This window comes from Chelonoidis abingdonii, chromosome 5 (assembly GCF_003597395.2).
Source record: "Chelonoidis abingdonii isolate Lonesome George chromosome 5, CheloAbing_2.0, whole genome shotgun sequence".
NCBI lineage: Eukaryota > Metazoa > Chordata > Testudines > Testudinidae > Chelonoidis > Chelonoidis abingdonii.
In genome coordinates, this window is record NC_133773.1 from 2,491,367 (window position 1) to 2,561,815 (window position 70,449).

The 70,449-nt window shown below is 50.2% G+C and overlaps 2 protein-coding genes and 2 pseudogenes across 3 annotated transcripts; 2 read left to right on the top strand and 2 right to left on the bottom strand.

The window, feature by feature from the left end:
* LOC116824850 (C-type lectin domain family 10 member A-like) overlaps window positions 1-2,494 on the bottom strand; it is an 18,613-nt pseudogene extending 16,119 nt beyond the window's left edge.
* An 8,699-nt stretch (window positions 2,495-11,193) lies between these two features.
* On the top strand, window positions 11,194-25,074 carry LOC116824851 (adhesion G protein-coupled receptor E3-like). The gene is made up of 4 exons (XM_032780459.2): window positions 11,194-11,243; window positions 20,136-20,192; window positions 21,113-21,250; window positions 24,928-25,074. The coding sequence occupies exons 1-4, from the start codon at window positions 11,213-11,215 to the stop codon at window positions 25,065-25,067; spliced, it is 366 nt and encodes a 121-aa protein (XP_032636350.2). The 5' UTR covers window positions 11,194-11,212; the 3' UTR covers window positions 25,068-25,074.
* Window positions 25,075-36,054: 10,980 nt separating this feature from the next.
* Window positions 36,055-48,590, top strand: LOC116824852 (C-type lectin domain family 4 member E-like). Of its 2 annotated transcripts, XM_032780460.2 has the most exons (11): window positions 36,055-36,112; window positions 36,258-36,396; window positions 37,017-37,176; window positions 39,674-39,799; window positions 41,061-41,123; window positions 43,280-43,342; window positions 43,561-43,623; window positions 44,593-44,682; window positions 45,345-45,490; window positions 45,605-45,711; window positions 47,048-48,590. In XM_032780460.2, the coding sequence occupies exons 3-11, from the start codon at window positions 37,086-37,088 to the stop codon at window positions 47,193-47,195; spliced, it is 897 nt and encodes a 298-aa protein (XP_032636351.1). In that variant the 5' UTR covers window positions 36,055-36,112; window positions 36,258-36,396; window positions 37,017-37,085; the 3' UTR covers window positions 47,196-48,590. The 2 variants fall into 2 exon arrangements, with proteins under 2 accessions (XP_032636351.1, XP_074922128.1); XM_075066027.1 differs by lacking the exon at window positions 39,674-39,799.
* A 20,057-nt stretch (window positions 48,591-68,647) lies between these two features.
* Window positions 68,648-70,449, bottom strand: part of LOC116824853 (putative adhesion G protein-coupled receptor E4P) — a 14,909-nt pseudogene continuing 13,107 nt past the window's right edge.

The window sequence follows — 70,449 nt, forward strand, 5'->3', positions numbered from 1 at the left end:
CTTGGTACAAAGTAGAGCTGTGTTGGGGCTGCTCTGTGTTACACTGAGCTGTCAGTGGCCCCAAGATGTGCAGTGCAGCTGCTGCTGCTACACACAGGTGAGGAATGTGGCTGGAGAGCTCAAAGGGGCATAGCAAAGCTGAGAGTGGAAAGGCTCAGCCTCCCCAGAGCAATGCAGAGCTTTGAGTGCTGTGCAGAGCAAAAAGCTGCCTGCTGCCACTAGGGGCCTGTCTCGATTTGCATGTGGTTAGCTGGTTGCAAAGTTAAAAAGGAAAGGAATGCATTTTTCAGGTCCTAGCTCTCCGTGTGTTAATGTGGAAGAGGCAATTGTGGCAGCGCATTGTGCCATGCCCAGTTGAATTGTTCTCACTCCCAGACATTCCCTCTCAGCTAGCAGGATCCACAGTCACCCCTTTGCACTGGCCCCAGCACATCGTTGAAAAAAGAACATTTTTGTATGACTATTTCACAACCTTGAAAATGTCACCACAAACATGGCCCGGTTATTGATTTTGGGTGGGCTTTTTCTGAGATTTATGAGCACAGGTTCCATGGAAAGCTAGTGGGAGTTATGCTAAGGACAAATCCCACCCCTTTGAAAATCCAGTCACCTTAACTCAGAGGTGAGTGAAAGTTACATAGCACTGGCAACTGCTTCATATTTAACATCATAGCTGAGCCTCCATTCTCAGCCCAGTTTTGTGCCCCACTGCTAAAATCCACCAGAATAGTCAGAGCAGCCTCGCTCTTGGCAGAGGAGATCTGAGGCTGTCATAAACAGATAGCTAAGGGTTAATGTCTCTTTCACCTGTAAGGGAACAGCTGACCAGAGGACCAATCAGGAGACAAGATGCTTTCAACTCTGGGTGGAGGGAAGTTTGGGTCTGGTTCCTTTGATCGGTGGGTTTTTCTTCTCTCGGGGGTCTGAGAGAGATCAGACATACCTACAAGCTCTCTAATCTTCTGTTTCAAAGTAGTAAGTACAAGGATAGGAAAACAGTATAGTCTTTTAAATTGTTTTGCTGTATTTGCTTCTGTGTATTTGGCTGGTGGAGTCTTTATGTGTATTTGGCTATAAGTACTTTAAATTGTATTGTTTTTGGATAAGGCTGTTTATCCCTTTTCTATTGTTTATTCATTTTCTATAAGTTGAAAACCCTGTATCTTACCATCTAGATGGCAGAGGAATGTTACATCGCTTTCTTTTTTATTAAAAGTTTGCTTTTAAAGACTGTTGATTTTTTTCTAGTTGACCCACCAGGAAGATGTGGGAGAAAAAGGAAAGCCAGGGGAGGGGAAAAACTGCTGTCTGTGTTTAACTCTACAGTGTCCCAGGAGGGAAGAAGCTAGGGAAAGACGGAGGGGGAATCTTGTGTAGATTCTCTGACCTTAGAGTGTATTGCATCTGGGTGAAGGAGAGAGAAATTTGATCTCTCGGTGGTTGTGTTCACGTAGTTGAAGTGAGGTAACTCCTAAAGACCCCAGGCAGGAAAGACTGGGGGAAGGGAAACAGTTACTTCCTTTATTAAGACCAGGGAATGGTCTTGGGTCCCCAGGGAGTTGGGGACCAGAGTGTACCAGGCACTGGAATTCCTGGTTGGTGGCAGCCTATCAGATCTAAGCTGGTAATTAAGCTTAGAGGCTTTCATGCTGGTACCCAATCTTTTGGACGCTAAGGTCCAGATTTGGGAATTATACCATGACAGAGGCCGAGGTAGAAACGAACAGGAGACTTATATTTCCCAAAGTTCACCACGATGAGAGCTGTGGCCACTGCAATGCAAATGGCCAGCAGGACATACAGGATCGTATTGGCCTTCCCTTGGGTGGAGCTGGAGAGGCAAAGAGCTGTGGGGAGCAACACTGGTTAGATCTCTCAATGCAGGATCACCACTCCTAACATTCCCTCTGGGGAGAGACTCCAGGCACTGAACATGGTTCCCTAGAAGAGATGATGACTGGACAAGGGGAAGGGAGGGATTCACCGTAAGGTAAATACCATGAGGTAGTTCACAGACTTCCCTGTGTTCCATTTTCCATGTTGGGAATCACTCTCTCTTTTGGAAATATGGGGAGGGCGGGGTGAGTGTGACGCCCAGTTTGAGAAGCCCCTGAATTAAAAGGAAAGTGAGAATCCTCTCAGGCTCTAGTGGGAAGATATGGGCAGGCTCACAGGACCAGTTTTGTCCCTGCAATAGTAACACTGAAAGCACTCGAGTGACCCTGGGATGAAAGAGAGAGAGACTATCCTGGTTGTTGGCACAGGCCAACCTCAAATTAGCAAAGCCAGGAATCGGACCCAAGCCTCCTGACTCCCAGGGCAGCTCCTGAATCACAAGCCCAGCCTTCCTCAGGCCAGCTCACCTTTACCGCCTCTCCCAGGCGCACTACTCTGAGTTGTCCCATTTGTGGTAGGAGCAGTCCAGATGCATGGCTGTGGATGTCTTTGTTCTGCTCCTCTCGTCGGTGCCGTTTATATGGATAGGAGCCGTCATCATGCTTTTCTGGGGGAACAGACGCCTGTGGTCACACTTCCCATTGTCACAATTGTCAGGTCAGGGACCTTGGCCCAATCATTTCCTCTCCATGTCAGTGCAGAATCATAGAGTTGTTGGGATATATATCATTGAGTCCTGGTATGAATGATGCATCCGAAGCATAGACTCAAGTTCAAGGACTATTAGAACTTTTTGTGCAAAAACAATCTTATGTTCCAAGAAAAATACAGAAAATCATCAGACAAGGAAATAACACCAGCTGGACCGATATAAAATTGTATAAGAATTTTGGGAAATGGCATGCCTTGGGTCATGGCGGCCTGCCCAGGATTATCTCTTTGGAATTGTGTGGCTAGAAGGCTAGTAAACAAAGGCAAAGAACCCATGACATGACTGAATGGACCATAAACAGTTGCTTGTGATTTCTGCAGATCAGGGTGTTTATTGATCCAGAGTCCAGTGTGGATACGGATGTGGCTTTGCCGGCTCCCAGCATCTTATGATCTTATCCTGATGGAAGGAACCTAAATTGGCAATTGGGACCATTCTCACCTTTGGACTCTGGTATAGTAATTTTTGGGTGTGAATGTGGAGTGAGTAAGGTCTGTTTTGTTATCAATAGAGAGTATTTAGAGTATTATATACCAACACTGTGTCCAGTATCTGCTTGCTCCCCATCCTGTAAGGGAGACCTCTATTGCAGGTCTAACAAGTGGTGGAGAATGCCGAGCAGGGGGATTTATTAAGTAGTGCTGGATTTCAAGATGGGATCTTACAGTGTTGGAGGAGTCCTTATTTAAGACTAATAAGGGTGACTCCTTATGTGAAATTTGTAACAGATTTGTGAGGGGGGAAAAAACGTCTAGGGAGACACTATGTGGTGTTAGTATAATAATGTTTAAAATACAGTTTAAGAAGATAAATAAAGGGGTGGAAGAGGAAACCCAGTGGACTAAAGTTAAAGCCCCTCCTCTGTTAGAGAAGGAGATTATTGCATTTGAGACATGCACTTGGGTTGAAGGTGCAGTGGAAACGGATGTAACATTTGATACCTTAGAAAACAGGTTTGAGAAAGATGTACAAATGTAAAAGCCAAATGCCAGTAAAAAGCAAACGACCGTAGTATGGCCGTTGTGGCAAGTGGTAGAAAGGCAATTGCATGGAAGGGCGGAATAGGTGCAGAGCTCCAAACATTACAAGAGAATTTTAAAACTTGCCAGGAAAATTTGGAGCAGGAAGTGACGCAGGCACAGATAATGCAAACTCAGAACAAATGGGGAAACAAAATGAGGAAGTGGAGAGAAGCATAATGGATTGGGAAGAGATTAAAGCAGACAAAGATAAATTAGATCATCAAGTGATAAAAATGAAACAGTTATTTTGATATTTGACTAACGGAAAGGAAGAGGAGCTCACAAGCGTTTCTCACAGTGGGAGCCAGAAAACTATAGGAGCATTGAAAAAGCAAGTGAAAATACAGGAGCTGCAAGTTGCGGCTGTGTGTCAAAAAAAAGAGAGGGATTTGGATTCGGATTTGGATTCCAGTGATATTTAGTATGGAGAGGATCTGCGAGGGGGTTAAGAGAAAAGGGAATTTGACCAACCTGGAGAGGGGCTTTATACTAAGTTGAGCGAAGAAATAAGAAACTGGCCGGGAAAGCCTAAGCCAGAAAAGTGTGTAGCAGTGATAGAACGGAGATCAACCATTAAGGACGCAGTGAGGGAGATACAGTCAGAACAGACACTAATAGTGCCTGTGAGTTCATCAGATTTATAGTTGATGGTAAAGTCATTAGGCCCATTGAATATGAAAAATTTAGCTACTTGGCTAGTACAGTGGACAGAGTTAGGAGGAACAGAGAATTTAAAAATGAGTGTCAAGTATCAGAGGGGTAGCCATGTTAGTCTGGATCTGTAAAAGCAGCAGAGAATCCTGTAGCACCTTATAGACTAACAGACATTTTGGAGAATGAGCTTTCGTGGGTGAATACCCACTAACGTCTGTTAGTCTATAAGGTGCTACAGGATTCCTTGCTGCTTTTAAAAATGAGAGAATCTTATAGGTTAGTCAGGGCAGCTACTACTGGAGAGATTAGACAGGCAGTAGATCAAGAGAAAAATACTTTGGACAGGCAGCCAGAAGCACTAATTTGGTGAACCAAGCAGCCCAGGATGAGAGGTTAACTGTTAAGGATGCATTGGAGCACTGGATAGTATGCCAACAAATGATGAAAAGGGGAAGCCAGATAGAAGGATTGAAACTCAGAGTACCTTTTGTTGAAGCAATAACATATTCAGATGAGAGTGCTTATAGATCAGGATACCGTGAGAGAAGAAGAGGAGTGGTAGAGGACAAAACCCCAAGGAGATAGAGGGTGGAATAATCAAAATGAGACCCAGAAGGGAGTAGATGTGATTCGGAATATCTCTTGGAGGTATTTGAAATTGAGGGGAGTAGATATGGATAAGTGGGATGGGAGACGTACTGATGAACTTATCAAAGAAATGCAAAGGATGGAAGAAGAAATGTTTAAGGAGCAGAAGAAGGTTGCAGCTGTGCAAGCTGAGGGTTCAGAGAACCCTGGTCTATAGAGAAGCCCTGATGACAAGTCCTTCCCACTGGAAATGGGTCCTCAGGAGCAGGAGATGGTAACTAGATGAAGATGGGATTCAAACGGGAGGCCTAGGACAACTGTCATTGTGGGAGATTATGGATCCAAAGATGCCCTCTTGGATAGTGGGGCAGCTGTAAATATTGTCAATATAAATTGTGATTTGACTTGATACGTCAGAGATTTTTCGACCTGCTTTGCGTTTACTTTTAAGGGACAGCAGTACTTATTTAAGAGAATTCCCCATCACCTATACCGCACTCCAACTATTGCATACCAACATGGGGTGCAAATGCTGGATCAATTATCCAGAGAGGATTGAGAGAATGTCACCTCCTATGTAGATAACATATTAGTGTGGGGGGACACTGAAGAGGAGGTGACTGAGCGGACTAGAAAAGTGTTGAGACTCATCTAGGAAACGGGTTTCAAGGCTAATAAAGAGAAAGCCCAACTAGTGCAGAGGAGAGTGAATTATTTGGGGGTGACCCTAGAGGAACAAGGAATTCAGGTAGATCAACAAAAGGTGAAAATATTAATGAATTTACCAAGGCCAGAGGATTCTCATGCATTGAGGGTGATGTTAGGAGAGTTTAACTATTTAAGGAACCACATCTGGAATTTTACCACTCTCACTGGACACTTCTGACGTTTACTGAAAAAGAAAGTTGGATGGGAGTGGGGGCCTGAACAAGAAAATGGTTTCTGTAATTTAAAACAAGCCTTGATGCTAACTCCAACACTGAAATTCCCAGAGATAAGCAAGCCATTTGTGAGTAAGTTGGCAGCAACCTAACAAAGTCTAGCAGTGATATTGATGCAGGAAATTGGCAGGAAGTTAATACCAGTAGCATACAAGGCTAGAAGATTAACCCCTAAGGAGAAGCAGTTTTGAATCTCTGAAAGTGAATGTTTAGCTGCCGTGTGGGCCATTGAAGCTTTGCTTTGACTACTGGCACAGCCCCTATTATAACACAAACAACTCACTCTCCCCTGAAGTATATTTTGTCAGAGAAACTGCAGGGGAAAGGAGTATCAAATACCAGGATGGCCCAATGGCCCTTGATGTTAACTAGCAGAGATGTTACTTATGAGAATAACAAACCAGCAGTGATGTTACCATATGCCCTCCTGACAGAAGGACAGAAGCACGAATGCCTACTTCCAGAAACTGAACCAAAGTCAGTTGAAGAAGTACCCCCAGTAGATGAAGTGTTAAGCCTCGGAGAAAAAGAGATTTGCTTTACAGATGGTAGTTCATACCATGAGAACTCTAAGAAATATACGGGATATGCGGCTGTACAAGTTGATGGGGAAACTATTTCTGGTTCTATGAGTATGACTTCAGCTCAGAGAGCAGAAGTCAGAGCTCTATTTTTCTGCTTAAGCAGAAAAATAATGTTGCAGACTGTCTTTACGTTTATATGAATTCAGATTTTGTGGTACAAGGACTGTGATACTGGATTGGGATTTGGAAAAAGAATCACTGGGAAACAGCTGAGGGGAAAAATTTGGTCCAAAAGGAGGATTGGAAATCTATCCATGCTTGGTTGAAAAGGCACCCAGGAAAATTAAGAGTAAGACATATTAAAGGTCATCAAAAATAAGAAGGGAATGAAAAATATTGGAATGATGAAGCAGATGCTTTAGCTAAATTAGCAGCAAATGAACCTTTGGGAGTTACGGAAGTTAACTAGAGCTCAAACCAGAAAAGAGGAGGTTAAAGAGGGGAAACTGGAATACACAAGGTGGATATGTGGTGAATAAGAAAAGGAGAGGTAAAGTGGGTACCTGACAAACTTCAAAGAGACGAGATTATTAACCTGTGTCACTCTCTAGCTCACCAAGGAATAGAGAAAACGCTCTTTAAGGTAAAACAAATTGGAACATGGCCTAAGGTACAAAAGGACATAGAAAACTTTGTTAAAAACTGCAAAAGGTGTGCAGCAGATGGGAATAGATCATCGAATTTGGGACTCTTGTCGCACCAAGAAATTGTGGGGCCATGGAGTAGAATACAGGTTGATTTCACTGATAAATTGCCTAAGACCCAAAGTGGGGTTCAGTATATATTAGTGATAGTAGATTCCTTTTCTGGATGGGTGGAGGCGATTCCCACCAGAAATCATACTGCAGAGACCACTGCCAGAAACTTGTGAGATGTAGTGTTTAGTAGATATGGAACTCCAAAAGCAATTGATTCAGATAATGGTCCACATTTTGTAGGAGAAGTAATTCAAAGTTTATTAAAAGCTTTAGGAATAAATCAACAACTACATATCCCCTATCATCCTCAATTGTCAGGGACAGTAGAAAGGGTGAATCAAACTATTAAACGAGCTCTACACAAAGTAGTGCAAGAAACTGGCAAAGTTTGGGATGATAAATTGCCATTGGCATTGGCAGCTGTCTGAAGTAGTGATCGATTGAGTACTAGCTACCAGCCCATCAAATTCTCCTTGGAAGGCCTATGAGATTGTGGAGCCCCTTATTGTACCCAGAAGAAGAAGAAGAGGAGATAATTGTTGGGATATGTTAGGATTAAGTAAAGACCTGGGAAGCTGCTGAAGTACTGACATGGCATTAGGGAATAAGGACACAGGCAAGGAATATTTTTCCATTTGATAAATAAGTTGCCATCCTTTTCTCTTCCCTTTTACTTGTTAAGAATTGATAAGCATTGCAGCTGCATAAGGAATGTAGTTGGCTAAAGAATACTCTCAGGGCCATCCCTACCTATACGCGAAATACACAGCTGCTTGGGCACTGGGAAATTTGCGGCACCAAATTTCCTGGTGCCCTACACAGCTGTGTGCTGCTCCAGCCCCTGCTCTGCCTCTTCCTCATGCCACCCACTGCTCTGCCCCAGTGCCGCCCCCATCCCAACCCTTCCCCACCAGCATGACCAGTTCTGTCCTTCTGATATATTTTGTTCCCTGGTATTACTGTGTCCCATTGATTATGCTCATTCCACCAAGTTTCTGTGATGCCAATTATATCCATAACCTCATTTAATATGATGTATCCTAGTTCACCCATCTTATTATTTAGACTTCTAGCGTTGTCACTTTTTAGCTGTCTGCCATTACATGATGTAATTGAATGGGACTTTTTTCATTTTACTGTTTCTCATCAGATCCTACTCGTATTTTATCATCTTCCCTTCTCCTTACTAGGACATAGAGAATCTCCATTAATAGAGCCTCCCCTAAGGGATGTTTCTGTCCAAACCACATGCTCCGTGGCACATATGAGCTTTCCCTCAACCCTTAATTTAAAAACTGTTCCATGAACTCTTTAATTTTAAGTGCAAGCAATCCAGTTCCATTTTGGTTTAGATGCAGCCTATTCTTCCTGCATAGACTCTCCCTTTCCCAAAGGTTCCCCAGTTCTGAATAAATCTAACCCCCTCCTCCCTACACCATTATCTCATCCATGCACTGAGACCCTGCAGTTCAGCCTGTCTAACTGGCCATACACATGGAACTGGAAGCATATCAGAGAATGCTACCATGGAGGTCCTAGCTCTCAATCTCTTACCTAGCAGCCATTGAGAATGTGTTGTTTTAAAGAAGACAGAGGAGGAAATAAGGCAGGTGAACCATACCCCCGTTCACCACAATCCAGACAGAACAGAGCAAACCACCAGGAAACACCTGAGAAAGGGGAATTCACAGAGAAGAAACTGACTTTATATGGGCAAAACCCACATGCGAGTGCCATGTTTTTTCTCAGTGGAAGGTCGATCTATTTGGAAGAAGCATGTGTGTGACACTGATTGGACCAGAGCTGTTCCTCTAGGAGGAAGCCACAAGAAAAGGGGACCTGGTAAGACCCACACATGACAGTGATCATAGGAGGAGGTTGAGTGTATTTCTTTGCCTCTGTTCACCTTGAGCTCACAGACACCTGGATGGGAGGACTGGAGAGCCCCAGGTCCTGAGAAGTCACTCCCTTGAAAGCACGGTCATATGGGACCATCAACAAGGACCATCTGTCAGGAATCAGGGCCTGCAGCACAGCCAGTCTCCAGGCAACCTGTTCTTGGCTGCCAAGTCCTGCTTTGACCACTAGACTTGACACCCACATCCCACTCTCTGACACCGTCAAGCATGGATAGTCATTAGCTGCCTCTTTCATTTTCTTCCTGTGTTAACCCTGTTACTACAGCACTACCTGGAACAGGACTGATGTTCTGTCTGCATCTCCAAGATGACAGCTACAGCCAAGAGCTATAATCAGAGCTGAGACTTGGACATCACCGTCTCACACATAGGGAGCCACACTGTGATCTGGATAAAGATCTGTTCTTCTGTTTGTTTTTTGTTAAGAAGAGCTATTGTTCAGAAAGTGACTTCGGCATTACAGCTGCACCACCTTAGATGACTGCTTACAGCAAGACTCATTAATAACCCCAGGACACTGACATCTCTGACCATTATGTTAGCAACCAACCACTCAGTATGGGCACCTCTTAAGTTTTACTGAATGCAGGATTTAAAAAGTTAGTTGTGACCAGATACTTCACACCAGTTAATTTGAACAAGAAGGAAGGAACACTGGCCAGAATAGGGAAATAACAGAAAAGTTAACAAGTGAAGAATATTTAGCTAAGTTAGATCTCTGCAACTCTGCAGGGCCTGATGAAATTCACCCTAGAGTACGTAAGAAACTAGCTGAAGCAATCTCTGAAGCATTAGCGATATCTTCCAGAACTCATGAAGGATGGGTGAGGTTTGTAACAAGGGTAAACTCCAAAAAACGGTTCAGACAAACTGTTAGGGAAGTATAGACCAGAGAACCTAACTTCAATACCCAAAAAGATACTTGAACAAATGATTAAATTACCAATTTATTAAAACCTAGAGGGTAATAGGTGATAAGTAATAACCAACATGGATTTGTCAAGAACAAGTTATGCCAAACAAACATAATTTCCTTCTTTGATTGGGCACCTGGTCTAGTTGATGTAGGGAAGAAGTGGATGTGATGTATCTTGAATTTAGTAAGTCTTTCAACACAGTCCCACATGACATTTTCCTACTCAAGCTAAGGAAATATGGACTAGATGAAACTACCACAAGGAAGGTGCAAAGATAGGTGGAAGGTCTTACTTACAGAGGAGGGATGGGGACTCACTGGCTTGGCAGAAGCATTGCAGAAAAAGGTGTGAGGTTTCTGATGGACCACAAATGGAATGTGAGTCTGCAGTGTGATGCTCTTGAAAAAAGGCAAATGTCATTCTGGGATGTATTAACAGGAGTGGGGTGGGTCAGAGATGGGAGGTGATTGTTCTCCTCTACTCGGAGCAGGAGAACCGTGTCCAGGTTTGGGTGCTGTGCTTCAAGAAGGATGAAGATAAATTTTACAGGGTCCAGAGGAGACCAACAGAAAAGATCAGAGATTTAGAAAACATGACCTGTGAGGAAAGGTTGAAAGAATTAGGCGTGTTTTGTCCAGAGAAGAGACGGCAGAGAGGGGACGTGATAATAATCTGCAAATATACAAAAGGTTGTTGTAAAGAGGACTCTGATGAATTGGTGCCCATGTCCACCAAGGATAGGACAAGAAGGAATTGACTTAGTTAGCAGCAAGGGAGATTTAGGTTAGATATTATTAAGAAAAACTTTCTAACTCTAAGGATGGATCAGCACAGGAACAGGTGACCTAGGGTGGCTGTGGAATCCTTGTTATTGGGGGGGTGTTAAGAACAGGTTGGACAAACAGCTACCAGGGATGGTCTAGGTACCCTGGGTCCTGCCTCAGTGCACGGGGATGGATTGTTTGACCTTCTGAGCTCCCTTCAATTCCACATTTCTGTGATTTTGTGAAATGGTGCTAGGCCTGCTGCACTGTGGTCAGTTTCCCCCATAGGTACTCAGAAAAGTAAATGCTTATGGGGCTGGGAGAAGTGGTAGGGCAGAAGGAAGGAGAGCAGGGCATGCTGAGAAGACGATGCTTTCCTGTGTGCAGCACAGTTGGTTGATATGATATAATGCAAGAGGACATGAGTCAACTTGGCTTCCTGTCTAATTTCTCCAAGATAAGGAGGCTGCAAAGCTCAGAATCCTCAGAACTCAACCCTGATAGCGTCTGAGCCACCATGGGAACCCGAGGAGACGTGTATCCATTAGGTGAGTGGAACAAAGTCCATGGGCTGAACTCGAGTGCGGTTAGGAGACTCCAAAGGGGCCCATGTGTCTGTCTGCACTTGGACAAGAAGGTGAATGTTCCAGCTTGAGAAGACATAGTCGCGCTAGCTCTCATCTAGCTAGAAATAGAAGTGTTGCCATGGGGGAGGAGGGGTTGGCTGCCCTGAGTCTGTACCTGTGGTTTTGGATGGGATTGTAGTTGGGGCAGGGAGCCTCTCCTGTTACTTGCCCAAATGCAGCCACACTTCTACTTTTAGCATGCCGTCTGGGTCAGAACAAGCGTGCATATATCTCTTTGAGCTAGAGTTTACCCCTAGGCATACGCTACATTGGTGTAACGTGCAATTTCCTCTGCTCCCTCCAATGCTCATGTTGCACCAACTGAGACTCCCTCCAGACTCACTGAAATGCCCTTAGATTTACTGGGCCAGATTCCTGGGCTGGCTGACATGGGCTCATCTGAGATGGGCTCACTATGAGACCACAGCATGGAGGGGTCCCAGATGGCTTTCCATCACTTTCACAGCTACTGAATCCCAGGGGATAACTGTGGATCAGTCTGGTCCCTGGAAGCAGAGCAGCCCAAAGCCTTCCCAGATTCATCCTCAACTGTCCATAGCCCCGAGGGACCATTCCAGCAGCTGGCAATAGCCAGAGTGTAGGAGTACGTTGGCCACACTGCTCACCACTGGGAATGCCCACTCTAATATAGAGCCAGTACGCAAGGGGCATTGCCAGGTAGCTGGTTGAGGCAGCTTTCTGTAGGGGCACAAAGCTGGGGTTCTGAAATATTACTGTAGTGATAATAGTTCTTAATGAAAGAATTGACTTCATTGGATTTACACCAGAAACACAGGAAGGTAAAGAAGCAAAATTTGGTCCATAGATGGAGCCAGGAGACATCTCTCTCTCTCTTTCTCTGTTGCTCCTTTCTGTGCATAACATTTTTAAAACGTATTTAGTTTTTATTTTCTCTCAAATATTTCTCCTCATCATCCTGTTCTCCTCTCTGCCAGCAGGGAGCACTCAAGTGTCATCCAGTAAGTTCCCAGGCTGGCAGAACATAATGCTGTATGTGCCACGTTTGTGCCCATCATGCAAATCCCACACAGAATGTGTCTCTGTCATGAAGCTGACACAGGCTTGGCAGCTCCAACGGGGTTATTGGCACTGTAATGAGGGCTGGGATCATTGGATCTGGGTCATTAGGAGTAGCTGAATTTTTAGGTGGGGGTTAAATCTATTTCTGAAGTGTTCACCAACATATGCCTGGATAATATAATATATCACATGATCGATAAATATGATTCACATTACAGATATTAATATGGATAATATGTGCTTAATGCATATAACATTATTTGTATATACACTTCTAGCAGTAACATGGCCTGGAATGGTGGCCTGTGTCTTCCTATAGTCGTATTCACCTATGCTAGGTATCCCATCAGACCTTGCATTAGCGAGGAAAACTGTCAGGATCAGCACATGTGGGTGTTCTACCGTAGTAACAGGCAGCGAGTTACTGTCACTGGAATGTCCCAAAGATAAGGACAATACATATGGGACAAGCTTAGGAGGTGATGTCATGCGCTTTGTACCTGGAATTCATGTGTCCAGAACAAAGAGCTAAGGGGTTATGATGTTCCCCTCTGGAGAACCCCGCTCCTGGGCTGTTCAAGCACAGCCTGTGGCATGTAAGCTGCTCCTTGAATTGTGCATTAGCCAATACCGAATTACACTAGCCAATATCTCTGGTCCCAGACACAACCCTAGGAATCTCCCTCATGCAATGTCCAGTTATGCCTGCTGGACGCTGCAAGCTTATATGAGTTTGTAAATTTTACAAAAAAATTGAAATGTACCAGGCTTGTTATGCCAAGGGGAGTCTCTGACAGGCTTCCAACCAAACGCACTGCTTCAGGTAGAATAAACAAACAGATTTGTTAACTACACAGATAAATTTTAAGCGATTATAAGTCAAAGCATAACAACTCAGATTTGGTCAAATGAAATAAAAGCAAAATGCATTCTAAGCTGATCTTAACACTTTCAGTGCCCTTACAAACTTAGATGCTTCTTACCACAGGCTGGCTGGTTGCCCTTTATCCAAGCTCTCCCCTTTGACCAGTGCTTCAGTCACAATGTCTGTAGGTGTATCATGTTCTTTCTTCCCTCTTGGCTTTGCCTCCCCCACCCTTCAGAGTCAAGTGAGCATTACCTCATTGCAGTCCCAAACTGACCAAAGAAAGGGGGGTGACTCACTCTAAAGTCCAACAGATCCATTGTTGTTGCCTAGGTCACTGTCCTATGAGGCTGGGCTGGATTTGTCCCATACATGGCCTGATGAGGTGTGAAATGCCTCTCCACTTTTGGAGATTTTTTACTGAGGCTTGCTTTAAGACACGAGGAAACATTTTCAGCCTCATAAGTATATACATGGAATGACAACCAATAACATTACTATAACATCACCATAACAACCATGCTCAGTACATTATGAGCCTTCTGAAGACACTCAACATGACAAACTTTGCATTGGAGACCACACAATCATATTATAAGGATGAACATGGGCCTGCTGAGTGTTCCCCTGAGCTACAGAACATCACAGGGGTACAGTATAGTACCAGAAAAACAAGGTAGAAAGATGGTAAGTTAAGACTGGCCTCAGAGGATGCATTCAGTACCTCTTTCCTTGTAAACAGGTTGACTATAAAAAGGACAGCTTTAAGGGTCTGACTTTGGATGCAAGCCTTCTGTGTAAGGTGAATTCAGCACTGCTGCAGGAGACACGTTCCCACAAATTGGAGTTGTATTGAACCTTTGTTCCTATAATATGCTATTACTAAGGCTATGTTTTAGTCACGGGTATTTTTAGTAAAAGTCATGGACAGGTAACGGGCAGTAAACAAAAATACACAGCCCATTACCTCTCCATGACTGGTACTATATACCCTTAACTAACACTTGGGCCGAGGGACCATGAGTGCTCTGGGAGGGTGGCCCGGCACAGCTGTGGGTGCTGTGGGAAAGGCGGCTTGGGGAGCACCATGGATCCAGGGGGGACAGCCCGGGAGAGCTGTCGCAGGTCCTGAGGGGGTGGCGGCACATGGCCCAGGACCCCTGCTGGTGCTGTGGGGCAGGGAGGGTTGGCGGGGCTGGTCGGAGCTCTCCCTTCAGCTCTTAGGGGGAGGGAAGGACAGGTGGGCTCTGCGCACTGCTCCTACCATTAGCATCAGCTCCACAGCTTCTGTTGGCTGGCGTACAGCACTGCAGTGCCAGCGTAGACACCCAGGTCGATTACAGTGCTGCAATTAGCCTTTGGGAGGTGTCTCACAATGCCTGTTCTTGCATCTCTGATCATTGGTTTGAACTCTACTGCCCTGCCCTCAGGTCACCAACCGTCATCCCCATCCCGTAAATTCCTTTGGAATTTTGAAAGTCCCTTCCTGTCTGGTTTGTGACGCATGCAGTGGTCTCAGCGCATCTTTCCAGGTGGCTATGCCTGCTCCATGCACAAGGTGATCTCCCACTTGGAACAATGCTGAGCTTCTGGTCCTCATCAATATTTGGGGAGATGCGGCTGTCCAGTCCCAGCTGCACTCCAGCCATAGGAATTATGACACTTACAGACAGATTTCACGATGCATGACAGAAAGGGGCCATGACCGGGATGATTTACGCTGCAGGGTCAAAGTGAAGTAGCTGCAGAACACCTACCACAAGGTGCAGGAGGAAAATCGGCGTTCCAGTGCTGCGCCCACGAGCTGCTGGTTATACAAAGAGTTGGATGCGATACTTGGTGGCAGCCCCACCTCCACTGCAAAGACCACTGTGGATACTTCACTGGCTCGCGTGCCATTTGAAAGTGACTGAGCCAGAAGGAGGAAATCTTGGATGAAGATGTAGAGAGTGAGGGGGACCCAGAGGCAGAGGATGCCTCGGAGGTCAGATATGCATGCAGGCAGGAGCTCTTTTCTACCCTGGAGGAGGCTAGCCAGTCACAGCTGTCAGATGCTGGCGAAGCGCAAACAAGAAAGGAGGCCCCTGGTAAGTGGATTTGATTCTGGGAATTGCTGAAGTGAGTTGTTGCGGGAAGGAGGGTTGCAGAAAGTAGGCTTGTGTCCCACCGCATGCCTAGTCTGATTGACTCCCTCACTTCAGGGGAATCTCCCTCAGAGATCTCCAGGAAACTCTAGTGGAGATACTGGGCAATCTACTGCTACAGGTTCTTTGGCAGAGCTGTTTTGTTTCTTGCCTCATTAACAGTAACTTTCCCACACCCCTGTGCCATCATGGTGGTGGGGAGACTATTGTTGCACAGAGATGAGCTGCATAGGGGCCAGGGCAGAAGCTACAGTCTTGGAGAAGAACCTCCCTTGAATCCCTACTGACCCTCAGCAGTGAGATATCTTCCAGAATGATCACATCCTGTGGAAAGTGTGGGGACAGGAATAATTATCAATCCTCCCCCCCCTCCCCCCCAGTGTTGGCTCTCCTGAAGAGCCACGTGCCCAGTGCACAGCATGGTGAAAGAAGAGTGATTTCCCCTGCCCCTGTGGCTACACACCATTTTGGGAGTCATGTGGCTCAAGTGTGCTTGCCTGGGGTCAGCCAGTTAGTGACAGGTGTGTGAGTACTGGCTGTGTTTAAAGCACTGAATCAGGGCTCTCTGTGTTGCAAACAATCCTGCTTCTGTAAAAGGTTGTGTTAAAGCTTCACAGAGATGACCTTGGGAGCCCAGCCTCCCTGTTTGTTATCCGGAGCTGATCGGCTGCGCAGAATTAGAAAGCAGCCATGAAGAACTAAGGAGGACTTTCCGGGTGATGTTATGATGCATTCTTCCGCTGATACATTCTTATCAACCTCCTGGCTCCAGTCTGTACCTGTGGCTTTCCACTCCTCCCCCATCACAATCCAGCCCTGTGGACTCTCACTATACCCTTCCTCTGCAGTTTGGCCCTGCTGAAGCACGGTACCCACTGCATTGCAGGGCCACCCAGAGGATTCAGGGGGCCTGGGGCAAAGCAATTTCAGGGGCCCCTTCCAAAAAAAAATGTTGTAATACCATAGAATACTATATTCTTGTGGCCTGGGGGCCCCTGCAAGACCCGGGGCCTGGGGCAAATTGCCCCATTTGCCCCCCCACACACACACACACTCTGGATGACCCTGCTGCATTGTGCTCCAAAGGAGAAGGCTGGATATGATCACTGGACATACACAAATCTTTAGCTGTCCCAGGACCCTTCCTCCTTCTGGAACCTTCCTTCCCCCATTCCCCTCACTGCTGATGTTCTTTGTTTGTTTGATTCTCTGCACCAGTTGTCGTTTTTAATAAAAGAACTGTGTTGGTTTGAAAGCAATCTTTGTTCTATTAATTAATTAAAGCAAAAAGAGCCCTGCAAAGCAACATACCATTATGTTAAACCCACATATTGCATCGTCTGCACCAATCACCTCCTAGTGTTACAAGCACTGCACTCCTGAGCATAGCAACAAGTATTAGCAGCTTTCAGCTTCAAATTGCTGCCTCAAGGCATCCCTGAGCCTTATGGCCCCGCACTGCGCCACTCTAATAGTCCTGGTCTCTGGCTTTTCTAACTCAGCCTCCAGGCACTGAGCCTCTGCAATCTGGACCTGAGTGAAGTTTTCACCCTTCCCTTCACAAATACCATGGAACATACAGCATGCAGCTATAAGCATAGGAATATTGTCATCAGCCAGGTCCAGCTTCCCGTAGAGGAAGCACCAGTGGGCTTTTCAATGGCCAAAAGTACATTCAACAGTCATTCTGCACTTGCTCAGCCTGTTGTTGTACCGCTTCTTGCTGCTGTCAAGTTGCTCTGTGTATGTCTTCATAAGCCATGGCATTAAGGGGTAGGCTGGGTCTCCCAGTATCACAATGGGCATTTCAACTTCCCCTATAGTGATCTTCTGGTCTGGGAAGAAAGTCCCTGCTTGCAGCTTCCTGAACAGGCCAGTGTCCCGAAAGATACGTGTGTCATGCACCTTTCCAGACCAGCCTGTGTTAATGTCTATGAAACGCCCATGGTGATCCACAAGCGCCTGGTGAACCATTGAGAAATACGCCTTGTGATTAATGTACTCAGTGGCTAGGTACTCTGGAGCCAGAACTGAAATAATCGTGCCATCTATCGCCCCTCCGCAGTTAGGGAAGCCCATTTCTGCAAAGCCATCCACAATGTCACCCACATTGCCCAGAGTCAGGGTCTTTTGGAGCAGGATGCGATTAATGGCCCTACAAACTTCCGTCAACATGAGTCCAACGGTCAACTTTCCCACTCCATACTGGTTAGGAACCGATCGGTAGCAGTCTGGAGTACCCAGCTTCCACAGTGCAATCACCACATGCTTCTCTAAAGGCAGGGCAGGTCTCATTCTTGTTTCCTTGCACCGCAGGGCTGGGGTGAGCTCAAAACACAATGCCATGAGTGTGGCTTTCCTCATCCGAAAGTTCTGCAGCCACTGCTTGTCATCTCAGACGTGTATCCCGATGTGATCCTGACACTCGGTGCTTGTTTCCCGAGCCCCACTGTAGTCAGCAGCACCTCCGTGAATGCCACAAGCAATCTCGTATCATAGCTACTACACGTGGAGAGATCAATGTCACACTTCTCTTGCCTTTGTAGTTTAAGGAATAACTGCACTGCCACTTGTGACGTGTGGTCAGAGTCAGCAGCATGTTTGTCAAGAGTTCGGGATCCATTCCTGCAGCCCGAAGAAGCAGGGTGCATAAAACACAAACCATTGAAAGATGGTGCCAAATGTGGATGAAAGCACAGGGATTGCTGGCATGCAAAGCAATCCACCATGGGGCACTGGGACAGGACCCAGGATGCCCCATGACCAGGGGCGGCTCTAGAGATTTTGCCGCCTCAAGCACGGCAGGCAGGCTGCCTCTGGCGGTTTGCCTGCAGAGGGTCCGCTGGTCCCGCGGCTTCGGCGGACCTCCCGCAGACTGCAGGAGGTCCACCAAAGCCGTGGGACCAGCAGACCCTCTGCAAGCACGCCTGTGGGAGGTCCACCAAAGCCGTGGGACCAGCGGACCCTCCGCAGGCAAACCACCGGAGGCGGCCTGCCTGCCGCCTCCACGGCACCAGCAGAGCGCCCCTCGCGGGTTGCCGCCCCAAGCACACGCTTGGCGTGCTGGGGCCTGGAACCACCCCTGCCCATGACCCTCTCCAGTTCCCACAACTCTTAGCAGCAGAAGAGAAAGAGGTGCTCTGTGAGATAGCTGCCCAGAGTGCACTGCTCTGAATACCGCTGCAAGTGCTGCAAGTTTGAACATGCTATTGCGCAGGCAGCTGACAGTGTGAACACACAACAGCCATTTCCATCACGTGGAGTTGAACAGATGGGCTGTCCTCTCTTAAGCTCTGCGCTAGCTCCATCCCCAGCTATGGGCTGGATGCAGGAATCCCTGGATCATTCTCTGGCCTGTGCAGTGCGAGAGGCTGGATCAGCCTGCTCCCTTCCTGGCCTTAGAATCTCTCAATTAATGGCTCACCCTTCGCTCCCAGGGGAACTGTGTTGCTGTCACCTCCCCAGTTCCCTCGTCCTCCATAGAGTCTCCCCAGGGGAGATCGGCTGGAGCTGAATTTCAAAGCCGTGCCCCTTTTCTAGCTCCTTTCCTAGGAAAGCACAATGGGATTCCACAGCTCACTGTGCTTCCTCTTTTCACATCACCTTGGGCACTCAGCCCCGGGTCCTTTATCATCTGGTTCTTCGTTCCCGCGTGTGGTTAATGACTCAGAGCAACAGGCTATGAATAAATACCAGCAGGAGGCTGCAGATCTGGGCCGATACCTGGGTGAAAATCACATCAAAAGTAGCCTGTATTGTCTTTTTGTGTTAGCATACTTGCTGACCTTGGTAAGTCATTACCCCTCACTGTGCCTCAGTTGCCCCATCTGTAAAGTGGAGAGAATGCTTCTCCCTTCTCCTATTGCCATGAGCCTTTTGGGTTACAGACTGAGTCACTGTGTGTCCGTGCAGCACCGAGCATGATGTGGCCCTGATCTCCGTCGGCTCTGTGCAGCACCTGGCACAATGTGGGTCCTGATCTTGGTGGGCTCTGGGTGCCACCCAGCACAATGGCAGGGCCGGATTTCTGCTTCGGCACAGTAGGCGCGTGCCTACGGACACTGGCATTCTATGGGGCACCTAAAAATTCAAATTTTGCCGCTCTCAGGTCCCAACAGGGGGCAGGGCCGGCTGAGGGGGAGACAGCCCCATTCTTCCCCCATCCCTCCCATCCTGCCCCACTGCAGGCCAGGAGGCAGGGCTTGGGAGAGTGGGTCTTTGGGAGAGTTCATGGCACAGCTCTGGGCAGAGGGGGTGTGGGGCACTGGGCACTCGGTGGAGGGGCGCTGGGCGGCACCTAAAAGTTAAAAGTGGTGGGTTTACCCCACCACCTGTGATGGTTCCAGGCAGCAGCGGAACTCTGCAGCTCCTGGCCACCTCCAGGCAGTGGGATCCCTAGAGCTCCAAGCTGGAGGGAGGGGTGGGGGACAGCTGCTGAACCCCTGTGCCTGGGGCACCCAAAGTGTAAATCTGGCCCTGACAATGGGGGCTCCTGGTCTTTATTGCTCATACACACAATAAAAGACCCAGTTGCCCTGGCCAAAAGTCCAGTTCCCAACTGGAACTAGTTAAAAATATGACCAGGGATCCCAGCTGGGGCTGATTTCCCAGAGCATCAGGTTTCTTCATTTTTAATTCCACCATTGGCAGGGCCCTGACTGGCCATTGGCCCAGGATTGGCAGGACTGGGGCGGCTGGGGGTGTGTGCAGCTGAGTGGTGGTTACCATCTGCCCATGGTGCCTCACCCTATCTCTGCTTTCCAGGGTTCTGCATCGCCCTGTGCCTGTGGGGCACCATGGCCCAGAATCATGGCGTACAAGGTAAGGCCGACTCCTCCTGGCTAAACTTCCCCATCGCTCCCGGCTGCCTGGGGTCTTCAGCCTCCGCTCCCTCTGGTCCCGTTCCCTTGTGAGAGGAGAGCAGAGTCGGGTCTGGCGAGCCAGGAGCAGCCCCTTGGCTTGGCCATCTTGGGCTGGGTTTATAGAGCACGGTGGGTGCGTGCAGGGGAGAAAAGAAGAGGCGGCATTTGGGATTGGACTCTGTGTCTCTGCTGCGAATCCCAAGATGGGATTCAGACAGATTCCCATTGACCCACTGGGGTCCCGCAGTGCTGCACCCCCCCTGCTCTGTCTGCTCCAATCCCAAGCCCTGCAGCCAGCTGAGCTGCACTGGGATCCTTCCCCTCACACTGGTCAGAGGGACAGATCCCAGCAGAGCCCCAAACACCGGGTAGCTAAAGGATCCAGGAGCCCCTGTAGGCAGGCCACAATCTGGGTCATGAGAGGCAGCTCAGGATCCAAACTAGCCTCGCTCCCGATTCTGCTCTCAGTCAATCCAGAGCAGAGTCAGGCAGGAATTTCCCAGGGAACCATTTTTTGACAGAAAATGTTGATTCAGTTCAGAGGAATGTTTGGTTTTACTCAGGAAAAAAATTGTGTGTGTGGGGAGATGAAATAATTTACAAAATGAAAAATTCCCATTTTCTGGTTTGAAGTGAGATTTTGGTTTGAAATTGACGCTAATGAGAGTAACGACGACAGCAACAAAAGGGAGAAAAATTGATTTAGATCGAAAACGTTTCACTTCAAGCGATGCCTGGCTCTGGTGGCTCTGCCTGTCTGTGACAAAAATCAGTGAATGGGGCTTGTGAAAGAAGTCGATCCCACTGTGTGTATTTGTAGGGCAGGAAGGGGAGCCACTCTGCACTGCCTGACCCTGCCCAGCTGTTCCCACCCTGCAGGTACCACTGAGGACTGTAACAACCATATGCTGTGCCCAGCAAACGCCAAGTGTGTGAACAACACCCACTGCACCTGCCTGGATGGATACCAGCCAAGGGGGAATTACTTCTTCACCGACCCAATGGAGACCTGTGACGGTAACAGGGCTCCTACATTGTCCTGCGGGGGCTGGGACAGAGCAGGGCATTAAGGGATGGAGCAGCCGACTCCACTGACTCCAGGGCCTGGTGGGGGTGCTCAGCCCTGCTGGGGAATGAGGGGGGCAGCAGCACAGGTGAGGGCTGTCTTCCTGGGGATCAAACTGGGGCCTCCAGAGTGAGCAGCAGGAGCCGCTGCAGCAAGAACCAGGAGTAAATTGGGAACAGGGTTGGGGGCCCATCATACTGAGCCATCTGAATCTCAGCCAGGGTCCTAATCAGGGGTATCCAGGGGCAGAGGGACCCCATGGATCTCTGCCCAGAGGAGCAGAATTGGGCAGCCCTGGCTATACTTCCCACCCCGCACCCCGCAGGGATCCAAGGAGAGAGGGGGCAGAGGAGAGGGAGCTTGTCATCCCCCCCAACACATGGGGAACCTGAAGCCCCAGGGGAACGTCTCCCCACCCTCTGCTCACATGGGGGATCTGGGTGTTTGTGGGGTCAAACCCCCCCGCCCCCCATACCTGGGACAGGAGGCTCAGGTGGGCTGTTTCCAACATTCCCGCAGCATAAATTGGTAAATTGGAAACAGGGCCTTAATCACTAACTGCTCAGGCCCCGATCACCTAGTTCCCTTCACCCAGCTCAGTGCAGGGAGTGTGGGGGTTTGAGGGGGGTGATATAGGGAATGTTTCCCTGCCAGGACTGTACAGAGCATCCCCTCTTGCATTACAGATATTAACGATCGTCTGGGCTGAGCCAGCCAAACTGTGGACCCAACACAAACTGCAACAATGTGGCTGGGAGTTACTACTGCAGCTGCATTGATGGCTTTGAGCACAGCTCTGGGAAAGCCAACTTCAAGCATGTGAGTGAGAACAGCTGCCAGGGGGAGCTCTCCCTTGGCCCCCACCTGCTGACCCCCCCCCCACACACACACAAATGCTGGATCCAGCCTGGTGCTGCACCGGGGCTACTGCTGGCTTTGGCAGTGGCCTGAGGCTGTCAGCGAGGCTGTGATGAGACGTGACCTTCGCCTGCTCCCGCAGTGCATGGGGCCGGGCTCACCCCTGTGCCCAGCGCTTGGATGGGGAATAAACCCTCGGGGCTAGAAACAGAACCACGGAGCAAACTCCTTGCGCTGCAGAGATGCTCTGGGGAGAGGGAAGGGAACCCTCGCTGGCCCCAACACCGGGGGCGGCTCCAGGCACCAGCATGCCAAGCGCATGCCTTCGGCGGCAAGCCACGGGGGGCGCTCTGCCGGACACTGCGAGGGCGGCAGGCAGGTTGCAGACGTGCCTCCGAATCCGCAGGACCGGGGATCTCCTGCAAGCAAGCCAAAGGCAGCCTGCCTGCCATGCTTGGGATGGCAAAATACCTAGAGCTGCCCCTGTCCAACACGCAGCTTCTGGACTGCTAGTGCCCCGCTGAGCCTGGGAAGGGGCCTTGGGGAAGGCTCCAGGAATTGGGCTAAAGTGTTCTTGACGTCGCCCCCGTCCCCTATTGCTTGAGGTTCTGTTGGGGGCAGGCAGCCATGCTCTGCTCTGGCCTCTAGGGGGCGCAGCTGCTAGTTCGAGAGACCCTCCCACAGCCCCACGCTCCCTGCGTGGGCAGCGCTGTGAGGGGCCATGTGCTGTGACTGGCATTGCTAGCCCAGCCCCAGGCTTCCCTGAGCCCCCCGAGTTCCAGCAGTCTGAGGTGGGGACATGGGGTTGGCATTCGTCATCTCCGTGTGCTGTCCCGGCTCTGGGCGAGTTGCCGGCCCGGCAAACCTCCATCGAAGTGCCCAGACAGCCCAGAGTTGAGTCAGTGGCCAAGGTGCTCAGCCAGGTTTACCGCCAATGCAGCCCGATGCCAGCGCCCAGAGATGCCACAGGGACACGGCCACACGTCTGCCTCTGACAATGGATTCCAACAGTTACAGACTGAGACAAACCATCTGGGATAAACAACCTTCGTACCAGCTTATGTGTTTCACAACATGCTTATTACCCAACCCCCCCCCCCCCCCCGGTGCCTTTCTCCTGCTGCTTCAGACAAAACTTCCCTTATTCACCACCTGACTTTGTACTTTACTCCCGATGCTTCAGACAAAACATTCGCCACCCATCAAACCATCTTATCATGCACTAGGCAGGGGAATCTGGTGCTGGGATGTGGTTACACAGTCACTGTGTTTTAGCTGTGCCAGCAATACCAGTGCCGAGTTCGTGCACTTGACGGTGAACTTGCAGAGAAGCCTCTGCTTTGTGACAGAGTGTGACTGTTGGTGCCTGGGGGGGCCCCACTGAGATTGCTCCATCAGGGCAAACTGCAGTGTGGGGCCGACAATCCCCCAAACTGCTGGTTATTTCTAATACTTAGATTCACCAAGCCAACAACAAAACAGCAGCCCCGATACCGTGCTGCTTCCCCAGAGCCAGAAACACAGCTCCCGGCTCCTTTTCTAGTGCGGCTTTAAAGGTAGAACTTGGGTCATTTAGCCTGCAAGTTGCTTAACCCTTTCTAGTTCAGTGTCCCACAGGGCCGGACTTTTGCTCAGAGCATCACTTCTGCTGACTTTGTTTCGGCCTTGGACCAGGCCCCTGCTCCAGTCTCTCTCTGCTCCAGCTCCATGTCGCTCCCCCAGGACAGCGCTGTGAGGGGGATGTGCTGGGACTGGCATTGCCAGCCCAGCCCCAGGCTTTCCTGAGGCTCTCTGGCTTCCAGCAGCATGGTGCAGGGACACACGGGCTACCCAGCTCCGCGTCACTCCCCCAAGGCAGGGAGTTTGCCCAGGGCACAGACCAAGAGGTCTCTCTGGGCTCACAGTCCAGTGGATTTGGAGACCCCTTTGCGCTGGTGAAGCTGGTGCATGCACCAATGCCAGTCCCCTGGCAGGGGATACCCACATGCTGGTTTCTCCACCGGGGGACGCTGGAAGCTGCCAGCTGCTAAATCGCTTTGTGCTGATCCCTGTCTGTGCACCCTGAGCCCCGAGCCAGCAAAGCACATGCTTAGCTCCAGCCCTGCAGAGCTACACACTTAACTCGGCTCCAGTGGGTCCTAAGTGCATGGCTGAGCCCGTGACCTCAATCACAGGCATTAAACAAAAATCAGCTTAGCTTAGAAAATCGTGAGCTTTAGAAAGACCAATGAGCAAGGGGCAGTGTGTGGATTGAATTGAATTGAAAAGGGGGCAAATTCAAAGCAGATACAAGAAAATATTCCTCAACCCGAGGCAGCATTAGCCTCTGGAACTCACTGCCACTGCGGCAAGGGAGCTGTGAATGTGTCGAGTTTTAAAGGGGGACTGGCTGTTTCTGTGGAGAATGACAATGCCTAGAGCTGTGCTAGTTAATGGGCAACAATTCTGGGAGGGAGGGAAAAGCTCCCACTTCAGGGCTTATGCTTGTCACACGAGCCCCCTAGCCTGCAAGCAGGTGCTGGAAACCCCTTGCAGACGTAAAGTGAGAGGTTGTGATGCTAATGCAGTTTTCAATGCACCATATTCTCGACTGGCAGTTACGCTGCCAGAGCAGCCAAGCATAGCCTGAGCGTAGCTGAGAATGAGGCATGTGATTGTTGAGCTCCCAGGGGCCTGGTGGCCTCGGTCCCATCACCCAGCTCAGTAGAGGTGAGTGATACAGGAACGTCTCCCTGCGAGACTGTACAGAGCGTCCTCTCTTGCATTACAGATATTAATGAGTGTCTGGGGCCGAGCCCGCCAGACTGCGGCCTCAACACAAAGTGCATCAACATGGCTGGGACTTACTCCTGCACCTGCATCGATGGCTACGAGCCCAGCTCAGAAAGCCAACTTCATGCACGTGAGTGAGAACAGCTGCCAGGGTGAGCTTTCCCCTGCCCCCACCTCTGAGACCCCCCCTCACACACACAAATGCTCCTTCCAGGCCTGGTGCTGCACAGGGGATGCTGCCGGCTTTGGCAGTGGCCCGAGGCTGTCAGTGAGGCTGTTGTGAGAGGTGACCCTCCCCTGCTCCTGCACAGCATGGGGCCAGCTCACCCCTGTGCCTGGAGCTTGAACAGGGAATTAACATCCACAGAACAAACTCCCTGTGCTGCAGTGATGTGCTGGGGAGTGGGAGGGGACCCTCGCTGACCCCAGCATGCAGCATCTGGGCTGCTAGTGTCCCCCTCAGCTGGGAAGGGGCCTCGTGTCTGGGCCATGGAAATAGCACAGTGCGCTCTGCCCCTGTGGGCCCTGGGGGGCCGGGAAGAACCACAGCGCAGTGTGCCCAGCCACGCCCCCAATCCTTCCCCATAGGTCCTGGTGGGAACAGAATAGCAGCAGTACTGAGCACCCTGGCTAGGGTCCCAGTTGCCTGGGTCCCATCACCCAGCTCAGTGCAGGGGTTCAGGGGCTGATACACGGAACGTCTCCCTGCCAGGACTGTACAGAGCATCCCCTCTTGCATTACAGATATTAACGAGTATCTGGGGCTGAGCTCTCCAGACTGTGGACCTCACGCAAAGTGCATCAACGTGATTGGGAGTTACTCCTGCACCTGCATCGATGGCTACGAGGCAGCTCCGAGAAAGCCAACTTCATGCACGCAAGTGAGAACAGCTGCCAGGGTGAGCTCTCCCCTGGCCCCCACCTGGTGAGACCCCCCCTCACACACACAAATGCTCGTTACAGGCCTGGCACTGCACCGGGGATGCTGCTGGCTTTGGCAGTGGCTTGAGGCTGTCAGCAAGGCTGTGATGAGACGTGACCCTCGCCTGCTTCCTCAGAGCATGGGGCCAGCTCACCCTTGTGCCCGGCGCTTGGATGGGGGATAAACAGACCCGCACAGCAAATTCCTTGTGCTGCAGTGATGCGCTGGGGAGAGGAGAGGGGACCTTCGCTGGCCCCAGCACGCAGCATCTGGGCTGCTAGTGTCCCCCTGAGGTGGGAAGCGGCCTCGTGTCTGCGCCATGAAAATAGCACAGTGCGCTCTGCCCCTATGGGACCTGGTGAGGAGAGAATAACTACAGCACAGTGTGCCCCAGCCACGCCCGCAATCCTCCCCCATGGGTCCTGGGGGCCAGGGAATAGCTGCAGTTCTGGGCCCTGGCCTCATCCTACATCAGGGGCTAGGAGCAGGGTGGGTGCAGGACCCCAACAGCAGCTCCACACCAGCTGGGATGGCCCCTTCTGCAGGATGGGGGATTCTCGAGTGGCCGTTCTGCTGCCAGAACAGCCTAGTGCCGCCTGAATGTAGCTGAGAGTCAGGCCTGTGATTATTAAACTGCCTGGGGCCTGGTCACTGATGTAAACATATTAAGTGGAGGCCATTAAGGGTGCTCCAGAAACAATCAGTTGTAAATCGCCTTAGCTACTTGAAAGCCTCCCTGTGTATGTGTGGGCCAGCCCATGGGGAATGGCAACTAGGGCTCTTACAGTGACATGTGACCATGTCACCTGATAATGAAATCAATCTTAAATCTGGTGCTTTTCCATTTAGAAGGAGGGGTAGGGACCAAGAGAGACAAAAGATTCCTGCCTTCTGCCAAAGCTGTAAAAGGGGGTGGAGCAGGACAAAGGGCTGCCAGTCATGAGAAAACCCCTGCTTACCACCTGAGATGTCTGCTGGGTTTAACAAAGACTGGACCTGGTGGAAGCCCAGACTAGGAAAGAGTCTCATCTGTGAAAGAAGCCTATTGGAACATCTTTGAGGGTGAGATATTACCGGTAATCAGTTTCTTAATGTATTTGGCTTAGACTTGCGTGTTTTGTTTTATTTTGCTTTGTGACTTACTTTGTTCTGTCCGTTATTACTTCAAACCCCTTAAATCTTACTCTTTATACTTAATAAAATCACCTTTGTTTATTAATAAACCCAGAGTAAGTGATTAATACCTGGGGAAGCAAACAGCTGTGCATATCTCTCTATCAGTGATAGAGAGGGTGAACAATTTACAAATTTACCCTGTATAAGCTTTGTACAGAGTAAAATGGATGTATCTAAGGTTTGGATCCTACTGGAAGCTGGGTGTTTGGGTGCTGGAGATAGGTAACCTGCTGAGCTGTGTTTAGTTAAGGTCTGCAGCTTTGGGGGTGTGGCGAAGACCCTGGGACTGTGTTGCAGCAGGCTAGCATGTCTGGCTGAACAAGGCAGGGTTCTGTAGACCCAAGCTGGCAGTGAAAGATGGCTCAGAGGTAATTTCAGCACATAAGTTGACAGACCCAAGGGGATCTCTGTGACTGAGCCCATTGCACTCCCACTCAGTAATGTGGGAAAACTTCAGACCACCCCAGGTGCTTCTAAGAGGCAATACATTCCCTGCCACAAGTACTGAGTCTATGTATAACAAAGGGGAAAGGAACCTGGCAGTAATCTGGGAAACCCCATAACCATGATTTGAAAGCTTGTGACCGTGACTAAGGCTAAGATATTTTTAGCAAAAATCATGGACTGGTCAGGGGCAATAAAAAAAACTTCATGGAAGCCTGTGACCTGTCCTGACTTCCACTAAAAATATCCTGACAAAATGGGGAGGCAACCACTGCTGCTGGAGCTCTGGGGTCCCCCACTGCCGCTGTGGTGAGTGGGAGCTTGGAGGTCCTCCGTACCCATGGCAGCTGAGCAGTTGTGAGGGGTCCCACCGCCTGCGGTTGCAGGGAGCTCTGGTTCCCCACCATGTGCGGCAAGTGGGAGGTCTAGGGTCTCCCACTCCCAACAGGAGATGGGCTGCTGTGGGGTCTCCTCACTCACTGCAGTGGCTGAGAGCTCTGGGGGGTCCCCCCTAAGCCTGCCATGGCTGGGCAACTGAAGAGGGTCCTCTGCCACCCACCATGGGGGAGCAGGAGACGCTTGGTGGTGGAGATGGCTCCCTCATCCATGCCGCCATGCCCCATGCCACTCCCTTCCATGTAGTCAAGAAGATCAGCATAATGGTGGGCAGCGAGGCCTTGTCAGGTAGGGCCCAGCCCAGTTGTCTGGCTGGGGATGCCCTGTGGCCTTCCTCCCCCATCAGGCTATGGAGCCCCCTGCCCTTTGCTCAGTTCTAGAGTGGGGATTATTAGGGGGCAGAGCTAACTGGAGGGGAAGAGGCCTCGTATCCCTGACCTCCATGGCATAATCATATCCTTAGACATGAGTACTTACCCCAGAATATATTGGACAGTGTCCTTTGCCTCAGTTTCTCCCCTTGCGGTGTGAAAGTCCAACAAATGCTCCTTGAACCTGCCTTTGCCCTTTCCCTCCCCTGCACTCCACTCACTGTTGCTGCCCTTGGTCGGCAAAGGCCCAGAGTTCAGAGCGTTCACGTGAGTTCAACTCCCACTAGAGGGGTGGGGAGATGGCATCAAGAAATGCCTCAGCTGTGGCTGCTGCCACCACGTATACAACTGAGGTCTGGTCTGACCTACAGACCAATATCGGTATAACTACGTCACTGGGGGACGGGGGAAATCAACACGCTCCCACCCGCTGTGCGATATAATTATACCAACCTGACCCCCCTGGATAGACACCACTGCATTGGCAGGAGAGCTTCTCCCATCGACACAGCTCCCGCCTCTCAAGGAGGTGGATTAACTACACCAATGGGAGAAGCTCTCTCCCGTCAGCTTACAGCGTCTCCATTAAAGTACCACAGTAGCACACTTGCCTCGGTGCAGCTGTGCCAATTGTCAAAGTTAGATTCAGGACTCACAATTTGTCAGACCACTCTGTGTATCAGCGCAGCGCTCCACCAATAACATTCAGAATATGTGAGTGCCATGCAAGGCCTCAACAGTCTGATTTATACAGCTAAAAGAGCAGGAGTTAGACAAAAGAACAAAGAAGCAAAAGACAGGAAAAACTACCTGTGACACAGCATGCATATCCTACTTCCTTACTGATTGGTATCCATCTAAGGCTAATACTTTTCCAATTGCCCTTAAACGGTGCAATTGTTTTATGCTAATGTCTGTGTTCCTGACACCTGGATTGCAACATTTCAACAACTTTGCTTAAAGATGCAGACAACATTTCTTTAATTCTTTCTATTTTTACAATATAATTTATTTTACTTTCACACAATGCAGTGTGTTAAGTGTAGATCGGCTAGACCTGGTTCTCAGTGATTTCAGCTCCAGCGATCACTTAAAACAAAGACTCTCCAGTGTGTCTAATCAGCTCTGTCTTTAAATACCTATCCAGACCCTCTTTCTCTCCCACTTTCAGGGGACTTGGTGTCCCTACCTCCCCACTTAACAAGTGAGCATCACTCAGGACAGGCTTAGCACAGTTCTGCTGCCCTTTCCTCACACAATCAGGTGACAACATGCCATTCCCCTGCACTCCCTACTAAAGTGATTTGTAACCCAACACATGCCAAAACGGGTCACTTTGGCAAAGCAGTTCCCTCTGCTGAGTTCCTAGGCACAGTGGAGTGCTTAGGCAAACACAGTCTGCTCCTGGAGTCTGTTCCCCCAGCTCATCACTCCACGTCAGCAGAGGAGCTCAGTCCAACCCCACCTACACAGCAATGAAGAATGTGGAGGAAAGCGGAGCCTTGCGTGTCTGAAACACCTCCGTGCTTCTGCCCAGCTCCAGACACTGCAGCCTTTGCATGGGAGAGGAAGCTGCTGGTTCATTACAAACATCTGATTGCTGCTCCTTGAGGTTGGGGAAGAGAGCAGGCTCTGTCTTTCCTGGGCATGGGAAGCCCTGTCAGAACCATCCCCAGCAACTGGAATATTCCACAGAAAAATCAGGTGTAACCCCACTGAATTCAGTAGAGTTACTCCTGCCCTGCACCTGGGTAAATGAGAGCAGTAGCTGGCCCACCTCAGCACCACACTGGTGTCCCACAGCTCTGACTCATCTCCCAAAGCCCTGGGAAGTGGCCAGTCTCCAGTCTTAAGGGTGGATTCTTAGGGGAAGGAATAACCGACGTCCTGGTCAGGAACCCAAAGGGGTATTGTCCCTAGGACTTTACAAGGCCTGGTGGTTGAGACACCAAGACCATTTTACCTCCAGAGCAGCAGTTGACCCCTTGTTGAGGAGAGGGGCCAGACCAGCCTGTGTTGGACCTGCATGCTAGGACTACCTACCTCTTCTGTAGCTCATTTCCTCAGAAGGTCTCAATGTCCTTTACAAAGGAGGCCATTATCAGTATCCCCATGTTACCTAAGGTTCCTGGGAAGCAAGTGGCAAGTTTTGGAATTGAAGGTCTGGGAAGCGCAGTCCCTGCTGATTGTTAGATAGTGTTGGCAGACTCTCCACACCCGAGTCTGGTGACATGGGGCTGAGCTGCATCCACACTACAAAATGTTTGGGCTCTGACCCACCCCCACAGCAGGCTCTGCAAACCTCAGTAAAACTAACTTCTATGTGGACAGAAGTGGGGCTTGTTCTTAAACCTGAGTCACAGCCCCAGCTTAATATGCTCTTTAAACATTCCATAGGGGTCTATAGGCATTGTAGGCACACCTCTAGGGGCGCCAGACATTCTAGGGGCACCTTATCTCTCTAAAACTGTGTGTAAAACATGAAAGTCAGCTGTAGGCTGAAAATCCTGTGCCTAGGGGGTGCAAAAGGTGTAAATCCGGCCCTGCCCTCTGGGGCTTGAGATGCTCCCATTTTAAAGGTATAAACTGATGCCAAAATACCTCTCAGACTCCTGAGTCACTTCGATTTGTCCCTTCCTTTTAAGTGCAAAGCTTGTAAGCTTTTTCACTGCTGCTTCCATAACGTTGCTCAGTCTGTTGCTTTGGGCCAGGTTACGTCCCCTTCTGCCAGCAATCGTCTTTGAATTCCCTCATTGGTTTGTGGTATTAATGATCTCCCCTGCAGCACATAGGACACTTCCAACCAATCGCTAGTCAGCTAATATTTTTAGTTCTTCCACGTACACAGCTACAGTTTCACCTTGCTCCGCGCTTTGTGATGACACTTGAAATGTTCTACAGTAACGCTTGGCTGTGGAGTCTGTGCTTGCTCTGTTCAGATCTCTTGCAGATCTCCTGATGTTTTACATCTTGCTTCCTGAGAGTGTAACAAACTCCTGAAGAGGGAGTAGGTTTTATTGAAGCAGCCACTGAGGAATGTCAGTCCATTTAAATTTTATTTTATAATTTCATTTGCAGGGAAATTACTGGCTCAGGCTTTCCATAGATTAATGCCGATCCTCACTTTCTACAGGAAACATCAATTTTCCCATCACTCTTACGTTTTCCCTTATCACGAATGTTGTAAAGTGACTGCTTCTTGCAACCAAAATAAGTGCTCAACAGTGCCCGCTGGCAACTCTCTGCTTCATTAAATGCATCCTCATAGAATGTGTGTCTACAGGCACTGGAAACCCAGTGGATCAATGCCTCCCTCTACCTCCCAGCACCTCACACCCACTGCAGTCAGCTGTTCAGTGGCATGCAGGAGGCGCTGGGCTGGAGGGGGTAGAGCGAGGAGGGATGGGGTGGGAGGGGGCTGGAAGAGGCAGGGCAGGAGTACGTGCTTGGGGAAACAGGTGGAGGGGGCTAGATCCTGGGACAGAGCTGAGGTGGAAAGAGTTGGAGTTGGGGTGGGGGGTTAGGGGAAAATGGTGGAGTGGGTGTCAAGCACCCCCCTAGACAAGCCCCAAACTGCCAACATTAGCCCCTCCCTGATCTCTCACATCAGCTAGGACCCAGCACAAGCCCCCCTACTCCACAAGCCGTCATGCTTTGGGCCCAGAATGCAGCTGAGGGCCCCTCGCCCCTGCACGGGGTGTTCTGTGCACAGCGAGACAGGGGAAGGAAAATAAAATTCTTCCCGGCAGGTTGCCACGTAATCCAGAAATCTAACTGTGACCCAAGTCCCTGCTGATGCCAACTGGTAGGAAGCACTGGGGACATCGGGGTTACATGGATCCCCTTGGACATACTAGTCCATCAAAGCATGCCACGTGAGGACGCTAATGAAAGCCTGTGTCATGCTGGTCACTGTAATCATTGTGAGAAGTCTGTGTGGAAAATAGGAGAACAGATATGTACAGATCCTGGCACTTATTGTCTCTAGGTCTGTGAGTTAAGGCAGGTCACCAAACAGCAATGCACTTACAATGGGTATGGGATGGGAGGAGAGATACTTATCTCACTTGGGTTTCTCATGTGGGAATGAAGGACTGGATGGTTCACAACCGGCACCCATTCACAGTCTGAGCACAATGCTAATCATTAATCTGCAGAGAACATTAGAACAAAAGAACATAAAACTGGCCATTCTGGGTCAGACCAAAGGTCCGTCTAGCCCAGTATCCTGTCTTCCAACAGTGGCCAATGTCAGATGCTCCAGAGGGAATGAACAGAACAGATAACCATCAAATGATCCATGCCCTGTCATTGAAGGAACAGAAATGGACTCCGTGTAGAGTCAAGCAGCAGGGTTTATTACACACAGCACTGGTGTCAATTTGCTTATTAGGCTCAGAGACTCTGCAAAACAGTTAAATTGCAATAGATTATATAGGATGCTCATTGGGCGGAGACAAGTGACGGGGTGCGAGGTCCCAAGCTCGTGGATGGATATTAGCAGCAAGACAAGATAAGCACAATAAGCCAATAGTCTAAAAGATTACATAATGGCTCCGCCCATGGATCAGATTAACATATTGCTAAAACAGAGGTAATTTCCCTCAAACTATTCCTATTACAATGTATAGGTTAAATCCTAATTTTAGAGTCCACGGGAAATGAGGTAGCCGCTCTCCCGGTTGACCAACAGATACATTCCTGGAGATTTAAAGGAAAGCAACAGTAATCAGTATTCAACAGTAAAAAACATTTATAGTTTTACCCTTGCATTTCTGTGAACTAGGACTGGCATACATCTGTGAGGGGAGGATGCAATAACTCAAGTCAATCATGTTAGGCCTCTCCCTAAACTCTGTCTGGCATCTGAGGAGTATTGTACCACTATCTTCCTCCTGCACCAGAGAGTTAATTTGGAGGCTCCTCTCAGCATTTTGTGTGTCTGTAACTTATGATAAGAGCACCCAATTATGTCTCACCATCTGGAGTTATGTTGACTCCTGTCATAAATAGATAGCTAAGGGTTAATGTTTCTTTCACCTGTAAAGGGTTAACAAAGGGAACCAAACACCTGACAGAGGACCAATCAGGAAACCGGATTATTTAAACGCTCAGGGACGGAATGTTTGGGTCTGTGTCTTTTGTCTGGCTCTCAGCTATGAGAGGGGATCGTTTCTATCTTCAAGCTTCTAATCTTCAGTTTCCAAGTTGTGAATACAAAGGTAGAAAAACAATAGGCTGTTATTGTTTTTTATTTGTATTTACATGTGTGTAGTTGCTGGAATGTTTAAATTGTATCTCTTTTCTTTTTGAATCAGACTGTTTATTCATTTTTTTCTTTTAAGTAATTGATCCTGTATTATTGTCATCTTGATACAGAGAATATTTTGATGTCTTTTTTCTTTCTTTTTTATATAAAGCTTTCTTTTTAAAACCTGTTTGAGTTTTTCTCTGGTTAAGGAGAAAGGAAAGACAGGGGGGAGGGGAAAAACTGCTCTCTCTGTTTTCCTTGAATCTGTGTGCCTCTGGGGAAGGGGATTAGATTCAAAGAGGTTGCATCAGTAACTCTCAGGTTAGCCCAGAGAGGAAATTCTGGGTGGGAGAGAGAGAGGGGGAAGGGAAGTGGGTTATTTCCCCTTGTTGTAGACTCAGGGCATCTGAGTCTTGGGGGTTCCCCAGGGAAGGTTTTGGGGAGACCAGAGTGAGACAGGCACTGTAATTCCTGTCTGGTGTCAGCAATATCAGATCTAAGCTGGTACTTAAGCTTAGAGGGTTCATGCTAGCTTCTCAGCTTATGAACGCTAAGGTTCAAATCTGAGTAGGAAGCTATGACATCTGCTTGTCTAGTTGAAACACGCAAGGTTGTCTGTCTACCCCAGCTTTCTTCTAGCCATATATTGTACTTCGTTAGCTGGCCCTCATGCCCCAGACCAAGCTGTGGACTATATGAAAAGTTCTTAACAGAAACTGCGGTTAAGATCTTACATACACCTTAATGGATTTTGGCCCTTCAGTCACCTATTCCCAGCTTCTGAGATTGCAGGAAACACCAAGGCAAAAGGGGTTATCCTATTTAGGAGTCAGAGAATGAATGTTTGGAGCTATATCTGGGGTGCGGAGGAATTCCTTCAATCTGTGTGGACAAGCCACCAGCAGGCTTGATCTTCTGAGAAAAGATCTCCGCCTGACTTGTTGCAAGTTCCAGGAAAAGCCCTCGGGCTAAGCTATCCTGTAGGAGACAGGAGAATGGCTTGGTAGTGAAGCTTAGGCTTTAGAAAGTATGTTATGATTTTGTTCTCTATGTGTAACTGTGATGTTGGCAAACCAGATGTCAGCTCTGCCAGGGCTTTAGGCCTCGGCCGAGCACTGACAAATTCATTGCTGACAACCAGTCCCACTTACCTATGTGTTAGCAGGGCTCTAGATGGGTAATGGATTTATGGCAATGTGTTTAGTGTTTCTTGGTAGTCTCCGATCCAATGATGACAAATCTGTGCAGCTCATCTATTGTTGGTCTCATGGTGTACCCTTTGATGACTGTACAAGCCAATTCTAGCGGTGCACACTGGGCTGCAGATGGTGCATGGGAAGTTTGTGGTCAGTGGATTGTGCGCTGCTGTTGTTCTGTGACGTTGTTCGCATGCCTCTTGTAGACGCCAGCAGCGGCCTTCCTCAAAGGCGATGCAGGTCTTTCTAACTGTTGCATGCCACTGTGTTCTGTCACTGGCGGCGTCCTCAAGGTCCCTGGGTTTGATACTGCTGTACTGCAGATTGGTTTTGATGGTGTCCTTGTAACGTTTCTGTGGACAACCTATATGCCAGATGCCCTGGGAGAGCTCACCATACAGAAGCTGGCGGGGGATTCTATTGGCATCCATGCGGCTGACATGACCGGTCCAACGTAGCTGTGACTTCATGATCATCATTTTGATTCTTGTCATCTGGGCTCTCTCGAGGACCTTGAGATTGGGCACTTTGTTTTGCCAGCGGATCTTCATGATGTTGCGGGGGTAGCGCATGTGGAATACTTCGAGCTGCTTGATGTGACCCCTATATAGTGTCCATGTTTCACGCCCATACAAAAGAGATGAGAGTACAACAGCTCTGTACACAAGCAGTTTTGTTGACATCCAGATGTTGTGGTGGTTTAAAACTTTGACACACATATAGCCAAGTGCTTGGCTTGCTTTGGATATTTGTGCGTTGATCTCATTATCCAGTGATCCATCACTGGATATGACACTTCCCAGGTATTTAAAGTTCTCCGCTACTTTAAGCTGAGTGCCTTCAATGGAGATACTCGGGACAGAAGCATTTGATCCAGGTGCAGGCTGATGAAGAACTTCTGTCTTTCCAAGGCTGATAATTAGTCCAAAAAGTTGTGAGGTCTCAGCAAACTTGTTGACAATATGCTGAAGATTATTTTCAGTGTGAGCCATGAGGGTTTAGTGTTTAGACTTTATGAAATACTTGTAAATTGCTGCATATATTAATCCTATTTATGTCCCTATGCATGCTATAAAGTCATATTACATGTTTGTTCTGAATAACTCACCGACCAGGGAAAAAACTTCACCTAATGTAAAATGCTGAATCCTTACAAAAGGTGTTACCTCCTGCCAATTGGGAAGGACTATTAAATCCAAATGGACTATTGTGGGACACCACAAGATGAAGGCTTTGTTAATTACCCCATCACACCCACGGAGAGGCTCCCTGCAAAAGGGCCCAACCCATCAGCTTGAATTGAGGAAGAAGGAAGTAAAACTACATGACAAGAAACTTTTACATCTCTCTCTCTCCCTCTTTGCTATTTGGACTCTCACAGGGCTGGAACAAGGAAACAAGAGCTGAGATCCCCTGGGTCAACCTGGGTTAGCCCGAAATGATATTCAGTGCTGACAGGTTACTACAACTCTGTCACGTTTAGCGTGTAACTCATTTGCATACGCATGCTGACTGCTTTTACTATCTGATTTCTTTTCCCTAGTTAATAAACCTTTAGTTAGTTTATTACAGGATTGGCTACAAGTGTTGTCTTTGGTGTGGATCTAAGGTCCAGCTTGCCTGGCAAGATAGACTGCAATGCCCCCAGGGGCTGTGAATCCACAATAAGACGGTTATAGTGCTTCAGGAATTCACTCTTGTTACTGGGTAAGTGAAAGCTAATCATAGAACAACATAGCACCAGTTTGGCGTCTCTGCCCTGAGGTTGGCACTCAGTTATTAGCCACTCCAGACAGTGTGACGGTGACCATTTGTCTCCAATATTCTCACTCTCAATTATGGGAATCTCTGTTTGATGATAAACTCATTCTTGTTTTCACAGAACCTCAGAGCGTTTAACCACACACCTCATTTGGAACCAGAAATACACAATCCAGCAGCAACAGAGACCATTCCTCTGCTAATGGTTGTGAGATTGCTTCAGGAGCTAGTTCCTTTAGTAGGACGAATTGCACTGGGCCCTGGCATCTTGAATGCATCTAACTTATTGAACTATTCCTTAATCTGACCCTTCCCTAGTTTGGCTTGAGTTCCTTCCCCTTGATTGTTAATATTAACTGTGCTGAGTATCTGGTCTCCATTAACTGAAGACTGAAGCAAAATAGGCAGAGTCACTGTGGGGAGAAAGGAGCTGTACTCCCTCACATTTTTCCAGGAACGGTGATTGTACGAAGGTTCCCAGCCACTGAGGGAGAAGTGGCAGGGGCACAGACATCCGCAGTTCTGAAGAGAGGAAGGGTGACTGGGTGCATGTGTTTCCTTTTCAAGGAGAGCTGCTCAGAGGCTCAGCGGCTATAAAGCCCACTGGCGCAGAGTTGGGAGAGGAAGAAGTTCAGAGCGATGGCTTTAAACCACATTTACAAGAAGTGTGAAGAGTCCGAGCGAGTGGCGCTCAAGGAACAAGAGGCAGAAATAGCATCTGGAAGAGAAGGTAACACCCAGGCTGGAATAGTGGGAGATCCCAGAATCAGTTCCTCCCCGTCAGCTAACTCCTTAATTACAGGCCCCGATCCCACAGACTTCACACACCAATAAAACCGAGGGCTGGGCAGTTTGAGTGAGCTCTGTGGGATTGGGCCCCTGTTCTCTGGAAGGGGATGGGCTGGGAACCGAGAAGGTTTCTACTCGGGCATGTGGCTTTTCAGACATTGCAGCTGGAGGTTTCTGGACAGAACTAGGCTGAGACTTCCCAACTTGGTACAGCAGCATTTTGTCACATGTTTGTGTTTGGTGCTTGGGTAGTACAGGGATCTAAGAGTAGATAGACAGAGAGATAGAGAGATAGTCTTGTAACTGTATTGGCCCCAGGATGTGTGAGAGACAAGGCGGGTGAGGAAATATCTTCTCTTGGACCAGTTTCTCTTGGTGCAAGGGACAAGCTTCTGAGTTTCACTGAGCTGGTCTTCAGGTCTGGGGAAGGTAAACAGAGTGTCCACGAGCTCAGTCTAATCACCATCCAGTCTGGCTGTCTGGCTGCAGGTGCTGGCTGGGGTGGGCACAGCTACAGGTGTTGGGGGGAGCTGTTTTTCAGGGTCCTCCTCCTCCTCTCTCAGCCTGATTCATTCCTTTCTTTTTTTCCCCCCAGCACACTTTCGCCTCCTCATTTCTCTCTCTCTCACTGACTCATTCCTTTATTTTCCTAACATGCTTCCTGCCCCGCCCTGCCAATTCCATGGGGCACTGAATCTCCCCCCCAAACATTACAAGGGTTTGTGTGATTTAATTTTAATGAAAAGAAAAAAAATAGGTAGAGAGATATGGGGTGTGTTGGAAGGAGAGGGAAGGTGGGGGTGGCTAAGGAGAGAGAGAAGATTTTGCACCCACCGTGCACTCAGCCCTATTGCTGCTGATGCACAAGTTGCTGGGCAATGGAGCCCATTATACATATTCGAGCCTTGCAGAGGGGCTGGGATCCCTCAGGAACTGCTGCCATAATAGCAAGAGAGGGTAAAACGTACTGTGTTGCGGGTGGGATTGGGTGGGCAAAAAATACAGCCTGCGGGAATTTGCAGGAAAACACGAACTCTCTCGTTGGTTTGCAGTGAATAGAATGGCAGCAATGGAAAGCAAGATGGATTTTTTAACGAAAGGGTTTAATAGTGAAATTTAAGAGACGTCTAGATATAACAGGAGTTACAGTATTTTTACACCGTTTAAGCAAGGTTTGTTTTATTCTTTTAGTGCTAAAAATTGTATCTGAACTTCATTTATATACATATATATTACCTGACTCTTGTTTTTGTTTTTATTTTTATTAGCATGGGGCAATCTGTGTCTCTTGTGGGATTTGCGGGATCTAAGGTTTTTATGGGCGGGAGCGGGTGGAACTGTGTATTGCAGAGCAGGACTAGAGCGGGATTAAAAAAATAGTTCCATGCAGGGCTCCCATACACATCCCAGGTCGTGCCGTCAGCAGCCTTGTCCCCAATGACTTTCCTGGGCTCAGAGGTACATGTCCTGCCCGATGTGTTTCAGCTCCGGAGTCCTGCTGACCAGGCAGCACGACTCTGGGTTGTGCAATGGCAAGATGTCGTGTGCTTCCTGGGTACAAACAATTCTGCATTTACAGCGGATTTTCGGTTCTTTTCTTCCTCTTTTTATTTTCATTCCTGGGAAGTGAAGGGGGGTGATGTGTGGGATGGGGCTGATGTGGGGGTTGGGGACACAGTTGCTTCCTTCTCCTCCCCAGCCCCCCTGCTGACAGGAGCACAGTGGGCTGAGGCTGGGGGGTGGCTAGGTGCACAGGGCACTGTATGGGAACAACCTTCTGAGCCAACGACTGGTCCCTGCCTATAGGAGGCTACAGCAGATGGGAGCAGCACAGAGCTGGGGGCAGCCTGCCTGGCTGGGGGTCTTCATGGTCCATAAGTCTTTTGCACGATGGGGAGGACTCTTGGGGGACAGTGCCGGGGAAGCTCAGGGCACTGGGAGAGGAGGCCAGGGCTGGGGTACAGGCAGCCATCAAGAGGGGATCACAGGTCAATCAGGGGATGGGGTGGGGCAGGGGAGGATATACGCAGAGACCTGAGCCATGGAGCCATGCACTTCCCGGCCTCGTTCCCCAAAGGAACCTTGGGAAAACACAGGAGACTCTAAGGAAATGGGGTTCTCTTACTGCTAGGGCAACAGGAGTGATGGAAGCCTGAGACAGTGGATGGACTCTAGATATCCTGGAGACTGAGAGATTAGATAGAATGGGGATGGCTGGATGGAAATACACAAAATCATGTTTCAATTCCTACGTGATGTCCCTCCCAGCCTCTGGGTGTGAATTGCCCTGAAATGCCCAGAGGTGCCTGATCCCAGAGGCCCATCCGTCCGTATGAGTTACTGAGGGCTAATAACAGTGACTGCTGATTTCCCTAGTGCCTTCCCTCTGGGGCAGGGATTTGTGCTCTAACCACCCCGTCTCTGCTGCTCCCATCCAGGGAGTGCCTGGCTGCAGTTTTCTAGAAGCCCGAACGGGGCGCCAAAATCCATATTAACCCTTTATGTCCTGCATGCCGTGTCATTCATGCTGTGGGTCGTGCTCCTCGCTGTGGCGATTGCAAAGCGTAAGTATCCTGGAGAGCATTTAGGACCATGACATAGGAACAGGCCCCGTGGAAAAGCCCAGGGATGCAATCCTGGCTCCACTGTCAATGGTCAAACTCTCATTGGCTTCAGTGAGGCCAAGATATTACCCCACATGTCCCTGCCAGCCCGAGCCATGTCTCTGTCAATGGGCAGCGAGGGGTGCTGCAGGGGTTGGGGTATGATCCCCCATAATGCACTTTCCTGTGCCCTAGTACTGCTAAATGTAAGACAAGGCTCATTAAGTCAGGCCACTCGACCTCCAGCTCACAGCAATGGGGCCGATAGGCACTACCTCCGTGGGTGCTCTGGGGCTGGAGCACCCAAGGAAAAAAAATAGTGGGTGCTCAGCACCCGCCAGCAGTCCCGCCAATCAGCTCCTTCCCCTCCCTCCCAGCTCCTCCTGCCTGCCACAATCAGCTGTTCAGTGGCCTGAAGGAGGCACTAGGAAGAGGGAGAGGAGTGGGGGCAGGAAGAGGCAGGGTGGGGCCTTTGTGAAAGGGGTGGAGTGAGGGCGGGGGCCTGGCTCAGAGAGGAGGTCCAGCAGACCCAGGGAAATCACAGTGCCTCTGGCGGGACCCCTTCCCAGGACCTGCAATCTGAGCAGGAACACATTGGGGTGTGATGTTTGAATGTATCCCCGTGTTCGACAAGTTAGTACAGTGCGTGTTGACCCCCTTTCTGGCAGCTGCTCCACAATGGATGACAGCCCAACTACTGCTGCCAGCTAACAGAGTTACTCCTTTAGCTCAAGTGGTTAGAGGTCTTTGCAGCAGGGGCCAGATATTCAAATCTTGCTGATGATCCCAGGTGGGAGATTACACGCCACTTCAGTGTTGAAAACTCTAGGTGGTGGAAGTTATGTGGAGTCATGTGAGTCCTGGAGTCATGTAAAAATCTGAGACAGTTTCTAGTTGCAGAGAAAAGCCTGAAAAAGTGACGTGACAGCTCAGGAACCAGAAGGCAAAGAAAAGGATGCAAAATTTATTATTTTTTTACAAAGCTCATGACCTTTAACCTAATATCATGGGTTTTTTTTTTTAACATTTGGGGTTGGGCAGGGTGGGGGTGGCTCATAGAGGACTGGAAGATTGTCTCCCCCAGACACGAGTGAGCAGTGGGAAGCTGAGAAATAGAAGTGCAGCATTCCTCCCTGGGCCATGATTCCAAACTGAAAACCCATCCCTACTCTGAGTCCCCCAAACCATATAAACAACAGCTGACGTCTGCCCCTTTTTCTAGATGCAGAGATGTCCAAGGAGCTGGAGCAGATGCGGACTGAGCAATCTGAGCTCAGAGTCAACGGTAACAATTCAGCTTCCTCCCAGGTGTCCGTTTGTTGGTATTACTGTTGTTTCCCTTTTGGCCCAAGACAAAATCTGAGGCCTTGCTGGGTTTGTTCCCATTAGGGGGAGCATACGCTGCTCCCAGATAGATGTGTTCTCGCTGTGACTTTGTTCAGTTACGCGGGGTCCTGTTCCACTGAGCAAGGCAGGAACTAACGGCAGCAGTCAGGTTCGTTGCTCAGAAATCCCCACAGCTTCCCCCCCAGCGAGCTCTGTGCCCGGGGAGCTCTGTCTCCACTTCTTCCCAGGGTCCCACTCACAGCTCCTTTGGCTTTCCACCCATGCAGCTGGCAGCTGGTTTCCTAGCACCTGATGATACCCTCAGCCCACCCCACCTCAGCTCTGACCTACCATGCAGCCTGGTGCTTTGGGCAGTCGCCTCCACTGTCTGCATCTATTTCATGGCCTTCAGGGGCTTGATTGCTCCTCCCGCACTTGGCACCCGTTGGCTTTAACGAGGTCTGTCATTGTCTGTGGATCCCACATGAGGGCAGTCAACAGCACCTTCCAGCATAACACTATTAGGTGAATTATGGTAGCAGTTAGGAGCCCCACTCACAGACCCCCATTTTGCTGGGCGCTGCACAAATACATCACAAATCTACAGTCTGTGCCCCAAAGAGCTTCCAACCTACATATTAGACAAGGGACTAGAGGTGAAGGCAGGCAAACAGATGGGGGAGCACAAGAGAACAGGATGTAACAAACCTCTCATTTTTTTGGTTGCACTCCAATTCCCTGATTAGTGATCTGAGCCTGTTGAGCCTGAGGGAAGGACTCCCATGATCTTGAATAGCATTTGAATCAGGCTTTATTTAGCTAAGAGCCTGTCTGCAGCAGGGAAATGTACACCTGGTAGCTCACAAACCCGTGAATGTTATGGCCAGAAGAGACTGTTTGGAGCATCTGTTCTGACCTCCTGCAGAACCCAGGCCAGAGGAGGCCACCCAGCGATTCCATATTGGGTGGTTGAGTATAGCGGTGCTTTACGGGAGAGAGGTCCAATCTGTTAAAGGCTCCGAGTGACGGAAAATCTGCCCTGTCGCTGGAGACTTTGTCTCGATGGTTAAAAGGTGATGCAAACCCGTTCAAATAGACGTGCTTCATTGAAGCAAAGCAGGACTCTCTTCAGTGGGTCTCACGCTGGTGAATTACAAAAGGGAATGGCACTGTGCAAGCCCCATGCCGTGTGTCCACACTAGAGATTTGCACCAGGGTATGGAGACACTAGTGCAAATTTCCCTAGGCTAGAGGGCTGGTCAGTTCTCTTGCTGTTGCTTGGACAGCATAGAGGTGACTGAAGGCATTCTGGGCCTCCATGATATTCTGCTCTGAGCCAAACCTGTACTTTACGAGGTCGGACGCCGGTGAGAGACGGGTCTCTGACACCGTCCGGCTGTCGTGTTTTAGATCCCATCAAGCTTTCCTTGAATCAAAGAGAGTCTCTCAGGGACTTCGGAGCAGAGGCCCATGGTGCCTGAGAGAGGATTGGGCGACCATCTAGTAGAGCAGGACCTGATTCGTTAGGAAGCAGATCCCTTCATTCGACTTGTATCCCAGGCATTTGATGCTTTCGATCATTTGAAGACGCTTCATCTGAATCGTGTCCAATTTCTTGCCAATCTTGATGGTGCGGGGCCACATTTCAGTCCCAGTGGCCCGGATACTGAGCACCACAGCTATGTAGAGTCTTAGCTTTGTCTCTCAACTTTTCAGGGCGTACTGTTTGCAAAGGATGTTTTTGATGAGGTGCCCCGTTACTCACTAGTCTGGGGGGACACTAACTAATCCCACTAGCTGGTTCTCCCCTAGGCAGGGCTGGCTGACAGCCGTGGGTCTGGGGGAATGAGCACAGGGCAGGGAGTCAGGGGGCCCTGAGTTCTAACCTTGCCTCACTGCCTGGACTGGGGCAATTCATTCCCATCTGGAGCCTTAATGACCATCAGGGCCTGCGGGGTTAAAGCAAATCCACCCGCATGCAGGCTCCTCCAGGGAAGAAAACCAGCCGTGTGTGGCCCTCGTAGATTCACTATGCTGTGGAACACGGCCCTTCCCCACGAGACAAGTGTGGGGGAGACAGATGGTCCCCAGCTCACCAGGCTCTGTCTCTTCCAGGCTCTGAGATGGCGAAGCAACTGGGGATGCTTCATTTCAATCAATCTGCCATGCGCAGCACTGGTACGTACCCGAGTCCTCATGATCCACAGCCCGACGTTCCCCCTATGACTTCCCTGCACCTCTCTCATCTCACCCCTTTGGCCTTCCTCCCTCCTTCTCCTCCTCCTCACAAGCCTCTCCTTACCCCATTTCCTGACCAATCTCCACCCCTCCCCGTTCCTGCTCAGCCCCGGTCCCCGAGACTCCCCTGGAGTGTGATGGCTCTGTTTGTGTCTCAGGGAAGGAGCTGGCCAAGGAGCTGGAGAGGCTACAGTCGGACCAGGCCACGCTGAGAGTGGAAGGTGAGGGCAGGTGGGGATGGGGAGCAGGGCTCAGGCAGCAGAAAGGGGAGGGGGGAACAGCAGCAGGAAGAGGAGATGGGGCTGGAGAATCCCAGCCCTGGGTGGCCATGGCAACCTGGGATCTCCACTCACACCGGATCCAGCCTGAGTGAGTGACATTTGTGATTCGTTTCCTGAGATGGAGGCACCAAGGCAGGAAACCCAGGGCCAAGCCCCACCCTTGTGGACCCCAGCAGGGACACAGCCAACCCCGCCTGAGCCTGCGCTCAGGGCTCTGTGTGCACTAGGGTCCCCATTCTGAATGGGAGGGAAGCCGGTTAACCCTTTAGTGCTGAGGATTCTCGCCCCAGTGTGTTCCCAGTCTAACCTTCAGGGAACAGTCTGGCCTGGGCTGCTACAGAGAAGCTGTTTCTTGCTCCCCAGAATCATTTTGGGAGAAGCTGGGAGGAGATGGCGGACAGGAACCCATTAGGGGCCGAGGGGAGGCAGGTAGATTCAAGGACTGGGCAGAAAGAGGAGTACCCGGTGTAATAAGCTTGGGGTGTTGGGGAGCCCGGGGTTGGGACCTGGGGGAGTAGGCAGTGGGGAGGATCAGGGCTTCTGCTGGGGTTTAGGGAGAGAGAGGGGACAGGGTTGAGATGAATAAATTTGACCCTGGTGAAAGGTTGGGGTCCTGCTGGAGTGTTCAGCCAGGTCTCCAGTCCCTGATGACTGTATTGGACCAACTGTAACAAGTTCGGTGCCTCTCGCCGCTGAGAAAGGGGCCCTGTTTCAGTGTCACACAGGCCCCAAAGCCCGGTGTTTTTGGTCTGTACACGGACACGCCAGGCCGAGCTGCACACACCTGTGCCCTGGCTAACTTCTGGCAGCTTTGGACACATGGAACATGGTGAGCGTCACTTGAGGCTCCCAAACTATTGAAAGGGATGGGACCCCATTCCCATACCCGATGGCGTGTTGTATTTCCAGTGTTCACGGATCTGGCCAAAGCAAAACATGACAGAGATGACATCAGGGCCGAGACCTTCAAGATCATGGATGCCGCGCAGAAAGGGAACGGTGAGATACATGCCAGCCTTGACTCGCTCTTCGCGGCAGGGGGACCATTTTCTGTTCTGCGTCTGTACAGCGCCTGGCACAATGGGGCCAGATTTGGGGGGCTATGGCAATATAGATAATAACACTGAGTAATACTAAGCCCTTTGCGAACATTGGAGGCCTTCATAGTCATCGAAGCCATAGGGAGGGGAGTCTGTAGGGGGCGCTCTTCCCTGACAATCAGTGCTGACTGCAATCCCCCAGCGCGATCCTAGGGGGCGCTCTTACCTCGGCGCTGTATGAAGGATTGTGCTGTAAGAGTCCGTTTAATGTTTCCAGCTGCGTATTAAGCAAAGTCTCTATTGTATCTACCCATCCATCTCTCTCTTCTCGTTAGCTAAGTGTCTAACACCCTGCTGGCAAGCTCCGAGTAAATAGTGATTTGTTCCTTCAAGAAGTGACTCAGATTTTCCTCCACATTTACTGGGTGAATAATATTCTCCCAGTGATCTTACAGCTGAGCATTTGCTGAAATGCTTTCCGGGGGCAGGGCCTGCTTGAAGGAAGCTCCCGCAGTACCTGGCAGCCACTGAAGACATTCGCTGGGTTTATCCAGGGTGGGGAGCCCCTCCTGCCCATACCTCCCTAGTCACGCGCTGGCTCTGCTATGTTCTCTCCGGAAGGCACTTTCCGGTGCCAGCCTAACTGGGAGCAGTACCGAGGGAGGTGCTACTTTTTCTCCACATCTGCCCAGCGCTGGCAGGCAGCCAGAAGCTCCTGTTTGAGCCATGCTGCTGATCTGGTGGTGATCAACGATCGAATGGAGCAGGTACGACCCACCAACCCACCGCATTGGGTAAAATGCACCCATGCAGAGGGCCGCCATGAGGCCTAGCTTATGCTCCAGTTCTAACCACCCAATCCTCTGTGTCATCCTCTCTAGAATTACTTGGCCACTAAAGCTGATTCTGTTCGTCACTGGATCGGCTTCACAGACCAAGCGACTGAAGGCGTCTGGCACTGGGTGGACAACACTCCTGTGGCATTTACGTAAGCATGGGGCGATCCTCTGCTCTCCCCTTCCTGCCCCCAACCTTCCCCAGCTGCCCCTGCTCCTGCAGGCACTTTCCACCTCAGTAGCTACAAGGCTGAGGCCTGGGACAGCACCACTCGGGTTTGATTTCATGTCCTGACGACTGACCGACTCGAGCCTTTATCGGTCCCCCTGCAGGTCACTGGTTCGAATCTGACCCAAGTCTGTAGCGACTACGTGTAGTGCTGCTGCTGGGTGCTCTCTGTATGAAATGAGCTTGATGGGTCTCAGCCCATTTCCCAGTGGGAAAAGCATCCACAGATCGCACTGGGGGCTTGTCGGCCATCACAGCCGAGGGGCCAAGGACTGAATGGGCCAAGGAGATGGAGCACCCCTCTCAGCCTACAGAGGGGTCTCTCCAAGGCAGGGCAGGTCTGAGACACCATGGCAAGGAGAAGTTTGTGCTGCCATAGTCTGTGTAGGTGGCAGCTTCTACCACTGATAATGTGACATTCTCCGCTGCATGAGTGTGAACTAAGGGCCTGCAAAAATAACATCCTGGCCCAGTGGTTAGAGCCCTGCTCTGGGACTCAGTAGTGCTGGTTTCCTTTCCCAACTGTCCTGCTGGCCTTCTGGGTGGATTTGGGCAAGTCACTGCCCTACTCTGTGCCTCAGTTTCCCCATCTGCAAAATGGCCAAATGATGCTTTGTAAAGTGCTTTTCTCTCCCCCGAAGAAAGGTACTATCTCCAAACTAGCCATTATGGGGCCAAAGGAGCAGCTCCATTAACTGATAGTAGGTTGTTATCCCCTAGTGGCCCAGTAACGAGTCCTGCTCTGCTAGCAGGTGACACTGTCCCCAGCCCTTCGTTCATTTGGATCATTCAAAATAAAAAAAAATCTGTCTGTTTTGGGGGTGGGGGGTTAATAAACCCTTGGGTTTTGGGGGTGAAAATGCCACAAACCCCCATGCAGGGAGAGGGCAGTCTGCCTTCCTTGGAAGCCATGTTGTTCACTCCTTTTCCTGATGCCCCTTCATGCAGCTCCGGCCTCATCAAGGGGCCATAAAGGGAACATAATCTCACACACACACACACTTGCCTGGAGCTCAAGGACCCGGAGAAGAGCAGAAAAGCCCCATACATAGGGGTGGGGCTGGAGTATGGCTGTGCTTTGGCTATTTTTGGCTGCCCACAATGCCGCAGGGGCCTGAGTGTAAGTTAGACCAACCCTGAGGCTGCTCTAGGTTATGCTGATGGGGAGACCCGGTTACCAGGCAGCACATAGATGGGATCATCTCAGCCGGAACCGATAGACCTGTGACTTGAGGGCTCTTCTCTTCCTTCCCTTTCAGGTTTTGGGCCCCAGGGGAGCCCAATAACCTGTACAGTTTTCACGTCAAAAATGAGGACTGTGCCCATCTGCACGAGGGCGGCCAGTGGAACGATGAGCCCTGCAATTTGCACTACAGGTGGATCTGCGAAAAAGCTGGTTCTGCCTAAATGGCTGGAGTCCCACCCTTGCTCTGAGCACCGGCTGAAATGTACCCGGCCCAGGAGGCCTGCGAACTGTTTCAGCCCCACACCAGTCCATTAGGGCTAATCGCACAAAACTGAACACCCTTGCCCTGCCCCAGCCCTGAGGCCCCGCTCACAGAATCCTCCCCCCACACACACCTCCATTGCTCGCTTTCCCCCACCTTCACTCACTTTCACTGTCTGGGACTGGGGGTGGGGGTTGCAGTGCGGGAGGGGGTGAGGGCTCTGGCTGAGGGTGCGGGCTGCAGGCTGGGGCCGAGATATTTGGAGTGCAGGAGGGGGCTCAGGGCTGGCAGGGGTTTGGAGGGCAGAGGGGGTGCAGGCTCTGGCTTGGGGTGCGAGCTCCAGGCTGTGGCCGAGGGGTTTGGGGAGTGGGTGCGGGCTTCGGTTGAAAGTGTGGGCTCTGGGATGGGGCCGGGGATAAGAGATTTGAGGTGCAGGAGGGGGATCAGGGCTAGGACAGGGGGTTGGGGTGCGGGAAGGGGTGCAGGATCTGGGTGGGAGTTTGGGTGCGGGCGGGGTTTTGAGGTGCAGACTTCAGCCGAGTGGTGCTTACCTTAGGCAGCTCCCAGAAGTGGCAGCATGTCCGGTCCCTAGGCAGAGAGGCCAGGGGCTTGGCCCACTGCCCGCACATGCAGACACCCCCCCCCCCAGTTCCCACTGGCCGTGGTTCCTGTGCAGCTGATGCTAGGGGCAGGGGCAGTGCCCTGTGCCTAGGAGCTGGTTATGCTGGCCACTTACAGGAGCCTGTCTTTGTCCCACTGTGCTGCCAACTGGACTTTTAGCAGCTCAGTCAGTTGTGCTGACTGGACCACCAGGGTCCCTTCCCGACCGGGCGCTCCAGTCAAAAACCAGACCCCTGGCAACCCTACAGTCCATAGGACCCGTGTGTCCCCTCTCCACACAGGGGCAAATTTCTCCCACAAAGGCCACCCACTGGGGATGCTCCACGCTCTGCCTGTGCCACCTTGCCCCCCCCGCCCCCCTTCACCACTGCTTCACATTTACAAACTTGCTATTTGCAGTGCAAGCACCTTTACCCCTGCAATCTCCGCTGGCTGCATCGGACCCCCGTGGCTTCCACTCGCTCTGAACCCCCGTCGCTATGTGAACCCAGCGGTGCTGGTTTTGTTGCCCTATGGGGGAAGAGGCAGCGGGGGAGCAGTGGTTAAAACAGGGGGCTGAGAGTCAGGTCTTGGCTCCGGGCGACGCTGCTCCTTGCTGTGCTCTGCTGACAGTGCTGTGAAATGGGGCTGAGAATGCTGCTGCCTCCCGCTGTGGGCCGGGCGGCCTGGCGAATGGAGGCTTTAGACCCACCTTGAGATGCTTGTGTGGAATACAGCTGCCTTGGACTCAGAACGTGTGCCGGTGAAAACTGACTCATTTCTTTGTGTAATTCTGGGTGTGCACTGACCAGAGGGCTGAGGTGTCCACACACGCAGACACACACACATACACACACACTTCTCATCTGCAGCCAGGGCTAGTGCAACCATTTAGGCGGACTAGGCAGTTGCCTAGGGCGCTGAGATTTGGGGGCACCAAAAAGCACCCCCCAATTTTTTTTAAAAGGTTGAACAGCCCTGCTGCTGGACAGAGAGGGAGTTTGAGCTGCCGGCGGAAGCCGGCAGCCCAGGTTGTCCCCCGGGTCAGGGCGCTACCGTGGTAGCCGGCAGCCCAGGAGCCCCCTGGGTCAGGGCACCACCGGAGGGGGTGGCAGGCAGCTCCTGTGGAGCTGCCGCAGTGGTGCCTGCGGGCGGTCCGTGGTCCGCGGCTCGGATGGAGCTACCGCAGTCGTACCTGCGGATGGTCGGCTGCTCACGCGGCTCCGGTGGACCGCCCGCAGGCACACCAGACCCTCTGCAGGCACCACTGCGGCAGCTTCACCAGAGCCATGGGACCAGCGCATGGGGCAGTGAAATTGCTGTCAGCCTAGGGCGCTCAAAACCCTAGCGCCGGTCCTGTCTGCAGTCAGAGGCTGGTGGTGACCCCATGATCTTCTGGGAACCGCTGGGCTCACACTGGGCTGAAATGGAATAAAAATGGTGCCTATCTCTCACACTGGGCCCTGCCCAGGGGTGGGAAGGGGTAATGGTCTAAATCCCTCCATCCCGACATGATTCCAGGAGCTGAGGCCCTAGCCAGGGGCTTGTAGCACCTAGGCCTTCATCCTGCCATGGGCCTCATATAGGGGGAGATTAGGAGGAACAGGCCGACAGCCACTCTGGGCTAGACCAATGGCCCACCTAACCCAGTGTCCTGTCTCTGTCTCTGACAGTGGTAAGTGTCTGATGCTTCTGGCAGGTGGAGAAAGAAAGGAGTTTTGGCGGCATCCCCGTTGGGGTCCGTAAGGGTGGGGCTTGGCCCTGGGTTTCCTGCCTCAGTTCCTCCATCTCAGGGAACGAATCACAAATGCCGCTCGCTCAGGCTGGATCCGGTGGGGGGGGGATGCCAGATTGCCATGGCCACCCAGGGCTGGGATTCTCCAGCCCCATCTCAGCTTCTCACTGCTGTTCTCCCCCCCCACACACACACCCTGCTTTCCTCCACCAGAGCCCTAATCCACACCCCCGCCAGCCCTCACTTCTGAAGGAGCTGTGAGTGGGACCCTGGGAGGAGGTGGAGACAGAGATCCGTGGGCACAGAGCTCACTGAAGGGGAAGCTGCGGGGATTTCTGAACAAGGAACCTGGCTGCTGCTGTTAGTTCCTGCCCTGCTCAGTGGAACAGGACCCCGGGTAACTAAACAAAGTCACAGCAAGAACACACCTGCCTGGGAGCAGCGTTTGCTCCCCCTAATGGGAATAAACCCAGCAAGGCCTCAGGGTTTGTCTTGGACCAAAAGGGAAACAACAGGAAAACCAACAAACGGACGCCTGGGATGAAGCTGAATTGTTACCATTGGTGCTGAGCACAGAGTGCTCAGTCCGCATCTGCTCCAGCTCCTTGGACATCTCTGCATCCAGAAAGAGGGGCAGACATCAGCTGTTGTTTATATGGTTTGGGGGACTTAGAGTAGGGATGGGTTTTCAGTTTGGAATCATGGCCCAGGGAGGAATGCTGCACTTCTATTTCCCAGCTTCCCACTGCTCACTCGTGTCTCTAGGAGACAATCTTCCAGTCCTCTCTGAGCCACCCCCACCCTGGAGCAGTCTGGCCAAATATTTTAAAAAACATGAGATTGGCTTAAAAATCATGAGCTTTGTAAAAAACAATACATTTGGAACATGATTTTGTGTATTTCCAGCTAGCCATCCCCGTTCTATCTAATTTCTCTGTCTCCGGGTGTTTCTCTCTCCGTCTCTGCCCCGTCTCCTCTGTCCCCTTTGACTAGCTTCCACCGTCAGGATCCAGCTCCATGGATAAGGTCTCTGTGTCCTTGCCCATCCTCTGCTCGACCTGTGATCCCCTCTTGATGGCTGCCTGTACCCCAGCCCTGGCCTCCTCTCCCAGTGCCCTGAGCTTCCCCGGCACTGTCCCCCAAGAGTTCTCCCCATTGTGCAAAAGACTTATGGACCATGAAGACCCCCAGCCAGGCAGGCTGCCCCCAGCTCTGTGCTGCTACCCTCTGCTGTAGCCTCCTATAGGCAGGGACCTGTCGTTGGCTCAGAGGGTTGTTCCCTGCACAGTGCCCTGTGCACCTCAGCCACCCCCCCTGTGCTCCTGTCGGGCGTGGGCTGGGGAGGGGAAGGAAGCAGATGTGTCCCCAACCCTTCGACCTCAGCCCCATCTCACACATCACCCCCCTTCGCTTCCCAGGAATGAAAATAAAAAAGAGGAAGAAAAGAACCGAAAATCCACTGTAAATGCAGAATTGTTTGTACCCAGGAAGCACACGACATCTTGCCATTGCACAACCCAGGGTCATGCTGCCTGGTCAGCAGGACTGTGGAGCTGAAACACATTGGGCAGGACATGTACGTTTGGGCCTAGGAAAGGCACTGGGGACAAGGCTGCTGATGGCACGACCTGGGATGTGTATGAGAGCTCTGCATGGGACTATTTTTTTAATCCCGCTTTAGTCCCGCTATGCAATACGCAGGCCCACCTGCTCCCACATTGCTTCTTGCATTTTTATCCCACTCTCACCCGTAAAAACCTTAGATCCCTCAAACACAAGAGACACAGATCCCCCCATGCTAATAAAAATACAAACAAAAAAACCCCACTCGTTTTTATATATATAAATGAAGTTCAGGATTTGGCTACACTTGCGATTTAGAGCGCATTAAAGCAGCTCCAGGTGTCCTAGCTCACTACCCATCCACACTGGCAAGGCACGTAGAGCACTCTGACTCTGCAGCTAGAGCGTTCCTGGTACTCCACCTCGGCGAGTGGAATAATGTTTGCTGCGCCTTGGCTACAACACCTGGGCGTCAGTGTGAACTAGGTATTGCATTACTGTGCTCTGATTGGCCTCTGGAAACGTCCCATAACGCCCTTAAGTCAAGTGGCCACTTTTGCCATTGTTTTGAATCGCTGAAGGAATGTGGAACTGCCCTTTCAAAGCTTCGTTTCTGACAGCCAGCTGCTTATCTGCTCTGAGACAAAGCAACCATCACTGTGGAAAGCTGTGTGTGAGAGAGAAAGGTGAGGGGGAATGGGGATCTGCTGCTGTCTGAACTTACAAGATAGCATGCTGATATGCTCTCAGCTCCCCCAAAACCCACTCTCTCTCCCCCCACATACACACAACACACTCCCTATCACACTCCACCCCACACCCACACCCCATTTGAAAAGCACATGGCAGTCACTTGCCTTCTGGGATAGCTTCCCATAATGCACCGCTCACAATGCCACTGCAAGTGCTGCAAATGTGGCCACACCAGTGCGCTTGAAGCTGTCAGTGTGGACAGACTGTGGCGCTTTCCCTACTGCATTCTCCGAAGGCTGGTTTAACTCAAAGCGCTCTACATCTGCAAGTGTAGCCATGTCCTGAGATAAAATTTTTAGCACTAAAAGAATAAAACAAATCTTGCTGAAACCATGTAAAAAATTATTTTAACTCATGTTATAACAGACATCAAATCTCTTTCCAGCCTTTGCTTAAATATCACTTAAGAACCTTTAGTTAAAAAATTCATCTTGCTTTCCATTGCTGCCATTCTATTCATCGCAAACTGATGAGAAAATTCGTGTTTTCCCACAAATTCCCGCAGGCTGTATTTTTTGCCCACCCAATCCCACCCGCAGCACAGTACGTTTCACCCATTCTGCTACTATGGCAGCAGTTCCTGTGGGATCCCAGCCCCTCTGCAAGGCTCTAATGTGTATAACGGGCTCCATTGCCCAGCAACTTGTGCATCAGCAGCAATAGTGCTGAGTGCACGGTGGGTGCAAAAGCTTCTCTCTCTCCTTAGCCACCCCATCTTCCCTCTCCTTCCAACACACCCCATATCTCTACCTAATTTTTTTCCTTTTATTAAAATTAAATCTCACAAACCCTTGTAATTTTTTTGGGTGAGATTCAGTGCCCCATGGAATTGGTGGGGCGGGGGGCAGGAAGCATGTTAGGAAAAGAAAGGAATGAATCAGGCTGAGAGACGAGGACACAAACCCTGAAAAACACCTCCCCCCGACACGTGTAGCTGTGCCCACCCCAGCCAACACCTGCAGCCAGACAGCCAGACTGGATGGTGATTAGACTGAACTCTTGGACACTCTGTTTACCTTCCCCAGATCTGAAGACCAGCTCAGTGAAGCTCAGAAGCTTGTCCCTTGCACTAAGAGAAGTTGGTCCAAGAACAGGGTTAGGGTTAGGGTTGTCACCCGCCTTGTCTTTCACACATCCTGGGACCAATACAGTTACAAGACTATCTCTCTATCTCTTTATCTATCTATCGACTTTTAGATCCTTCTTTGCTACACTACCCAAGCACCAAACACAAACATGTGACAAAATGCTGCTGAACCAAGTTGGGAAGTCTCAGCCTGGTTTTGTCCAGCACCCTCTGACTGCAATGTCTGAAAAGCCACATGCCAGAGTAGAAACCTCCTCAGTTCCTGCCCCATCCCCTTCCAGAGAACAGGATCCCTTTCTCGGGTGAGCACCGCACAGCTCTGTATGTCGGGCCCAATTCCGCAGAGCTCACTCAAACGGCCCAGCCCTTGGTTTCAGTGGTGTGTGAGGTCTGCAGGATCGGGGCCTGTTATTAAGGAGTCAGCTGATTCAGAGGAAGTGATGGTGGGATCGTCCACTATTGCAGCCTGGGTGTTACCTGCTCTTCCAGATGCTATTTCTCCCTCTTGTTCCTTGAGCTGCACTTGATCACACTCTTCACACTTCTGATAAATGCCGTCTAAAGCCACTGCTCTGAGCTTCTCCTGTGACAGATTTTCATTACCAGCCTGCCTCGGCCCACTGTTGATCAGGCTGGGACCACAGGATCTTTTGGGGGATGATGGGGCACATCAGGTGTCTGAATTTTAAAGCTTTATTAATAAAAATAATAAAATAACAGCAGAGAGTGCTGGGGGCTGTTCCCACATCACGCAGGGGAAGAAAGAAAGCATTAGTGCCCCAAGCCTTAACCCACGTTCATACTCACACACGCACAATCCTAGGCTGGCCAGGCCTGGGTATAATGTCAGAAGAAAACAGGGGAAGGATGGACAGGAGTGCTGTCCTGGGCCCAGGTCATCCAAGGGTCTGCTGTGTTCTCCAAATCGCTCCAGCTCTCAGGAAGGTTTAAGTCCTGGGCTCCTTTGGGGGTGTTCCATTCCGTGACCTCTCTTTCTGGTGCTCTTTGTGCCAGTCCAAACTGCTTTCTGTGGTTTCTTTCCCTTTCCCAAAACATCCCAGATTCAGGGACACCTGGCTTGGCTCCCACTTTTGTCGTCTGGTCTGAAAAGGAAACACATGTACTCAGTCACCCTTCCTCTCTTCAGAACTGCAGAGAACCATGCCCCTGTCACATCTCCCCAGCGGCTGGGAACCTTCAGACAATCACCATTCCTGGAAAAATGTGAGGGGGTACAGCTCCCTTTCCCCCACAGTGACTCATTGCCTATTTTGTTTCAGGTTAATCGTTAACAGAGACCAGGAACTCAGCACAATTAATATTAACAACCAGGGGGAAGGAACACAAGCCAAACTAGGGAATGATCAGGTTAAGAAATAGTTCGGTAAGTTAGATGTATTCAAAATGCCAGGGCCCAATGCAATTCGTTCTACTTAAGGAACTAGCTGCTGAAGCAATCTCACAACCATTAGCAAAGGAATGGTCTCTGTTGCTTCCTGATTGCGTATTTCTGGTTCCAAATGAGGTGTGTGGTTAACTGCTCTGAGGTTCTGCTGAAAACAAGAATGAGTTTATCATCAAACAGAGATTCCCATAATTGAGAGTGAGAATATTGGAGACAAATGGTCACTGTCATGCTGTCTGGAGCTGCCCACAACCCTGAGTGCCAATCTCAGGGCAGGTACCCCAAACTGGTGCTATGTTGTTTTACGATTAGCTTTCACTTACCCTGTAACAACGGTGAATTCCTGAAGCCCTATAACAGTCTTATTGTGAAGTCACAGCCCCTGTGGGCATTCCAGTCTATCTTGCCAGGCAAGCTGGACCTTAGATCACACACCAAAGACAACGCTCGTAGCCAATCCTGTAATAAACTAACTAAAAGTTTATTAACTAGGCAAATGAAACAAGAGAGTGAAAACAGGCAGCATGCATGCGTACGCAAATGAGTTACACTCTGTGGGTCCAAAAGGTGACAGAGTTGTAGTAACCTGTCAGCACTGAATGTCTTTTAGGGCTAACCCAGGTTGAGCCAGGGGATCTCAGCTCCTGTTTCCTAGCTCCAGCCCTGCGAGACTCCAAACAGCAAAGAGAGTGAGAGAGAGAGATGCGAAAGTTTCTTGTCATCTAGTTTTATTTCCTTCTTCCACGATTCAAGCTGATGGGTCGAGCCCTTTTGCAGGATCCTCTCCATGGGTGGGATGGGGTCATCAGTAAAGCCTTTCTGTTGTGATGTCCCACAATGGCCCATTTGGATTCAATTGTCCTTCCTGATGGGCAGGAGGTAACACCTTTTGTAAGGATTCAGCATTTTACATTAGGTGAAGCTTTTTCCCTGGTTGGTGAGTTATTCAGAACAATTGTTTTACAGTTACGGGGCAAATATGTAATATGACCTTGTAGCATGGCATAGGGACAGAAATAGGATTAATACATGGAATAACTTACAAACATTTCATAAATTCTAAACACAAAAAATATTGTCATAATCCAGTACCCATCTTAACCATGCTAACACACAGGCAAGTGGGACTGGTTGCCAGCAGTGACTTTGTCAGTGCTCAGCTGAGTCCTAAAGCCCTGGCAGAGCTGATATCTGGTTTGTCAGCGTCACAGTCACATATAGAGAACAAAATCCTAACACAGTTTCTAGAGCCTAAGCTTCACTACCAAGCCATTCCCCTGTCTCCTACAAGATAGCTTAGCCCAGACTGTATATGGGTGCCCCTTGTGAACCATCCAGTCCTTCATTCACACATGACAAACCTAAGTGAGATAAGTATCTCCCTCCCCCGTCCCAGGTATTTCCCCCCCAGCCCATACCTGGAATACGTGGATTACCATTTGGTGACTTGCCTTAACTCACAGACCTAGAGATGATAATTGCCAGGTTTTGTACATACCTGTTCTCCTATTTTGCATACAGACGTTTCAACGATTATGGTGACCAGTGTGAGACAGTCTTTCATTAGCACCCTCACATGACATGCTTTGATGGACTAGTATGTACAAGGGGATCCATGTAACTCTGATATGCCCTGTGCCCTCGACCAGTTGCCATCAGCAGGGACTTGGGTCATCGATAGATTTCTTGTTTACGTGGCAACCTGCCAGGAAGATTTTTTTCCCCTTTCCCTATCTCACTGTGCATAGGCTGTGAGCAGAACACCCTGTGCAGGAGCACGGGGCCTCAGCCCAGTGCTGGACCCTAAGCAGAACTGAGGGGTCAGTGGGGGGGTTGTGCTGGGTCCTGCCTGGTGTGAGAGATCAGGGAGGGGCTTAAGTTGGCAGCTTTGGGCTTGACCACCCTACCCGGGTGGGGGTGAGGGGGAAGAACTTGGCCTTGTGGTGAGCTCAGGGAGGGAGGGGGAGGCACTTGGTCTCGTGGTGAGCCCTGTCAGGGTGGGAGAGGATCAGGGATGGAGGGGCTCATAATGGGCCCTATCCAGAAGGGAGAGGATTGCGGGGGAAGGGACTGTGGTGGGCCCTGTCCAGGAGGGAGGGGATTGTTAGTGTCACTAGGCATAAATCTAGGTAGCTCGGGAGGGTGGAAGATCACGAGTGCCGAAGAAGCCCTCCTGCTCAAGCCTCAATGAACCGTTGTTCCTCCATGTTAAACACTTTGTGTAACCTAGTCTAACCTAATGTACTAATAGCTGCAAAAATGTAGTGTTCGCAGTTAGTTTTCGGTTGTAATAGTCAGTTTTCTGCTGTAATACATTGAAGCTAGGCTAAAGCACGCTCAAGGCCGTTTTAAGATACCGTATACGTCTCTCAACAGCGGAGGGGGGGAGGAAGGGGGAAGACAAAAAGATTGATTGAGAAAAGATACTGCAGCTGGATGGGAAAGGAGGGGGGAGTGAGAGATCAGCTAGTCAGCAAGAAAAAGTTTTGTAGTAAACAACTGGGATATAAAAGGAAGAAACTGCTTGTTTTAGGTGTGCAGGATTTGAGATTGTATTCTCCCTCGCACCTTATATGAGCTCAAATAAACTTGTGTTTTGCTTCTCCACCCTGGTGTGTTCATTGGCGCTACGCACTCTGGGCCACGAACCGCTGTTGCTTAGCCTCTGGCACTTTGTGCCAGCAACAGGATCATGGTGGGCCCTGCACCGGGAGGAGGGTGCTCTGGCCTGCACCAGACATTATTGACATCAGTGCGTGTGGCAGCCACCCTTCGTCCAGGCTGTGAGACAGTCACTCAGAGAGGGGGGAGCTGCACTGTGTCTCCCACTGGGGCATTAACTCTGAGCCCTGCGGGGGAGAGGAGGGCTCTGCCAGCCGTCCCTGGCAGGGGGTTTGTGGGGTGGGGGCAGGAGGTAAGAGCCCAGCATGCTTGCCCCTCCGCCCGCAAGACACCCAGGCTGCCGAGGTAAACATGGGGAGGGTCCCACTGTTAGCTCTATGGGAGAAAAGGGACACTGCTGCTGCTGCGCCTGGAGGTGGGAAAGGGGGGCCTACGGTTCTGCCCCATCTCTCTGGGGCAGGAGGAAGGGGGTGTAGTAAAGTGGTCTTGGAAGAGTTGCCCAGAATATTATGGGATATAACCTTGCCCTAACTGCCTTGGATTGTTAGCTCAGCCTGTGCTATCCTGTGCCACTTACTTCCTCTTTTAGTCAGTGGGACCCCCCCCACACACACACACACCAACAACCCTACCACCCCCCGTTGGAATTCACACACACACAGGTGACAACTGCCTCAATCACTGGGAGGGTGCTTGACCCCCCACTCCACCCTTTCCCCCAAACATCCACTCCCACCCACTCCTCTTCCCAGCCCAGATCTGGCCCAGGACCTGCCCCCACTCCACCTGTTCCCCCAAGCACACAACCCTGCCCCACCTCTTCCTGAACCCACTCCGCCCCCTCCCACCCTTTCCCTCCACTCTCCACCCCCTCTACACCAGCGATAAACAGCTGATCACAGCGGGCAGGTAGCACTGGGACGGTGCAGGAGGCACTGATCCATGGGGCTTCCAGTGCCTGTACACACACATTCTGTGAGGATGCATCTAAATGAAGCCGCAAGTTCCCAGCGGGCTCTCTTGAGCACTTATTTTCATTGCACTGAGCAGTCACTTTACAACATTGGTGATGAGGAAAAATGTAAGACTGGAGAGTGATGGGAAAACTGAAGTTTCCTGTAGAAAGTGCGGATCAGCGTTTATCCATGGAAAGCCGGAGCCAGTAATTTCCTTGTAAATGAGATTATAAATATAAGACAAACAGAGTGATATTCCTCAGGGCTGCTTAAATTAAACCTACTCCCTCTTCAGGAGTTTGTTGCACTCCCAGGAAGCAGGAGGTAAAACTTCAGAAGATCTGCAAGAGATCTGAACAGAGCAAGCACAGACACCATAGACAAGCATTAATATAGAACATTTCAAGTGTCATCACACAGTGAGGCGGCAAGGTGAAACTGTAGCTGTGTCTGTGGAAGAACTAAAAATATTAGCCGACTAGCACTCAGCTGGAAATGTCCTATGTGCTGCAGGGGAGATTATTAATACTATAAACCAATGAGGGAATTCAAAGACAATGTCTGAGAGAGGGGGGCATAACCTGGCCCAAAGCAACGGACTGAGCAACAGCAATGGAAGCAGCAGTTAAAAAAATGTACAAGCTTTTTACTTAGAATCAGAGTGACTCAGGCGCCTGAGAGATGTTTCCGCATCAGTTTGTAACTTTAAAGTAGCAGAATCTCAAGCCCTGGAGGGCAGGGCTGGATTTACACTTTATGTGCCCCTGGGCACTGCATCTTCAGCCCCACACCCACCCACCTACAACTGTCGTTCATGTTGCACACAGTTTTAGAGAGTAAAGTGCCCTTAGAATGCCCAGTGCCCCTAGACATGTGCCTATAATGCCTATTTGGTAAACATCAATGGTATGTCTACACAGCATACTAAGCCAGGGTTCTGACCTAGGTTTAAGACCAAGACCCACTTCTGTCCACATAGAAGTTAGTTTGACTCAGGCCTGCACAGCCTGCTACGGGGTGGGTCAGAGCCCAAACGTTTTGTAGTGTGGATGCAGCTCAGCTCCATGTCACCAGACTCGGGTATGGAGAGTCTGCCAACACTATCTAACAATCCCCAGGAACTATGCTTCCCAGACCTTCAATTCCAAAATTTGCCACTTGCTTCCCAGGAACCTTAGGTAACATGGGGATACTGATAATGGCCTCCTTTGTAAAGGACATTGAGACCTTCTGAGGAAATGAGCTACAGAAGAGGTAGGTAGCCCTAGCATGCAGGTCCAACACAGGCTGGTCTGGCCCCTCTCCTCAACAAGGGGTCAGCTGCTGCTCTGGGGTGAAAGGCTTTTTGTATCTCCTCAACCACAAGCCCTTGTAATGTCCTAGGGACGATTCCCCTCTGGATTCCTGACTGGGACCTCGGTTATTCCTTCCCCTGAGCATCCACCCTTAAGATTGGAGACTGGCCACTTCCCAGGGCTTTGGCAGATGAGTCAGAGCTGTGGGACACCAGTGTGGTACTGAGGAGGGCCAGCTACTGCTCTCATTTACCCGGGTGCAGGGCAGGAGTAATTCTACTGAATTCAGTGGGGTTACGCGCTGATTTTTCTGTGGAATATTCCAGCTGCTGGGGGTCGTTCCAACAGGGTTCCCAAGCGCAGGAAAGACAGACCCTGCTCCCTTTTCCCACCTCGAGGAGCAGCAATCAAGCTGTTTGTAATGAACCAGCAGCTTCCTCTCCCCATGCAAAGGTTGAAGTGTCCTGAGCTGGGTGGGAGCAGGGAGATGTTTTCAGACACGCAGGCTCCGCTTTCCTTCCCCGTTTCTTCATTGCTGTGTAAGTGGGGTCGGACTGAGCTCCTCTGCTGACATGGAGTGATGAGCTGGGGGAACAGACTCCAGGAGCAGACGGTGTTTGCCTAAGCACCCTATTGTGCCTCAGAACTCAGCACAGGGAGCTGCTTTGCCAAAGTGACCCGTTGGCATGTTGTGGGTTACAAATCACTTTAGTAGGGGCAGTGCATTGGGATCACCCTGATGGCGTGAAGATGTTGTCACCCTGATTGTGTGAGGAAAAGGGGAGCAGAACAGTGCTTAGCCTGCCCTAAATTGACCCTCACTCATTAAGCAGGGGGGGGGCAAATCTCCTGAGAGTGAGAGAGAAAGAAGGTGGGGACAGGTGTCTGTATCCGGGGGTGTGGGCTCTGCCTAAAGAGTCCTAGACGCCATTTGATCATCTCCCTCGCCACTGTGTAAAGACAGAGCTGATCAGACACACTTCAGAGTGTTTGGTTGTTCAGTGATTGCTGGAGCTGAAATCACTGAGAACCAGGTCTAGCCGCTGAGCCTTAGTGGCACGTCTGCGCTTAAGAGCTCACATCTGCACAGCTGCACCAAGGGACACTGTGCTGCTGTGACGCTTTAATGGAGATGCTCTAAGCTGACGGGAGACAGCTTCACCCATTGGTATAGTTAATCCATCTCCCAGAAGAGGCAGTAGCTGAGTCAACGGAGAAGCTCTCCTGCCACACAGCGCTGTCTACACAGGTCAGGTTGGTATAACTACGTCGCACAGAGGAAGGTATGTGTGGATTTTTCACCGCCCGAGCGATGTATTCCACCGATATAGGTCTGTAGTTCAGACCAGACCTCAGTTGTAAACATGGTGGTGGCCAGGCCACCGAGAGCGGGTTCAGGCCCCAATGAAAAAAATTTTGGATGCCCAGCAAGGGCGGACTGGATAACGGAGCCAACAAAGCCAGGACCAGTAGCCAGGCCCCGGGGCCCCGTAGTTTGTACCAGCTCCTCCCCCTCTCGTCGGCCCTGGTGGTGGCAGCAGCGGCCGAGGCATTTCTCGACACCCATCTCCACACCTCCCACCCCACTGGCGGGAGCAAGGCCAGCTCCAGGCACCGGCCAAGCAAGCTCATGCTGGGGCGGCAGAGTCTAGAGGGGTGGCTTCCCTCCAATCCCTAGGGCGACATGGCCACCTTTTTTATTGCTTCGCCACTGCAGCCCCCCCCATAGGTTTTTTTTTTTTTTTTTTTTTTTTGCTTAGGGTGGCAAAAAAGCCAGAGCTGGCCCTGGGTAGGAGCTGATCTCACATGATCGCTCTGAACTCTGGGTCTTCGCCGACCAAGGACAGCAACTGTGAGTGGGGTAAATGGCAAAAGCAGGTTAAAAGAGAATTTGTTGGACTTTCAAACCTCAAGGGGAGAAACTGAGGAAAAAGACACTGCCCAATATATTCTGGGGTAGGAGTTTGCTCATGGCTAAGGCTATGATTATGTCCTGGAGGTCACGGACAGGAGGCCTTTCCCCTCCAATTAGCTCTGCCCCCCAATAATTTGCACCTCAGAACTGAGCAGGGGGTGGGGAGCTCCATAGCCTAATGGGGGAGGAAGGTTACAGGCAGGGCCAGCTTTAGGGCGATTCAGCTGATTCCCCAGAATCAGGCCCCGCAACATCCCATAGGAGCTGCCGCCACTGTCTTTGGAGGCAGCTCAATCACTGCCACAGAGGAAGGTCCCTCCACCGGAATGCCGCCAATTGAGCTGCTGCCGAAAACAACGGCAGGACTTCGGCGGCAGCTCCTTCGAATCGGGTCCCGCGGTGCCTCCTCATTTTCTCAGTATATTTTTAGTGAAAGTCAGGACAGGTCAGAGGCTTCCGTGAATTGTTTTTTATTTCCCATGACCTGGCTGTGATTTTTATTAAAAATATCATTGCCTTACTCATGGTCACAAGCTTTCGAATCGTGGTTCTGGGGTTTCCTAGATTACTACCACGTTCCTTTCCCCTTTTTATTAAAAGTTCTTTTTGTTATACACAGACTCGAGAGGGGGTGTATTGCCTCTTAGAGGCACCTGGGGCGGGGGTTGAAGTTTTCTCAGATTACTGGGTGGGAGTGGGATGGGTTAGTCACAGAGATCCCCTTGGGACTGCCACCTGATGTGATGAAATTAACTCTGAGGCCTGGTCTACACTACGCGTTTAAATCGATTTTAACAGCGTTAAATCGATTTAACGGGGTACCCGTCCACACTACAACGCTCTTTATATCGATATAAAGAGCACTTTATATCGATTTCTGTATTCCTTCCCGACGAGAGGAGTAGCGCTAAAATCGATATTAATATATCGGATTAGGGTTAGTGTGGATGGAAATCGACGGTATTGGCCTCCGGGCAGTATCCCACAGTGCACCACTGTGACCGCTCTGAACTTGGAGGCACTGGCCAGGTAGACAGGAAAAGCCCCGCGAACTTTTGAATCATTTCCTGTTTGGCCAGCGTGGAGCTCTCATCAGCACAGGTGACCACGCAGAGCTCATCAGCACAGGTAGCCATGCAGTCTCCTGAGAATCGAAAAAGAGCTTCAGCATGGACCACACGGGAGCTACTGAATCTTATCGCTATATGGGGAGAGGATTCAGTGCTAACAGAACTGCGTTCCAAAAGACAAAAGGAGGTACTCGAAAAGCCTTTGCAGAAAGTTTCTGGGCAAGGCAGCCTTGTTCCGTCCACCATGGTAGGACACTTGACCACGCCATGCACGTAGCAAGTAATCGGGTATCATTGCATGACAAAGCATAGCTGCGTATGGTCCCATCAACACTGGATGGCTACCGTAGCGACTTAACCTTGTGCAGAAAGTTGCTGAGAGGGCAAGGCATGGCCTTGTGATAACGACTCCGTCACACAGTGGCATGCAGGTAGAGCAATTATGTACTCCAACGACCGATGAAAATCCGCCGTTAGACCAGTAAACCACGCTGAACGGAGTTTAGTACAGTTAGAGCATGACTAACTAGCATAGCTTGCGTATCGGTCAGGGAGTTATCGGATTCTAAGCAACCACGGATGTCCACACAGTGTTTTTAAGTACGCACGTCTAGCTTAGGCGCCATGCCTCACGCAGGAATGAATATCCGTCATTGAAAACTGAGGCTGTGGTCCCTACATTCAGGAATGGATAATCGTACGCACAACGTTGCGGGAGAGGGAACGCGGGAAGAGAGGAATAGATGCGGCTCATGTTGCGCTCTGACAGTATGATTCTTTCCACAGCAACCAGCCACGCGGTGGCTGGGGCGGCGAGTGAGGGGAAGGAGAGGAGGGAGTTTCTGAGTTAGCAGATGCAGTCTGTAATACTCATGAAACCTGACGCATGAGAGTGGGGGAGGAGGGTAAAGCCAGATCTCCGCAGCGTATGTCTGACAACGCGCGCCTATGTTTCCGTGACCACACAAAGTGCGTATGGGTGAGCAGGCTTGACCATCGCCGAAGGAACGTGAGAGTCAAGTCAATTGGTATACATATGCATGACAAAAGCATAGCTGCGTATGGTAGCCCGGGATTGTATTGGCCATAAATCAACGAAGAGCCGTCTAGTATATCGTCGCTCATGTAACACTGGCAGCAGTAGTGATATCGTTCATTTGATAACCGGTTGAAATTTTCGAGAAGTTAATTAAGGGAGGACAGAGAAGAGGCCATTGGTCCTACTAGCGACTGATGCTCTAAGACCAAGAAAGCTCCTTGTGCACTGTTAGCCAGTGGGGGAAGGGGAAAAGACAGGATACTGCCACGGCTCTATGTGTTATGTGAGCTCAGCAGGTATCACCTTTGCACGAGCCTACACAAGCTGATGCGTGTCGTGGCGGGGTGCACCGGGAAGGGAAAATTGTGTAATTCAGACATGTCCATTCATCGCAAGTGAGTGACCATTTAATCCCATGTCGGTGGGGGAGGGTAAAGCAACGAAAATTGGACTTAAGTGTGTAGGTGGGAGTGCGTTCGGAGCGTGTCTGCTTCTGCAACGCTACAGGAAATGAAACATGTATGCACGGTGCGAGTTAAAGAGTCTGAAGCGTGCCAAAGAAAGACGTATAAGTAAGAATATCGAGAACCGATACCGCATGGGAAAGGTGAATCCTGATGGCCCGTAGGCCTGTGTGGGTGTTGCCATGAGTGAGCGTAACACCAGAGAGAGCTCTAGCATAGTATGTTAGGCAGATCTACGCATGAAACAACTGCGAGCCAGTTGCTAGTTACATAGAGTGACTCACATGGTGCTAAGCGATGTGAGCTACTAATCGCATGAGCTATCAGTATTACCGTGTATGAGGTAGAACTCTATTGTATCTAGTACCACATCTGATTACGCATTTGCGAGAAGAGCCTGTATCTAGCCAGCCGCCTGATTCCGCTCACATCTAATCATGTAGCTATGGCTCAGCAGATTCTTACAGAGTCCTCGCCTAGCATCCTGCACTATGGTCTAGTGCATGCATTAAGGCAAGTGAAGGAAATGACGTGAAGGGTCAGAAGCACCCTGGCGTAGTATGAGGCACGCGAGTGATGGATTAGTTCTCACACATAAATCATGGCCAGCATTGACACGTCGATGTTGAAGTAGTCATCAAAAATGCAGATAGAAGAGAGCTATGGGTAAGCATAAGTTAATCAGGGGACCAGATCTGACTTGGTGATCACGGGGAGGACAGCGATGGGACACATATACTAGTGATGGATAGGAGGGAGTATCTGATACGTTCTCGTAGAAGAAAGGTGTGGGGCACAACTCTAAGAGGAGAGGACATGGGCTTGCGAGGAAGAATCGAGTGAAGGGTGAGGCATGTGGGGAGAGCTAGTAGAGGCGGTAGTGGCGCCGAGGGATCGACCACGCTGAGTATGCAATACTGGTCGATGAATCAAACGCAGATATCCTCGCGCCCGCTCTCGTGGACATGTTCGGAAGAGCCAAGCGGGGTCACAGAGGTGTCCATGAGCAGGAACTCTCCTGTGTCTAACCTTCTAGAACGCTCTCTACACAAGTACTGGGGCCAATATTGCTCCTTCACGACACAGCACGCTTCTGTACACAGGGACGACGTAGGTATGGAGCTAAGGCTTATCTGTCCACTACAGGCTTATACAGACCACACCCGTCGTGATTAGCTCAATCTAGAAGTGTCTGTATTAACACTGAACTAGCTGTCGCATTTAAGCGACCTGTTGTCTCAGTCCTCCTCCGAAACCGTCGCTACTCTCGCGGATGACCCACGTTGTGAAATTCTTCCTCGCCTCACTTTCTATATAATTACTTTCGCTTAATCACATGAAGACATGAATTGTTAAATTGATACGAGAGCGTAATTGCACACCTGCTATACATGGATATGTACTTTTAATATATAGAGGAGTACTATGATTTAAAAGCAATATGATAGACTCGCTTATTACTGCACGTCGAGCGAGCATGAGTAAGTCGACAGTGGGACGGCGAGGCTTGCGTACAGGGACATTGATGCGATCCACCCGGTGGAGTAGTCCAACCCAAAACAGGGGTGTCATTACATTGAAATGTGCTTATACGTACTTTTCCGTTCCCCTCCTACCAAACCGCACCCGCGATACCTTGGTAATTCTCTCGCCTACTTTATATAATTACTTTTTAATACATGATGTACATGACTTGTTTTAAATGATGACTGACTGGTATTTTCCTTACACGGCAAGCCTTCACAAGGGAATGACTTTTAATAAAAAAATACCTGATTTTTAAACAATAGTGACTTTATTTGACTTAAGCAAGCGGTAATCGAAGGGAGGGAGGGTGGAGTTGCTTAACAGGAATGACTTTTAGTAAAGAATACAGGATTTCTTAAGCGGATAGTTTACTTCTATTTCCTTAAGCAAGCTGTATTGCAAAGGGGGAGGGCATGGGTGCCTTACAGGGAAGGAGTCAATGTGGAGCGTCGCGTTCATGAAGGGGAAACCAAACCAGCAGTCACACCGTGCCTGCGCCAGTGTGCGGAAAAACTCATGTTTTCAAAAGCTTCCTCTGCATGAGCACCGCTTCCTGCGTGTGCTCTTTTTAATCCGCCCTGTGTTCTGCTTGCGCTACTCAGCGGCATAGGTGATTTGCTCAGCCTCCCACCCCGACATTAAAGGTCTCCTCTACTCTCACATGAGATTGTGGAGCACACAGCAAAAGCAGCAAATTTAGCAAGCCGGGACATTGGTTTGGCTGAGGTCTGAGCGGAGTAGTAGATGATCGCCAGGCGGAGCCCTTTTAAACGCCAATGCACATTCTACCACCATCCTGCGTTGCTCAGCCTGGTTAGTTTGAACCAGCTCCTGACCACTGTATCCACGGCTGCCTGTGTATGGCTTCATGAAGCCGTGGCATCAACAAGGGCTATGGCTGGGGTCACCCAGGATAAGCGACGAGGCCATTTCAACATCCCCTGGAGTTTAATTCTTTTAGCGTCTGGGAAGTAATTCCCTTGCTGGCAGCCGTATTAAACAGAGTTGTGCTTTGTGAAGACACTGCATCGATGAACCCTTCCGTGGCATCCCACGTGGGATGTTGGTGAAACGTCCCTTGTGATCCAGCCAGTTGAATTGCAGCACCATTGAAAAGTACCCCTGCCGGTTTACATCTGGGTTGGCCCTGGCGCTGGGCCAAGATAAAGAGGATATGGGTTCCATCTATCGTTCCCCCTCAGTTTAGGAATCCCATTGCAGCAAAGCCAGCTTTTGTCACTATGACCTGCACGTTTCCCAGAGTCACACCTTTCGTGAGCAGCAGCTTAGAACGATTGTTTGGCTACTTGCGATCACAGCAGCCCCCACAGTAGATATTGCCCACTCCCAAATTGATTCGCCGACTGACCAGTAGCTGTCTGGCGTTGCAAGCTTCCAGAGGGCTATTGCACTCGCTTCTGCACTGGTGATGGCGCTGGCTCTCATCTTGGGTATTATGGGCGTTTCAGGGCCAGGGGAAGCAAGTCACAAAGTTCCATGAACAGTGCTCTTAGCTGCGAAAGTTTCGCGCCACTGCGAATCTGTCCCACACCTGCCAAACTAGGCGGTGTCACCAGTCTCGTGCTTGTTTCCCTGGGGCCCAAAATCGGCTCGGTTCAGTGGGTTAGAACCTGCCCCAATTACCAGTAGGAGTCCAAAACAACAGGGGGCCGCTGTTTGGGAGAATCCAGTGTTCTATGTCTTCATCACTCGTCATCGCCGCGCTGTGCCGGTAGCCGCCTCCTCCTCGCCTGCCTTGCAGTTCATGGTTCAGCATTAGGACTGCACGAAATGGCGCTGATGGTGTTTACAACGTCCACGATTTGCCGGTTATTGGATCTGGAGCAGGGTCCAGTCTTACTGTGCTATGGCTGTTTGGCACAGTCACCCAGGAAAAAAAAGGCGGAAATGATTGTCTGCTGCTTTCGACGAGGGAGTGGTGAGGCGTGTTACTCAGAATCACCCGCACAATGATTTTTGTCCCATCAGGCACTGGGCTCTCAACCCAGAATTCCAAGGGGCAGGGAGACTGCAGGAACTATGGGATAGCTACGGAATAGCTACCCACAGTGCAACGCTCCAGAAATTGACACTAGCCTCAGACCATGGACGCACACCGCTGAATTACTGTGCCTAGTGTGGACGCGTGCTATCAACATTATAATATCTGTTTTATAAAACTGGTTTAAGTTAATTCAAAATTATCCCGTAGTGTAGACGTACCCTGAGCTTGTTTCCCTGCCAGCTTGGGACTTCAGAACCCTGCCTTTTTGATCCAGACACGCTGCCTGCCGCAACACAGACCCAGGGTCTGGGCCATGTCCCCAAAGCTGCAGACCTTAACTAAAAACAGTTCAGCAGGTTACCTGTCTCCAGCACCCAGACACCCAGCTCCCAAAAGGATCCAAACCCCAAATACATCCATTTTATTCTGTAGAAAGCTTATACAGGTTAAACTCATAAATTGTTCACCCTCTATAACACTGATAGAGAGATATGCACAGCTGTTTGCTCTCCCAGGAATTAATCACTTACTTTGGGTTTATAAATAAAATCATTTTTGATTAACTATGAAGAGTAGGATTTAAGTGGTTTCAAGTAATAACAGCCAGAACAAAGTAAGTCACAAAGCAAAATAAAAGAAAACACAAAAGTCTAAGGCAAATACATTAAGAAACTGGTTACAGGTAAATCTCACTCTCAGAGATGTTCCAATCAGTTTCTTTCACAGACTAGACTCCTTCTTAGTCTAGGTCCAAACCTTTCCCCTGGTACAGTATTTGTTAGATCCAAGAGACAACTCAGGTGGTAAGCAGGGGTTTTCTCGTGACTGGCAGCCCTTTGTCCTGCTCCACCCCCTTTTATCACTTTGGTACAAGGTGCGAATCTTTTGTCTCTCTGGATCCCTACCCCTCCTTATAAATGGAAAAGTACCAAAAAAGTACCAAATTAAGATTGATTTCATTATCAGGTGACCAGTCTCCATTCCCCATGGGCTGGCCCACACATACACAGGGAGGCTTTCAAGTAACTAAAGCCATTTACAACTGATTGTTTCTGGAGCACTTTTAATGGCCTCCACTTAATATGCTTACATCAGTGATACAAGTTTATATCTTATTCTCCTAACTCCAGATATAGAAATAACACATGCAAACAAATAGGATGAACATACTTAGCAAATTACAAGCTTTCTAAAGACACCATAGAAGGGGTATTTAGCATAAAGTATATTCTAATTATGTCATATTCATAACCATATTTTCATAAAGCATATGGAGTGCCACATCACAGGGGGCTCCTGCTGGTTCGGTTTTGTATTGGAACCCCTAGGTATTGAACCTGGCCCTGGTTGCTGCTACCTCCACCTGCCAGACGGGTTACATCTGGCAAGAAAAGCAGAAAAATGACAATAGGTTCCAAGGCCACTGAGAGTGTAATATGCAAATTGGCAGGTTGTCTCTGGAAGGTGACACACAAAGCCCCTGGACACTGACCCATAGGGATAATGGAGCCAAGGGAAATTCTTCATGGTGCTGACTGCTCATTGGGGATGATCCATCTCCACTGACAAGGTTTCAGTCCCAGGGGATAATCTGATACGTTCAGCTCTTTACACTGCAAGAGCCAATGCCTGCCTAGTCCACAGTGAGTGACCCCTGGAGCTCCCAGAAGAGCCAAGGGAAGGGAACGTGGAAGTGCCAGGACAGGACATTCTGTTCTGGTGCCTAAGACATCTAGGATACCCCTCGATAGTGACCAACTCTCACTAACACTTGCAGTGATGTTCCCAGCTGACTCATAACCAATCCTGCGCCATTCGGGGGCAAAGCACCTTTACAGCAGCAATGAGACCCAGCTAGAGATGACTGTGTCACAGGCTGGTATTGGAACAGAGCAGAGGACATCTTACCGTCTTGGTGCTGGCAGTGGAACAGCAGACATGGACAGATCGGATGTTTGAGATTTCGTGCTGAACATTCGGAATCCTTTGATCCATCTCCTGTATTCCTCTCTCACCTGGAGAGTGAGGGACACAGTCACTGCACTATGTAACTTACACAGAGAAGATCAGACATGGCCACTGTGAGGCCGGTGAAGGTGCTGTGTGGGCACTGATGGGCCGTGGGTATTACCTGGCCATTGAGGAGACAGTGCACCTGGAAGATGCAGGCTTCCTGCAGGCTGTTGATGATGGTGAATAAATACGCCATGACCATAGCTGCTGGGCTGACTTGGAGGAGACCAAGGCTCCATGTGCAGCCCAGAAGGAAGAGTTGGGCGATGGCTTTAAAGGTCAGTAACCTGGATAAAGGCAGATGGAGAGATCCCGTTACAATAACTCTATGGAGAGCAATTGGGTCAGGAGGATCCGGGCAGAGTGGGGTGGAGCTGCCATCCCTGGCTTTCCTGTGTGGGACAGGGTTACTGTCAATGCAAACACACTGGGAATTCATTCCTATGGATCCTAGATATGCTGTTCCCCTCCTGCAATCCCCCACCCCCTCCGGTGCCAAGGACCTTCCAAACCAAGACATCTGACCCTCCAGGACTGTTTTGTTGCCCTCTCACCTGTGGTCTCTGACAGTGGACACATCTGCATTGAGGGAGGAGAGTCTGTTTGTCAGGATCCACAGGGTCAGCACAAAGAATGTTATATTTATCTGTGGGAACAGTGGGAAATATTTCCTGTAAAACGTCCCATCCGGGGCTGGTGACACCAGCTGAGGCAGAGAATGCAGACTGGAGCCCTCTCCCTTCCTCGTTCCTTGGGTCGTTAACTCAACTAAACCAAACTCTTCTGTCTTCACTTGGCAAAACTCCTGCTGATGTCCCTGGGAGCTGTGCCTGAGTAACGGCTGCAGGCCTGGGGATACAGCACAGGGACTCATCCAGGGATTGACCACAGCCGATGAGCCAGGTGGGACCTAACTGGGTCTTTCCTTATGTTTTATGGGCCACATTCCACTCCCTCCTTCACTGAAATCAATGGGGTCGCAGAGGTGAGAGGAGAATGTGGCCCTGTGGTTCTGTGAGGTACCCACCAGGATTATAGCACAGACTGGACCCAGGAAGCTCCAATGAAAGCCTCTCTCCTGGCTGAGCCAGCAGCTACAGACAGGGAGGAAGAAGAAAGTGACTTTAATGGGATTAGTGCCTTTTTTCAGCCCCAGGGGCAGAG

What these genes read in the sequence shown, in the direction of transcription:
- LOC116824851 (XM_032780459.2), top strand. Translation starts at nt 11,213, where the DNA reads ATGGGAACCCGAGGAGACGTGTATCCATTAG. An exon ending in AGGAGACGTGTATCCATTAG is followed by an intron (nt 11,244 to 20,135) that starts GTGAGTGGAACA and finishes TCTGCTTTCCAG; the next exon opens with GGTTCTGCATCGCCCTGTGC. An exon ending in CCAGAATCATGGCGTACAAG is followed by an intron (nt 20,193 to 21,112) that starts GTAAGGCCGACT and finishes CCCACCCTGCAG; the next exon opens with GTACCACTGAGGACTGTAAC.
- LOC116824852 (XM_032780460.2), top strand. Translation starts at nt 37,086, where the DNA reads ATGGCTTTAAACCACATTTACAAGAAGTGTGAAGAGTCCGAGCGAGTG. An exon ending in TCAACGATCGAATGGAGCAG is followed by an intron (nt 45,491 to 45,604) that starts GTACGACCCACC and finishes CATCCTCTCTAG; the next exon opens with AATTACTTGGCCACTAAAGC. An exon ending in AACACTCCTGTGGCATTTAC is followed by an intron (nt 45,712 to 47,047) that starts GTAAGCATGGGG and finishes CTTCCCTTTCAG; the next exon opens with GTTTTGGGCCCCAGGGGAGC.